The 72,089-nt window shown below is 41.9% G+C and overlaps 1 protein-coding gene across 1 annotated transcript; it reads left to right on the forward strand.

Moving 5' to 3' along the window:
* The first annotated feature begins 4,643 nt into the window (after window positions 1–4,643).
* On the forward strand, window positions 4,644–31,824 carry FAM124B (family with sequence similarity 124 member B). The gene is made up of 2 exons (XM_030760496.2): window positions 4,644–11,532; window positions 22,087–31,824. Exons 1-2 carry the CDS (start codon window positions 10,798–10,800, stop codon window positions 22,738–22,740), a joined length of 1,389 nt encoding a protein of 462 aa, XP_030616356.1. The 5' UTR covers window positions 4,644–10,797; the 3' UTR covers window positions 22,741–31,824.
* The last annotated feature ends 40,265 nt before the right edge of the window (window positions 31,825–72,089 follow it).

The following is a 72,089-nucleotide window of genomic DNA, read 5'->3' on the forward strand; positions in this document are numbered from 1 at the left end:
AGAAGCCACCACAATGAGAAACCTGCGCACTGCAACGAAGAGTAGCCACTGCTCGCCGCAACCAGAGAAAGCCCGTGCACAGCAACGAAGACACAACGTAGCCAAAAAAATTAAAAAAAAAAAACCCACCATAAAATTTTATGTTTATAAACTTAGTAATCTTCCTTTTAGAGGATCTTAACTAACACTCAAATGTAAAATGCTTCGTTTCTTTTAAGGAATTTAAAAGAAATACAGCTTCTGCAGTACTAAATAGAAATAGATGGACATGATAAACCAATTCAAAGGATTGTCTAAAGGATGGTTCTTCTCCTCTACGGGAACCTCAAGGTCCCTTTGTCTTGGGTGGACAATGAGCACAGTAGAAACTAGCTGATTTATTTCATCTATTACTTTTACTTGAATATTTTAAAGTTCTTATAGTGTCATGACATCTCTCCCTTAAATATGGACTATGCATCTCCAAAAAGTAAGGACGTTTCCCTACCTCGCCACGAGACCTAACAAAATTAATAGTAATTCCTCAGCTGTATCTAATATTCGTCTTCTTTCCCCCAAATCTGCCCACTTGTCCCTAAATGTCATTTACCATTGGTTTATTTAAACCAGTCAAGGTCCACGCATTGCATCTGGTTATGTCCCTTAAGTTTCTTTTAATCTAGAACAGTCCTCTCCCTCTTCCCTCACTTCACTGACTTAATGAAGAAGTAGCCAGCTATTTAGTAACAATTGGTCTCGTTTTATTAATTACTGAGCAAGAAGGCAACCACAAGGCTAACTTAATGAAACCAGATGTCTTCATTCCAGGATGGATATTTTTGATCTGGGGTTTACTGCTATTCCCCCTCAAGAGCAAAGGAAGCAAAAAAACAAAACAAAAACAAACCCTGACTTTGACGTGGAATTGACTAGCAGTTCTATGGCAGAATCCCTGTGATTCGGTTCCATGAAACTCTGAGTCCATGGCTGCTTGTCACTGATTTGGTGCCCAGGTACTGTGAATGCCCACTGTGGTTTTCTTCAACCCCTTTTGATTCTCAAGTCAGTTTTCAGGCAGCCAACATCCTTTACCTGTGGGTTGCTTTTTGGAAGGTATGCAATTCCCTACCAGCTCTATAAAGTATCTCCCTGGTAAGGAGACTATATTAAACGGAAATATGTTTACTGATCTTCCCTTTTATTTGGTTACATCTTACATTCTTCTCTATCCTTTTCTCATATGGAAAAGAAAGCCCCCATGACAGAATAGCAGTTGGTACCAGTATTCCCTCCAGTAACTGTTAATCTTAAACCTTACAGTGCACGTGTATTAGGGATGTGGGGAAAGGGTCCCTTATTCACAATGAAAGGAAATTGCCACTTAAAAAATGACTCCTACAGGAAGTATTTAGAAAATGGTACCCACTCTTTTATTAGTATGGGTTAGAGGTTATCGTTTCTTACACCTGTGGACCAAAGTGCATCCTTTGGCTTGTGTTCTAGTTCCAGCTGAACCATATTAAACTGGGAGATACAAGGAACCCACCCATTTTCCTTTGTCTTATATTCTCAGTCTAAAAATCAGGAGTTTGCACTAGACTTCTAAGCTCCCATCTAGCTGTTGAGCTCGATGACCTCATCACGTGAATAGTAACTTTAATTTTCCCGTTTCATCTCTCCCTTCCTCCCATAAATAACCTCTTCCGACAGGCACTTGCCTCTGAGTGTGTTGGGAGCCTCTGTAATGGTTTGGGAGCCATGAGTCAAGAGGTCCCGTTCTTACTTTCAGGTATGACTTTGCAGGTCAGGTATGACGTGTTTATTACTAAACAGGTAATTTCTTGTCTAGTTTTTCACGCTGTAGGTTTCCTACATATGGAAACTACACACCTTTTTAATTAAGAGCAGTGAACCCAAATATATTTATGTTAAAATGTGTGTTATCATGGGGTTGCCTAGAATTGGTTGCATTAAAAAAATATGGAGCTAGCAAATATGCCGGGACTGAATAGTACCAATTGATAATGCAGCGTACACAGTGTCTGAGCTAAAAAAAAAAGCATTATTGGGCATCGACCTTGTGCCAGGCACATGAAGGCTCGTTTTCTCACTAATCCCCACAGTGACCAAGGAGAGAGCCGGCCTGTTTGGGGAATCAACAAAGAAACAATTTTGCGCACAACAGAGCAAGGATTCCAACCCAGGTCTTCCCCAGCCTCAGACCAGTTCTCTTCCCCGTATTGCAACTCAACTTTTTAAGTTGTGTATTTGAGCAATATTATTGTTTATACTTAGATTGCGTGTAATTCAAGAGCCGTTCTCATTTTTCTCATGTGTTATGCTACAGAATAGATATCACAGACACATTTAGAAACCTTTTCAGAATGATTCATATTGGGAGAAAAATCCAGCCACAAGATATTTGTATCAGGTAGCCATAGAAACCGCAACTTCAATTTGTGTCTTACAAAAGTTCTTTTATGAAGTTGAATAGACCCAAATTCCTGCTTCGTGGTTTAACAACCAATTGGTTATTAATGTGTACGGCTATTTCCCCATCTCTTCTATTTTTGCTGTCTGGTTGGCACAGCCGTGGCCTTTGGCAGCAGCTGGGATATAAATATAAAGTGGGAATTGAGGCGCATTGGGAGTGGAAGAACAGCTGACAGAGCACAGCAAAGCCCCAAGCTCTGCAGGGCCGACCGACCGGCCCAGGCAGGTTGGTTTCGGTCTGGTTGACTTGTCGGCTTCGTGCTGAGCGAGCTTTCATGGTTTAAAGGTTGGCATGGGAAGCGATGTTTCTTGCCCTGAGAATATCCATCTCTATTTGTAATCTATGTGGTAATTAAGGCCAGACTTTTTGATGGAGCCTCATCTGTGGCAGAATTTGAGGCGTGGTGTTATATGCCCCCTTCTAGCTTATTTTTAAAGGTGCACATTATATGTTAGGAAAATGTTTAAAAGCTGTTTATGGTTCAAAGTCAGTTGGCTTCATCCTTACTAATTTACAGATGTGTCACTTCATGAATGTAAGTCCTTGTGTTGGAAAGGTACTTGTCTAAAACGCAGGTGAGAGTTTATAACATTTATGTTTCCTTTTGCAAAGACTGGCAGGGTTTTGTTGTTGTATTACTTTGTTTCTTTTGGGTTGTTTCTTAAGCTTCTAATGACAAAGATTGCTATTGCTTATTAATTATAGTTTACCTATAATGCAAATTGTTGACAAATAGGTAGCATTTTTCCATTTGGGGAATAGAAATCATGTGCATGTATCAAGTGGAAAATTTGTCACATATATTCAGCTAACAGCTAACAGCTTTCTGCAGCAAACATTTATGAAGTGCTCACAGGTGTCAGGCTTTGTGACAGTGACACAATGGAAGGTTGTATAGATGTGCTCTCAGCCCTCCAAGAGCACATAGCTATTTCCCCTAGTTCAGTGAACCCAAAATTTTCTGGAAAATTATTACTATTGTAACAGAAAACGAAGACACCAAATAATTAAAAGTTGTTTTGGCTTTACATATTCAGATATCATATGACTAAAACATCTATGCTCTTGTGTTTTTCCATCTGTTTCTCAGTTTTCTCATCTGTAAAATGGGCATAATCATAGAACCTACCTCATAAGGTTGTTGTGAGGATTAAACTAGTTAATAGATCCAACGTTTAGAACAGTGCCTGGCACACAGTAAGTGTTCAATAAGTATTAGAGTTATTATTATTTGTCCAATGATTGTCTGGACTTTCTTCTTTCCTGGGTTGCTAGGAACGTTTTGAATCATATGACATTTTTCTGGAACTCATAATCAAAACTTCCCAGCCACACCCAGCTAAACCTGCTCTTCCTACAGAATTTTGTATCTTAGCACATGGCACCACCAGCTACATGAGCCAGTCCTTCATGCCACCATGCTCCTGCCTACCACAGGGTCTTTGCATGTGCTGGTCCTTGTCTTAAAATGTCGTTCCCACTTCTCCCAGGTAATGTCTGTTCCTTTTCAAGATCGCAGCTTCCTTCTGCTGAGATGGCCTGTTTGAGCTCCCCAAACAGAGCAAATATTCTACACCACTTATTTGAGGTACCATTTTACATCTCACTGAGTGATTATTTGATCAATGTCTGTCTCTCCACCAGAATATAAGCTCCATGAGATCCAGGGCAGTATTAATTTTTGTTAATCTTTTGTATCCCCAGCTTCTAGCCCTGAATTACATGATAGGTGCTTGGTAAACATTTGTTGAAAGAATGGATTAGAAGGCTGTAGTTCATGTATTATTTATTATTTAATTCCAAAAATAATACATGGTATTTGTAATAAATAGGAGTAGTATAGAAATGCATGAAGAAATGAAGTAGGGAAAGAAATGCTCCTTTACCTTATAATCTCATCTCCCAGAAGTGTCCTCTATTGACACTCTTATACAAACTTGGTTTATATCCTTCTAGACGTTTTTCCTGTGTTTACCAATCATACATACATACACATATGCATATATGTAGTTCTTATAGGAAAATACAATCTTATGCTACATATACATTTGTTTTGTTTTATATGATACTGGAGCTATCTTTCTAGGTTGGTACATAATAGAGCTCCCTCATTAAAATGATTATGAAATACTTCAGAAAGGTCTAGAACAATACAATGAGCACACCTGTACCCACTACCCAGCTTGATAAATAAAGATTATCAATACATTGAACAGATCCCCCACCTTGCTATCTTGAATTTGGTGTTTCTCATTCCCATGCATTTCTTTATTCTTCACCTAACTGGGTTTATATCTATAACCATTGGAGAGTCTTTGCCTATTTCCAAATTTTATATTAATGGTATAATTCTATATGTGTTTCCTGCAATTTACTTTTTTCACTCAAATTTATGTTTGTGAGATTCATTCAAACTAAAGTGCGTAGTTCAGGTTCATTCACTTCCCTTGATGTAGCATATTCCACTGCAAGAATGTGATATAAATAGTTACCTATTCTTCTATTAGTGTGCATTTAGTTGGTTCCCTCTCCCCCACTACTTTTTTTAGTATTTCAATCAATGCAGCTATAAAACATTCTTGAATTTGCCTGCTTTTGTGCATATGTGAGAATTTCTCCACAGGTTATACCTGGGGGGGGAAATGCTGAAGTGTAGGGTATGTAGATCTTCAACCTTACTAGACGGCGCCAATCTACCTCTCCCAAGTTCTTTCATTATTTTTTAAAGCCGCATAGTATTCCGTGAAAATAACGTACACTAATTTATTTATCCATTCCTTTTGCTAGATATCCATTTGCAATGTCCTATAATACCCATCTGCTGGATATTATTTGGGGAGTTAAAACAATATTAAATATAAAAATTTCATGTTGAGATGATTCTACTAGCAGAGCACTTGAGAGCTTGGAAGGCCCTCTGGGGTATTTTAAGTTCATTTGATCCACTCCGTGGAGAGAGTCAGGTCAATTATTACCATTGCTATGTTTTATCTTCAATGGATGATGAAACCAAACCTGAGGTATTAGGAATCTCAGGTCCTCGCTGGGTGGGCAGCAGAGCCAGGAGGAGTGGCTCACATCCTTGGTTCACAGCTTGTTCCATTCTACTTCTCTGCCTTCTTACACAGTGCAAAGAAAAAAATGTTGCCTACTATTCCAGTTCTACAAGGATCAAGCCATTAGCCACTTCAGTCATTGCACCCTGAGGCAAATTCAGGATGGAGAAAAACAGGATGCATTCTGTGCTTTAGATATACTGGCCCCTAGATAGTTAAGATATCTATCTAAGGAAAAATTTCAATGACCCTAGATTCTTGCATCTTCCCATACATAGAAAAGCACTAACAACAGTAACTGGAGATGTCTGTTCTTTGTGACTAGCAGTCATCATTTTACGCTTGACTACGTGTTTTTCCCAGCAAAAAGGTTCATCTACATACTGGCTCCTGCCTTACCTCTTCAGCGTAGTTCCTCAAAGCTACCTGAGAGCCTGTCTCCTGGGCAATAGTCCTCAGTAAGGTCCCGAATAAAACTTTACTCACAACTTGTACGTTGTGCGATTTTAGTGCAGTCGACAACAGCTACTGAGTGGTTCAGCTGGTAACTATAACTGGTCAGAGCATTGGAAACAATGTGAGAAAGGAAGGCCCCATAAAGATGGAGGAAGAAACACGCCTTCTTTGTTGCACCTGTGAAAACTGCAGAGTATCAGCTCACAGGCTGTGCTGCTGGGCTGCATTGTCCTGCGAAAAGGGAAACAGATGGCAATTTAATAGGAAGCTGATAGCATTGTTTGGGGTTGGGCAGGGGCTCTCTGGGGAACTAGGAGAGAAGCTTTCAGCTAAGAGCCACAGCAGCCTGGAGAAGGAACTTCTGTGGCCACTTCCTGCCCACCTCTGCTCTAGGAGGAGCCCGAGGGGACAGGAGTCATAGGTCTCCATGGTCTGCCTGGTGCTGTTTCTGCCAGAACTCCCTTGAGAAGCCAGAAGTTATGACCCCAGGGTAGAGGCGTGTGTATGTGCGTGTGCGTGTGCGTGTGTGTGTGTGTGTGTTGGAAGAAGGGCTGGCCAGATGGTGAAAGCTGAGTATATAAATGGCATCAGAGCGGGAATGCTGAGGATGGGGAAACACGTTAACCAGATGTGCTTAGGGCACGGGGCACAAACAATGTGCATAATGCCCACCCCTCATTTCTCCCTTTTTCTTTTTTATATGCTGGCACATGTCCTGAACTTGAATGGCTCTGACCTGAATGGATGCAGCTGCTGTGCACAGCTTCTCTTAGGAGTGGTGGGGAAGCATGGTTTAAAAACCGGAAACCCAGGCTCTGCCACTAACCAGCTATGTGATGCTGGGAAAGTCCCTTTGCTTCCCGGCGATGCTTATCCTTTAGGAAATGCCAAGATTCCTTCACCGCTGCAGATCCACCTTGTGCCTACTCTGCAGGTCTGGGGTTGTAGGCTGCTATCGGGGGTTTAAAAGTAAGCAAGATATGATCCCTTCCCAGCACCTTTTCTCCAGCTCCTGCCCAGGTTCTGAATGTCTAGCTCCTGGTTAGCAACCAAGTATCAGACAAAGAATCAGAATTAAGGTTGTTCTGGGAACGAGGAAAACAGGATTGAATGGCTCTGAGGTCTGCTTGGTGCTTCTTTTGAGTTTCCTCCACTGAGAAGGTCGAGTGAGTCACAAATGCTATTCTTTGACACTGAGTATCGTGGTCTGCCCAGCCAAGGCCACCTCCTGAAATCCTCATAACCCAAGACACAAACACCCACGCTGGGTTTGGATGACGCGCCCACTCTTCAATTCTCTCTGGATGCCACTTACATGCCGCATGTCCCTTGATCTGGGTACTCCGGAGTCCCATCCTCTTCTCGCCTTTCCTATTCTCATTGTGTATTCTCCAGCTGGAACATCATGTGATTTCCCACGGTTACCCAAAGACCAATGGTTCCCCGCCCATATTCTCTGGTCTGTGGCTCTCCTCTAAGTTCCATTTTAAATGACTACATGCCATCTCGACTTGAATGACCTGCAGGCGTTGACACTCACCGTGTCCAAACCGCACCCCTCAACCTCACTCCCAGCTGCTTCCTTTCTCCAGCGTTTCCTATTTGATGGCTGACAGCCTCACCTGTAAGCACCATGCTGGGAGGATCCTTGGACCCATCACTGGATCCTTTTTCAAATCAACTCTTTTGGGGTTCTGTTCCTGGTAGAAGAAAATCCAGAGCCTTTACGGTGACCTGAGAAGCCTGGCTGCCTTTCCAGCTTTTTATCCCCTTCTTTGTTCTCACCCGGCAGCCACCTTGAGTTCAGCCTGTGGGTCCCAGGGCCCTCACTCTTGTCCTGATGGGGACAAGGGGGGTACTTTGTCCCCATCAGCTTCCCATCCCTGGAATATTATTTGGGGATATTATTTGGGATATATTATTTTCTTCCCCACATCCAGTCTCCTTACCTGCCTGACTCCTTTCTCCTCACCTTCCAGAACTTCAAATAGCATCTCCTTTCCTTGGGCTTCCTTGGCCCTCTCATCTAGGTTGGTGGCTCCTCCTAGGGGTTTCCATGGTATCCTGCAGTGACCTTGATCCCTGATGACATAATTGAAGGTGCTCTTCCAAAGCGAGACTTGGTGATTATCTCTCCTCTGCTCCAGGCACAGTGGCTGGCTCTCAGCATGTGGGATAAATAAACACATTTTATAAAGAGGGAAAGAAACTCTTTCCCAAAGTTTTCTTGGGGTGTGGGTAGGATCTCAGGGTTTGAATATATCCCCGTACATTTCTGAGATTTGCCGCAGGGAAAAATCCTGAAGGATGTCCACAGGTTCCAACAAATCCTCCTAACTAGCTGATTTCTTAGATTTCCCGGTGCTTCCTGTCACCAGCTTCTCCACTTTGCTGTGAGGAGTTGACCAGTTGGCGACTGTCCAGGAGTTGGTGACTGACAGACACCTGGGCATCTTTTGCCAAGTTTCAGGGAAAAAACAAGGTAGAGAATCGAGTGTCAGCTGTCCAGGTACTGGGCGGCAAAGCTGATGACTTCCCGTAATATATTCATCTGTGCTTTCAACAGAGGCAGTGTGCAAAAATGCAGAGCGCCGTGGAGCCCAGCTGAGGATGTGGCCGTTGCCGTGGGTGGAGGGGTCTGTGAGGAACGGAGGCCGTCACTGGAGGTGAGGTTGGGAGGTCAATATTTCAGGTTCTTGGAGAAATAACTGCAGAGGCAGTCAGTCAGAAGGGGGTGTGGTTGTGCCCCCCTGTCCCATGCCCCGGTTTCTTGGCACTTAGGCAGCCATCAGATTAATGAAATCTTTTCAGTTTTCACAGAATTTACAACCTCACAAGGAAAAAGAATGTTTTCGCACTGGATGGAAGATTTAAAACAACATCCAAAAGAGCAAAACCTTTTCTATATAAGGGCATAAGCACTTGCCTTCTACACAATGTTGCGAGTTAATATCTTTGTCTCAGGGGTATAATTTTTCTCCTCAATCTTTACAGCTATTTCCAGAATTGCAAAGACTATTTACAAAAACTGTGTCTAAAGTCTCAAATGCCCGAGTCAGCTCCATGTGTGGATGGACAGGGGAGAGGTGAGGGGAGTCCTACTGGGGGATGAGAAAGTTATTGCCTTTCAAACGCCAGTGTGTAACCTAAATCAAATTTTTAAAAAAGCTTCAGAACTATAATGCCTTTAAAAAAAAAAAAAACTTGAATGATGCTGAGAAAGTTGAAGCAAAATGAATTTAATTACTGAATCACTGGTGGTAATTAAAAAACAAGTTATCTGTAATAAACTATATTTATAGATTTTTCCAATGCAAAGGTATAGGACTTATGAAACACAAATGATTAGAAGTGTAGGTTAGATTTAGAAAGGAAATCTGAATAGAAATGATTCCCTTCCATGGATAACAATATTTGATGTTAAATTTGGTTCTTTTACTACTCAAGCAATCAACATATATAAAATAAAGTTAGAGTAAACTATATTTTTCATCACAAAAGTGTCTTTTAATTTGTAAAACATCAAGTCACACCATGTTCTACTACAAGCATTAATAAATTGCTTATGTTATGAATTATGTTTAGAAAAATGTGCTTGTCCACATTTTTAGAAGCAGAGCTATCAGAGTAGCAAATAATTTTTAAATGGATATTTAGAACACATTAGGGTGAGTGTTATGTTTAGAGCTTGGGTATTCTTACTGAAGATTATTCAGTTTAAGATTCAACAGCACACACAATCTCTGGGAAATGTGTGTCCTCAGCAAGAGCCTGCTTGGGCATCTTTTCCTTATACTTAGGAAGAAAAATCCGGCCTGGGACATCCGGGTCCCAGAGAGGCACCTCCTCTGTGGTTCACAGGGAGACCACTCAGTTCCTGGGTTCAAGTCTTCCCTCGGTCACTTTTTCACTGCAAGATCTTGGCAAGTTACTTAGCTTTTCTGTGCCTCAGTTTCTTCCTCAGTAATTTGGGGATAATAGTCTCTTCATAGATTTGCTGGAGGATTAAACCAGTTTATGTAAAGCTCTGGAACAGTTTATGATGGGCACGTAGTAAATCTTCAATAGACATGAACAATGATTATTATTGACGTTGGAAAGCTCTCACTCTTTCTAAGGATTTGGCATGAATCAATGTCTTTTGAGTCAGCAGAGCGAATCATTTTCTGTGAACAGTCAATATTATTTAGATAAAGTAACTTCTCTTCAGTGCCTTGGCATCAATTGTTCAAAAATAAAATAAAAAGACAAAGGGGAAAAATTCCTGGCAAAGAGACAAGTTTTGAGAATTGTTTTAAAGCAGTCATTGTATTCAGGTGGCTTACTATAAACAGGGAGGGAGGTAAGGAGGAAATCAGAGCCCATTGTGGGTCCATAAAATGGATGTCTTTTCAACTAAACAGATTGCTATCAGCCTCACAGGGCCGACTCACGTTCCTTTTTGCCCGGTCATTTCCTTTACTGAGTGTAAGAACCACCCACTTGGGTGTTTCTCAGGATTATAGGTTTTTCAGGTCAAACAGAAACCCTGGGAGCGCCCAGCGCAGCCCCATGCACGCGGTTACATTATGCACCGGCTGGGTGCCATCGACCCTGCTGCTGTGGTGTGTCCTGGAAGCTGTTGTGCCTGATTTGCAGAGATTCTCTCAGAGTGTGGCCAGCGGCGACCAGCATCACAGGGTAAGAGCTTGGCTCTGAAATCCTGAAGTCTTCCTGGTGGGCTGAAGGCTGCACGTGGGAATCCCTCCATTCATTTCAGAAGCTGAACCAGTGGGCCCTGCTCACTTGCATCCTCTGTCATCCTCGGCCCCCATGATGGACGAGACATGGGAGCCTCTGGCCATGACTGTCCACCTCCTGGCCAACTCCGGGCATGGCTCGCTTCTGCAGCAAACCCTGGACCAGCTCCTGGACTGCATTTGCCCAGAGGTCCGTGTCTTTCTGGTGTCTGAGCGGGTCAGTCCAGTGAAATACTATGACAAATGCCACTCCAAGCGGTCCCGCTTCCCGGGGATGTCTGTTCTGCTCTTCCTGCACGAAAGCTTCGGAGAGGAGCGGCTGTTTCGCGTCCTTGACTCCCTACAGCATTGGCCGTGGCAGTGCTACCCCACCCAGAATGCGCAGGGAAGACCGTGCCCCTATATTCTTGCCAATCAGGAATTCTATAGTCTGGACAACCAGATGCCCATTTGGGGCGTGAGACAGGTGCACTGTGGCACCGAGATCCTGAGAGTGACGCTCTACTGCAGTTTTGGTAACTACGAGGATGCCATCAGGCTCTATGAGATGATCCTGCAGAGGGAAGCCACCTTGCAGAAGAGCAGCTTCTGTTTCTTCGCGCTCTACTCCACCGAGAGCTTTGCCCTGCAGCTCTCACTGAAGCAGCTGCCCCCTGGAGTGTCGGTGGACCCCAAAGAGGCTTCAGTGTTGCAGTTCAAGGTTCAAGAGATTGGCCAGTTAGTGCCTCTTCTACCCCATCCGTGTGTCCCCATCAGCCATACCCGGTGGCAAACACAGGACTATGACGGCAACAAGATTCTACTTCAGGTATTTCTGTTTGGTCTCCATGATCTTTAGATGCACATGTAACTGTGTGATGTGACATCCAAGAGATGATTTAATGTCGTAGTTCTCAACCTTGGTTGCACACCAAAGTCTCTGGGGAGTTTTCAAACGTTCCCGTGCCATGGCTGCACCCCAAGTCAGTTAGATTAGAATCTTTAGGGGCACACTGGCTTGGGTAATACTTTTAAAACTCCTTGGATGACTCTAATATGTAGCTTGTAACGTGGTTGAGAGGCACTGATTTAATAAAATCCCTTCCTCTGACAGATAAGGAAGTTCAGATTCTGTGAGCTGGTAACTTGCACAAGTAGTTTGCAATAGAATCAGGCAACACCCTACTTCTCAGATTTTCCTTTAATCATGCTACTCAACTATACACAAATACTTTGCCCACTCTTTGGGTCCAGAAATATCATTAGTTCTTTCCATCTGGACCTAAGGAAGCTGAAGCTGTAATTACGGTTGGGGATGTTAAGTATGCCATCCTATTGACTTAATTTTTAAGCATCTTGCATCACTGTCAAATTTTACCCCAAATAAAGTTATATAGTTAGAACCCTTCAAAATAAAATCTTAAAATTAAAGCCTTCTTCTGTAGGCATCCTATTGAAAGCAAGCACAATCGTGATAGCTACCATGTGTCATTTCTTATGAAGGATTATGTGGCAGTTGAACCTTGCTCTTTAGTAGCTGTGTGATTTTTGAGCCTTGGGTTCTTCATTAGCACAATGAGGGTAATATTAGCATCTTCCTAGAGTACAGGTTGTTATCTCTGCTAAATGACCTGACATTTACAAAGTGCTTTAGTGCCTAGAATTCAATTTTAGCTGTTGTTGTTCATATTATGCCCTAGAGTATGTATTTCACATTGATTGTTTTATTTAGTCCTTCTTACAACATAGGAAGTTTTGCAGAAGGGAAAATTGAGGGGTAGAGGGAATAGTTACTTGCCCAAGACACAAGAGGAAGTGTTTACGTGGTTCCAAAGCCAGGCAGCTAACCACTGCAGTCCAGTGCTGTGTGCATGTGTGTGTGTGTGTGTAAGTGTGTGCAGGCAGGGAGGTGTACGTGATATTCACAGCAAAATTTCTGTCCTTGAGAAATGGTCAGTAACCCTTTTAAGGCCTATTGGATAAAGTAAAAACAGGCTAGAAGATGAATTATCTTTCCTTTTGATTAATTTTGTTGTCATCAGCTTTGAGTTATTAATAAAACATGAGTCATATTGATAGTGTATGTGATGATCTCTAAATTATTTACCTTCTCATTCACATAAGGTGGACAGGCACAGTTTCTCTTAGCTGCCTGTTACATAGCTCACTAATTTCCAAGGCATCTAAAGTTTTTCCTTCAGCCTTAGTTAATCTCCAGAATCTAAACCTCACTGTCAAGCAAAAATTTAATATGTGTGTGCAGCAGGGGACACATTTCTGTTTCAAAGGCTAACTGACATTTTAACTTCTGAACCACGGCTTATACAACTTAGTTCCTTTGGAAAGTTAAGTCAAATTTGGGGAGTGAAGAATAGTTTTTTGGATAAAGACGTCAATGAGTTTAGGCTTTTGCCAACAAAATGGGTGATTATCTTCTGGAAACTTCTGTTTCTGGTGTCCTATAAAAGTCCCTGAAGAAAGCATATACAGAGGCTTGGCTATAATACACTATAAAAGATAATACCTTGTAGCTACTTCACTCCTATAATGGGGTGAATTTTTCCGGATAGAAAACCCAGCCCAAACTTCTGTGGGGGCAGAGAGGATGGGGGGGGCAAATGAACTGGCTTTTGTAAGTAAGTAGCCTGAGTCTTGAGGCTTAGGAGCTGACTCCCAGCTCCGCCACTTCCTCAGACGGGCCCTTGTGGTCACCAGCTGGCTGCCAGCAGCTCTGAGGACTACCCTTTTGAGTTCCTCACCCTACAATGGGCCAACAAAACTTCTGGACTTCACGTCAATTGGACCAACTTGGATCCGATTCTCTTCTCTAAATCAATCATTGCATTCTGGGGAATGGGATTAGGTGGATTAGCTTAGTTCTGAGGCAAAGGCTCTACTATCCTGCATCCCGAGATTTTTTGTGGACTCAGACTCTCTTGGCACTCATGGAGGTGGGGGACAAGGGTCCCCAAGGAAGATCAGTGAGGGGACAAATGCTGGGTGGCAAAAATGACTAATGTCCACCAGCGAAAGAAACTAATATCTGTTTAAGGGAGAGCTTTAATCACAAGTTAACTTCCCCATGTGTAACCCCTCCAGGATGGACATGTGTGTGAGGTGGGGGGGAAAGGGGGGGATGCTAGACCCAATGAGGGTGATGGGCAAAGCTTCCCTGAGAGGTGATGCCTGGGCCTGGCTGAGCTGGATGGCCCGGAAGGAAGTAGCTAGATGGGGAAGGGAGGAAAGTGTTCCAAACAGAGGAGATGGTGGGTGACAATGTGTGGAATAGGATTTCCTTAGCAGGCATGTTCAGAAAAGCGCCTGTGGTTCCATGTGGCTGGAGAGAAGGGAGGGGGTCGGGCGGGGGAGGATGGGCAGGTGGGTAGAGGCCACATCATCAGGCACGTGGTCAGCCACTGGAGGTAAGCACCATGAGGACAGGGACCTTTTTCGGTCCACTCTTTTTTTTAAATTTTATTTTATTTACTTTTTTATACAGTAGGTTCTTATTAGTCATCAGTTTTATACACATCAGTGTATATATGTCAATCCCAATCTCCCAATTCATCACACCCCCACCCCCAACCCCCTGTGGCTTTCCCCCGTTGGTGTCCATACGTTTGTTCTCTACATCTGTGTCTCAACTTCTACCCTGCAAACTGGTTCATCTGTACCATTTTTCTAGATTCCACATACATGCGTTAATATACGATATTTGTTTTCCTCTTTCTGACTTACTTCACTCTGTATGACAGTCTCTAGATCCACCCACATCTCAACAAATGACCCAATTTCGTTCCTTTTCATGGCTGAGTAATATTCCATTGTATATATGTACCACATCTTCTTTATCCATTTGTCTGTCGATGGACATTTAGGTTGCTTCCATGACCTGGCAATTGTAAACAGTGCTGCAATGAGCACTGGGGTGCATGTGTCTTTTTGAATTATGGTTTTCTCTGGGTATATGCCCAGTAGTGGGATTGCTGGGTCGTATGGTAGTTCTATTTGTAGTTTTTTAAGGAACCTCCATACTGTTCTCCATAGTGGCTGTATCAATTTACATTCCCACCAACAGTGCAAGAGGGTTCCCTTTTCTCCACACCCTCTCCAGCATTTGTTGTTTGTAGATTTTCTGATGATGCCCATTCTAACCGGTGTGAGGTGATACCTCATTGTAGTTTTGATTTGCATTTCTCTGATAATTAGTGATGTTGAGCAGATTTTCATGTGCATCTTGGCCATTTGTATGTCCTCTTTGGAGAAATGTCTATTTAGGTCTTCTGCCCATTTTTGGATTGGGGTGTTTGTTTCTTTACTATTGAGCTGCATGAGCTGTCTATATATTCGGTCCACTCTTATACTCCCAGTACCTAGAACAGCATCTGGCACATGGTAGGCAAATCCATTCTAGTGTGAATGAGCAAAAGCTTTGCCAATTAGCTTCTATCTTATTCTGACTGCAATCAGCAGTCACTGACAGAGCCACTGAATGGTACTGACATGTACAATTTGCATTATGAGGATCAAAAAGGAGAGTATACATGGAGGTGCTTTGTAAAGTAGAAACTGTAGCACAGTTATTGTCTGTGTAAGAAGGCTGCTAGCTGTCTCTCCATGTCTTTTCCCACATAACCTCCTGTCAGCGCACACTGTCTGATGCTTCTTAGAGCCTAGGATGTGTATTTTTGATGAGATTGATATTAGGGTACCTAGTAGATGCTCAGTAAATGAATGAATGGCTGAATACAAAAGCAGGTATGTCAAATGTTTATTCATCCACCAAGTGTTTATTAAATGCATACCTTGGGCTACCCTATTCTCCACTTGGCAGTTTTCATTCTGCTATCTCAGTCCTTAGTGGATGCATCTTTGGTTTGGCGTCTGACATAAATTTGGGGAAATTCTCAGTCATTATTGTTTCAAACATTTCTTCTATTCCATTCTCTTTCTCATTATTTGTCTACCACTCCTGTTTTAGTTGTCCCATAGTCTTTAGATAGTCTGTTCTGGGTTTATTTTCTCAGACTTTCTTTTTCTCTCTGCTTTTCTTTTTCAAGGATTCTGTTGATACATCCTCTAGCTCAGAGATTCTTTCCTCAGCTGTGTTTAGTCTGCAAATAAGCCCATCAAAAGCATTCTCTATTTCTGTTACAGTGTTGTTGTTGTTGTTTTATCTTTTTGGTTCTTCTTTTAGGATTTCCATCTCTCTTTTCACATTGCCATCTGCTCTTGCATGCCGTTTACTTTATCCATTAGAGTCCTTAGCATATTAATGAGTTGTTTTAAATTACAGGTCTGATAATTACAACATCCCTGCTATGACTGCTTCTGATACTTGCTCTGTCTCTTCAAATTGTGCTTTTTACCTTTTGTAATGCCTTGTAAATTTTTCTTGATAGCCAGGCATGATGTAGCAGGTATAGGAACTGCTGCAAATAAGCCTTTATTAATGTGGTAGTAAGGAGTTGGGGGAGGGGAAGCATTCTATAATTAGGTCTCTGTCTTAGTGAGTCTATGCCTTGAACTGTGAATTTTGCAAGTGTTTAAATTTTTTTTTCCTCCTTGCTCAGGTGGGCGAGAATGGCTAGAGTGGGCTGGAGTTGAGTACTTCCCTTCTCTCACATGGAAGGCTAGAGAAAGCTGGAGTTGGGTATTTCTCTTCACCCAGGTCAGTTAGGCTCTGATAATACGCCAGCATGTTAGGCTCTGGTTAACTAGTTTCCCCTGAGAGAAGGACTTGTAAGAACAGAGTGCTCTGGAGTATTTAAAAATGGTCCCTTTTCACCTAGAGATTCTCATACTAAGTGAAGTAAGTCAGAGAAAAACAGATATCATATGACATCACTTTATATGTGGAATCTAAAAAAAAAATGATACATATGAACTTACTTACAAAACAGACTCACAGACACAGAAGAACTTATGGTTACCAAAGGGGAAAAGGAGTGGAGAGGGATAAATTAGGGGTTTAGGATTAGCAGATACAAACTACTATCTATAAAACAGATAAACAACAAGGATGTATTGTATAGCACAGGGAACTATATTCAATATCTTGTTATAAACTATAATGGAAAGGAATCTGAAAAAGACCTGAATCACTTTGCTGTACACCAGAAACTAACACAACATTGTAAGTCAACTATACTTCAATAAAAAAAAAAAGGTTCCTTTTCTCCTTCTCTTTCCGGAAGCACAAGGGGATTTTTCTCTGATATTTATTGTGAGAGTCTAGTCACGCTCCTGGAGGTAAATCTCACAAAATTGGGGGGGGGGGCTCCCCCGGGACTGGGTCCCCTGGAGTTTTTAACTCTCAGAGTTGTCCACACTAAGCCTCCAGCTATTTGCCAATTACAGTTCAGGTTTTCCTCGCCCCGTCCTGGTTCCTGCAGTGGTTTCCACTTTTGATCCTCTTTTCCGGGAAGCCATGACTCCCCGCATTCATTCGTATGTCTCTCCAATCTTGGGGGCTGCTGTTTGCCCTGTGTCCCCACCTCTCATGCAGATGCTAGAAGAGTTGTAGCTCTCTCTAAGGCCACCGGTGCCTGAGGTCAGGGTCAGCAGTGTTGGCAAATGCTGACCACTCCTTGCTTGAAAGTTTCTCCTCTGTGAGCTTCCATAACTTGGATCTTCTAATTAAAGGATTTATCCTATCTCTCTATCACTTGGACATTTGTTTTCAAAGTTTCAACTCTTTTTGCCCCAAAATCAGGTTTCCTCAACCTCGGCACTATTGACATTTTGGACTAGATAATTCTTTGCCGTGGGGGAGATGTCTTATGCATTACGGGATATTTAGTGCATCCCCAGTGCTACCGTTAGATGCCAGAACCGACTCCACTTCCCTGCAGTTGCGACAACAGGAAATGTCTCCAGACATTATCAAATGCCCTCTGGGGGGTGAAATTTCCCGCAGTTGAGAACCACTGTCCTAAGTTTAAGGTTTCCCTAAGATTAAGAAATAAAGCCCATCCTGGGCATTTAGTTGTCCTCTTTGTTCAACTTACCCCTGTATTTTCATCTCCTCTATCTCCTGAGCTTTTGGCTTTTTCAACTCCCTGTAAGACCATTTAAACATAACGTCTCCTCATCTCAAATTCAGTCCAAACAAAACCAAAGTCATCCTCTGCAGCCCTAACCCCCAATTTCTCCAGCTCTGGTCACCCTCCCATTTGCACAGGTTTTGAAATATGTCATTTTTAAAACCTCTCTTTTTGGAAGACCCACATTCAGGCAGCCCCCCCCTAAACTATTCAAGTTTCCCTTTGGAGCCATTTCTTTTTTTCTCTTTCCTTCCTTAAACCCACCTAACTTCAAATGTGCATTGTTATTACAACGTTCTAACTCTTCACTCTGGCTCCAGGCATCTGCTTGATCCTGCACAGGAGTGTTGAATACATTTTTTTTTTTTTTTTTGCGGTACGCGGGCCTCTCACTAATGTGGCCTCTCCCGTTGCGGAGCACAGGCTCTGGATGCGCAGGCTCAGCGGCCATGGCTCACGGGCCCAGTCGCTCCGCGGCATGCGGGATCTTCCCGGACCGGGGCACGAACCCGTGTCCCCTGCATCGGCAGGCGGACCCTCAACCACTGCGCCACCAGGGAAGCCCTGTTGAATACATTTTTAAATGATGGCTGGATTTATGTTCCTTGTCAGCTCAATAGCAAAGTTAGCAAATAAAATTAAAACTCACTTGTCCGAATTTCAAGGCTCTTCATAGTCAGGCCCCCCCGAATGTTTCCTTTGCTCCCTCCTTCTCTAGTTATTCCACCCTTCTTTCCAGACCTCTAGGCTCACTCCCGCACCCATGTATTTTTCTGTCGTAAAATATACATAACATAAAAATGTATCACTGTAACCGTTTTGAGTGTAGAATTCAGTGCCTAATGGTACTTAATAGCACATTTACACTGTACTCCATCATCACCACTGTCTATTTCCAGAACATTTTCAAGGTTCATCTATGTTGTAGCATGTGTTAGAATTTCCTTCTTTTACAGGCTGAATAATATTCCATTTTATGGATATCTGCCTTTACATACGGCCTGAGCTGTTCCTTGTCCAGAGATGTCTTTCTCTTCCTCTTCATTTGTCTATCCTTTAAGACCCTGTGCAAGTACCACCTCCTCTGTGAAATCTGCTATAAGCGCATTCTTAACTGGAACATTTTACACCGAAACTTTGTAACACACAACTGATTATAGATTTCCTCATTCTTGTACCATATAATTTGGGACTTTATGACTCGCCATCTCTTTTTGGTATTTTATTGTAAATGTTTATGTCTGGTAGAGTACCAGAGAGACAGCTGCTTCTGAACCATTTGTTGATTGATTAACCGCCTGTTGTCAGGAAATAAGTTTCTCTTCAGAAAAGTAAATATTCCAGAAGCTAGTTTGGCAAAAGCAAACATATATTTCTCTTCATTTTATCAACAGACCTTTAGCTAAGATCATCTTGATGTTCTTTATTAGCCATTTAAAATAAAAGAAGATAGTCTCTCGTGAAGTGAGTAATTCATTTGCTTTTTCTGTAGCATTTCTGGGTTCCTTTCTCATGTCTGAGTCTCTTAGAGGCACTCATTCAGACTCTATTCCTCCCGCTTTGTTTCTCTCCTCATTTCCTCCCCGTTCTTCATACCCCACACAGACACACACACACACACAGACACACACACTCCCAACCCTACACGCCCGCTCTCACTCAGTGCTTTGCTTTATGCTGCCCTGAAGGAATCCTTGTAAGCATGGCTCAGAGGTTGCTGCTGCTATAGGATGGTGGGTTAACATCATTGGTTTTGGTTAATAAATTAAAATAAGTACCTTTCAAAAGATCAGTTAATTGGAAGAGACTAGATTCAACTCTTAAGTAAGCAAGTTTGGCATTGTTTTGGGATTTCTTATTATCTATATAATTTGTTCCCATGCAATCTTTTTTTTCCAATGTAGGAGAAATCCTCTTTTGCTATCTCTTGGAATCACTTTTAGCAAAAGACAATATTATTTTCCCTTCATGATGTCAGTCTGCCCCTTAACAGCTTAATCATGTTTCAGTGATGTATATTCTCTTATTTCTCAAGTGTTGAGAGCCAAATGAATGACCAATGATCTTCCTGTTCATCAAGATAATGACTAATGTCCCCTGAAACTCGAAAACACCTACCTCTCAATTTGTAACATTTTACAAATATTTCTTAGAAAGATGGGCCCTAAATGATCAGAATTCCTACAAATGCATTTCAATTGCTTTTTTGGCAAGAGGAGCGTTATTCTCTCTCAAGAGATTTATCTCAACTACTTGCCATTATGTTTCTCCTGGAAATTCTTCACTCCAGCTGCACACACCTGCATCTCTACATTAATAATCTTGCGCTTTCTTTAGCCATATCGTCTAAGGACTTCTCTTAAGAAAGGAAAAGTTGATATTCTCTCTCTTAAAAGACTGCAGAAAGGGCCATCCACAGGATGAATGTCCTGTGGCAGTTTCTTAATAAGACTTTGTATCTACCTAATGGCTAATAATTAGGGGCCATACATTTCTATATGCAAATAATTTATGGTTTGTTAGGCATTAAGCTTTATTTATTTATCCAACAGACATCTAGTGATTACTTACCACGTGTTAGGCATTGTGCTAGGTACCGGAGATACAATGGTGAAGAAGGTGTGTACAATCCCAGCACTTCCAGCTGGCAAAGTCTGGAAGAAGATATAGAGAAGTGAGCAAACAGGTGCAAAATAGTGTGGTAACTACCATGGTATGGAAACTACAGGCTGCCAGGACAGCTAGTAATAATATTTGTGATGATGATAATAGCCAACTTAGGTTTAGCACTACTATTTCCAGGCCCTGTTATCATTTAATCTTCTCAACAACTCTTTGACATTGGTACTTATTATGATCTCCTTTTATAGATGAGGAAACTGAGGCACAGAAAAATTAGGTAACTTGTCTAAAGCCTCACAACTAATTAGTGGCAGAGCCAATATTTAGGGGTACCTAACTCAGATTCAGTGACATGGAGAAGGCTTCTAAGAGGAAATGATGTGTAAGCTTGGAGTTAACAACAGGTATGAAGGGTCAGAGGTGACATATCCCAGACAAAGGAAATAATATACACAAACACTGGCATTAAGAAAGAGCAAATAATGTCCAAAGAATTGAACAAATTTCAATTTTGGCAAGTGGAAGAGGTGGCAAATTAGGCTGGAGTAAGAAGGGACAGACTGTGAAGGGTGTGGGAGCCCATACTAAAGGGCTTAGATTTTTTTCTTAAGAAGAGTAGGAAGCCACTTGAAGTAGGACGGTGACATGATCAAAACTGTTTTCAAAACTCCTCTGGTAGTAGACTGGAGAATGGATTAGAGGGAGGCAAGGCCATCCATGGGGTGTCCCTTCGATGGCTGTTGCAGTAATTCAGACTAGAGAGGATGACAGCCTGCCTAGGGTTAATGGCAGTGGACATGGAGAGACGGGAAGATCTGAGAGATCTTTGAGAAAGAGTCCATGGGAATGCGTGACATGAGGGATAGAGAAGGGAAAATGATGCTCTTGCTTGGTGACTGTGGGGCAAACGATGCCAGGTTCTAAGACAGGGAAGAGTAAGCAGAACAGATTTAGGGTGAGAAGGGGGATGAGTTCAATTTGGGACATGTTGACTTTTAGGACCTTGTGCCTGGAAGACAGTTGGATAGGTAGGTATGAAGCTTAAGAGACAGATCTGAACTATAATTAGACTTTCAGAAGCCTCCATCATTTAGATAATAATTGAAGGCAGGGGATTCAACGAGGCTGGCTGGGAGAGTGTGTAAAGTGAAAAAAGAAGATGGCCGCTTAGCGCTGAAGAACTACCTCCTGTTACAAATTGACAGGGGAGGAGGCTTCTTCAGTGGACCCTGAGAAGGGGTAGATGGAAAGGAAGGAGAAAATCCAGAAGAACGTGTTGACATAGAAGGTTAAGGAGAAGAAGTCTTCATATGTAAAGGAGAAGGGTCAGTCTTGTAAAATTCTACCAGAGCTCAAGTAAAAATTAATGACAAGGAGGCTCCTCTAGATTGGATAGTCTAATATCAACCCTGAATGATTTCTTAATATGGAACTAGCCATGCCGGTTTCCATTTCCAGAAGAAAAAGACCTCATTGGATCAAAAAAAAAAAAAAAAAAGGTAGAATATAATGTCAAATGACCTTCCAGGAGGCAAAGGTGGCAGCTCATCCCTTTGAAGGATTGTACTTGTCACTTTTATTCAATTCAACCGACTTTATTGAAAGTCTGCTATGGGCACAGCATGGCAGAAGGCTGAATAGGACATAGTCTGTTCTTGACACTTAGTTAATGGAAAACATCGGTTACACCTGTTCCTCTTCTCCTTGTCCCATAGGTCCAGTTGAATCCAGGACTTGGTGTTAGGAATGGTGAACTTGCCTTTCTGAATGGCACCTCGGGAGCTGACACGCTTCCCCAGGGCTCCAGGCTGACCCCTGTCTCTGCGATTAGGACCCTAGAGCCGAGAAGCCGAAGGAGCAGGGGCAGGAGGTTCAAGGTAGGGTCGGTGGAGTGGCCTGAGCCTGGTGGGCAGACAGCGTCAGACAGCGCTAGTGGCACTTCGTGGAAAAGCCCTGGCCGCTCAGCTCAGCCCAGCAGCCCAGCTACGGACTCCCAGCTGCCTCTGCCTTCTCTCCACCTCGAACCCGGGGCCAGAATAGAGGTCCTCAGACGGGAAAACAGCTTTGAGAAGCAAGAGGCAGAGACGAATGTTGACACAGGATTCACCGTGGTCAGCTCTGGACCCAGGCAATCTTTTCTGAGCAGATTTCCAAGGGATCTTTGGACCCACCAGCCACCATCCTGCTTGTCAACCCCTTCCTTAGGGGCAGCTGCTTCCAAAAACAACAGAATCTTTAAGGAAAGCGTTCATCCTCTGTCACTTGCTGACCAAAGGGACCTTTGTTCCAGGACGATAATCTCAAAATGTCCCCTTCCTCTGCCAGTCCAGGGTGAAGAAAAAGAAGCAGAAGAAGAATTCTTTATATAGCATAAAACAACTGTGGTTTTCTAAAACACAAAATCAAATAGAATGTTCTAGAAATGGAGCACTGACCCAGAATCAGCCTGTTTCTTGTTCATCTGAGGGGCTCTAAATGCTAGCCATGCACAGATCTGTATCACTTTTATTTCAAATGTTCAAAGTCTAGCAGTGCTGGTGAGTGGTTGTTTATTTGCCGTCATGGTCATAAGGGAACATAGCCAACACACAGGGAAAAAGCCCAATGCCTCACGTCCTTGGAGACACACTAACACAGCTGGGTGTGTTGAGTTCAGTACCTATCAGGGTAATTGCATTATATGCAAATAAGTTGGATGTGTTATGCAATGCTGATTAGAGTCTGTAATTTGGTTTTAATTTTTACTTGCATTGCATTGTTCATCCCCCTGGGCAGCATGGGCTATTTATTCTTTAGTGTTTTTTAGTTTTTATGTGACCTCATTTGGTAACTAGGCCCTGTTCACCACTCACCTCTAGTGACTTTTGCCTTTAAAGTTGTTTGCATCTGGAATGAGTTAACATGCAAAGTGTTTTGAACATTACAAACATTTCTCTTTTTCTCCTGTTTAATGAGCAGCAACACTGGAAACCAAAAAAATCAAGTTAAAAATGAAAGCTGGGCTCTAGGGTTTCCGGCTCCTCCATTTCTTGTTTGTTTCCGCACCACCTCGGTGGGGCCCGTGGTTCATATAATTAAGCAGAGAGGAGTGGAATGTGATTGGATGATTCGAGATCTCCACTGAGTGTGGCAGGAAGATTGCATTGGTTGGGTCACTGGAGCCGGACTTGTGTTTTTTTGGCCATGTTCAAATTCCTGTATTCCTTTGCAGTACTCATTCATTTATTCATTCATTTATACATCCATTCGTGCAACACAGTGTACAAATACCTACCTTTGAATAAGACATTGGTATATGGTACACATACATTCTGTGGCCGTCAAACCCAAAACTTATTTATGGTTTCACTGTATCACAAATCCATTCTATCAATTCTTAAGAACAGGTGGAAGTTCAAACTTATTTCTCTGGGAAACTTTTCCACAGCTGATTACCACACTTGCTGCACAGGCTGTGGTAAGAATTCACAACCTGTGGACGGAGATGGGGCATATTATGAATCGCAATTATAATCATAATGGATGAATTCTTAGTTGCTCATATGATGTATTATTTGGTTGGGTCTATACACACATTTCTTAAAAATCTGAGGTCTGTGTGTTTCAGTTAATTTACAAGGTTATTTGACTCCAAGAACTCCATTTTCCAGAACAGATGTTATGTGACTATAAGTGCTGATTTAGCTGGATCTTTTGGAGACCCCTATACTGAATAGACCTAATTGGAGAGAAGGACCTAATTGGAGAGAATAGACCTAATTCAGGCTTAAGCATGAATCTCATGGCAGCGAGACTGGACTGAGTTTGTGTGCTCTGTCCCCCTAAAAGAGTAGAAATGGAAGAGAGCTGCAAATGGACGAAGACAAGACTTCTAAACGGATTTCTGTCCTTATACTATCAGTATATTCTTATCCCCATGTTCTTTCTTTCCCTCAGATTAAAGTTAGATCTTAGAATGTGGAATGAAGAACTTACTTTTGGTATGGTTTTCTATAATAAGAGTTAAAAAAAAATGAAAGTCTTATTTAAGTTGAATTATTGAGCTGCTTTGAAAAGCACAGCAGGCAGTTTTGAAGTTTCTTTCCGACTTTTTTGAGGTTATCTAATTCCTTTAACATAATACATAGGTAGGAATATAAGTACATGGAAAGCATAAAAAATATTGAGGAATTTGAATGAGTAACTTACAAAATTGACTTGTAAAATAAGACTGTACTCTTTTCTTTTTTTTCTTTTTGCGGTATGCGGGCCTCTCACTGTTGCAGCCTCTCCCGCCGTGGAGCACAGGTTCTGGACGTGCAGGCTCAGCGGCCATGGCTCATGGGCCCAGCCACTCTGTGGCATGTAGGATCTTCCCGGACCGGGGTACGAACCCGCGTCCCCCACATCAGCAGGCGGACTCTCAACCACTGCACCACCAGGGAAGCCCTAGACTGTATTCTTAAAATGTACTCTATTGTATCCTCCTACTCACTATAGGAATCCAATTTACAGCATGATGGGATGGAAATGCCAGTGGGCTATGTGACAGAGGCCCAGATTTTGGTCTCAGTTTAAAATTTACTATTTATATGTGACCTTAAACTCTTTGATCTTCTGTTGCCTTATCTTCTGTACTAAGGTTGTTAGGAAAATCAAGATTATGCGTATGAAAGCATTTGGATACTGTTAAACACTGTAAATATGTAAGGTATTATAATCACAAATGGTCCTCCAGACCCACATTTTTAAAATGTCTTAACAACAAAGGATTTTTTTGAAACAACTTTTAGTGAAAGCAACGCTACAATTAAAAAAAAGAAATCCAACTCTCTAAGATTTTTACTATGTGTGTCATTTATGTTTACACATCTAGGAGGAAAATGATGGATAGAAAGGATCAAATATATCCTAAAGTTCAAAAGAGATTTTATATATAACAGGGACAAACTTATGAACTAGTTTAATCCAAATTATAAAATTATCCAGACTCTTTACTTATTTATACTGTATTTTTAAAAATATATTTATTCTATTTTATTTATTTATTGTTTCTGTCTGTGTAGGGTCTTCATTGCTGTGTGTGGGCATTTATCTGGTTGTGGTGAGCGGGGGATACTCTTCATTGTGGTTCGTGGGCTTCTCATTGTGGTGGCTTCTCTTGTTGTGGAGCACGGGTTATAGGCATGAGGCTTCAGTAGTTGTGGCGCGTGGGCTCAGTAGTTGTGGCACGTGGGCTCAGTAGTTGTGGCGCCTGGGCTTAGCCGCTCCGTGGCATGCGGGATCTTCCCGGACCAGGGATTGAACCCGTGTCTTTGGCACTGACAGGCGGATTCTCAACCATGCTACCACCAGGGAAGCCCTACACTGTATATTTTGAAATGTAACATGTATCACAAGTGACTGCTGGTGGTCAGATAATTTAATATTTTTATAGGTATATTAAAACCAAGTTGCATTACAGTTGTTTGGCTATTTTTAACCTTAATAGTAGTTCACATTTTTTGCAAGCATTACTTGGATATTGCTAAGCATGAATAGAAATGGTAACATTTAGAAACTTGCAAATGTGTTTGTCTCTTAGCGGAGGTAGAGCAGGGGATTTGCAGGCTGACAGGGAAGGAGAGGGACACACCTCGATTTACAAAGGGAAGTGGCACAGGTGCCTCAGCTATACCCCATCTGCCCTCAGCTCTGATGGCGTTACCGAGTCCAAGCTTGTACTGCTCACTTCATGAAAGGCCAAGAAATTGAGAGATGAGTTGTTGGGGCAAAGAATAGCAACTTAATTCAGAAAGCCAGCACACTGAGATGATGGTGGACAGGTGTCCCAGAGAACCATCTTGCTGGTTTTTATTGTTTTTTTTTTTTTTTTTTTTTTTTTGCGGTACGCGGGCCTCTCACTGTTGTGGCCTCTCCCATTGCGGAGCACAGGCTCCGGATGCGCAGGCTCAGCGGCCATGGCTCACGGGCCCAGCCGCTCCGCGGCATGTGGGATCCTCCTGGACCTGGGCACAAACCTGTGTCCCCTGCATCGGCAGGCGGACTCTCAACCACTGCGCCACCAGGGAAGCCCCTTGCTGGGGTTTTGGATGCTAGTTTCTTTTATAGAACAAAGCAGGGCGGGGTGAGAAGGTAAAGTAAAAAAGGTGATAAGTTGTTGCAAATATTTCCTGGCTCCGGCCAGACTTGGGAGGGGAGGTGTTAATTTCTTCCTTCCTGCAGCCATTCATAGGTGAGCCTGGTCAGCATGTTTCCTGTGAACTGAACAGAGGTATTTTAGTTTAATATTCAGGCATGAGAGACAGGGTTCCCAGAGATGGGCCATTATGTATACTTAAGCTATAGGTAATATCCCTTTATAGTGATTAAGTTGTAGCAAAAGCAATAGAATACAAAGGTTAAGGTAAAAGAAACAGATCTAACATGGAGTGAGATTTGTTCTTCCCTATTACAATGGGATTTTGTGGTGGTGACGCTGGTCTTTCCACTGCTCTACCAACAATGCAGTTACGCATGGGAGGTGCTGATAGCACAGAGAGGGATGGAGGCAAGAGTGGGAGGAGGTGAGAACCCCTTCCTTCCCTCCCAGAGAAAGATGGAGAAAGGGGAAGATGAGAGGAGAGAGCAGAATGGGGCCATGAGCACACACCCATTTTCTGTTGATTGGAAACTCCTAAGTTTCATCTCCTCGCTATAAAACTTAGAAATTCCTGGGATAACTTAACCCTGGCTGCCTTTCTTGAGTCTTCTCCAAGCCAGAGTGTGTGGGCTTTTCCTCCCTTTTTTTCTCTTCCTCTTTTCGCCATTCCCCTCCGTTTTCATTCCTTTTTCTTTTCTTTTCTTTCCTTCTTTTCTCTTCCTTCTCTCTCTTCCTGTGTGTGTGTGTGTGTCTGTGTGTGTGTGTGTGTGAATTTGATACTCTCTTCGTTCTTCACTTTGTTTAAAATACTTTGTCTTTGCAGCATCTCCCAAGATTCCACAAGGGGTTGACCTGTAGCTGCAACTTCTGACGGGCCCCCTTGGCTAAGCTCTGAGAGGATCAGAAAGAAGATTTGCTCCTTCTCTGAGGAAATTCTCACTACATTCCAATTCATTGTTGGGGTTCTGCTCTGGGACTGCTCAACCCACATCACTTAGAAACGAGCTGGTCTCTCTTCCCCACAGCTCTCTCCTTCCTTTCACACCTGTCCAACCTTTCTCTGAGGTTTGAGATGTTTCCTGAGCATTTCTTACAATTAGCAATTTAAAATATTGTCTGTAATTTGTGATAGGAAAACAAAAGGAGCTTATGGCCCCAGAGAGTACATAATTAGGATTTATGTTATTAAGAACTCAAGCCTGCTAAACTTCATTTCAAACACATCATTGAAAAAGTCTAGTTATTCCAGAGAATCCATCTGAGCTACCGAAGACATAACTAGGTCTCTGCTTAGCATGCGCAATGTATTCTATTTGCATATTCCATTTTTGCCAGAGATGATTCTGAGGTGTTTCTTTTAAGAACAGTAATTGTAAAGAAGGACAATAATACTAAATCTGAGTTGATGATGGCTGACCTGAGAACCCCCTTCCTAGGTGGGCATTTCTTACTTACGTATTTCCATCTTTACACCAATCCTGTGAGGTCGGTGCTACAATGACCCCCATTTTACAGATGAGAAAACTGAGGCACAGAGAGGTCGAGAGCCTAATCAGGAATGGCACAATAACTAAGCGGCTCAGTTAGGATTAGAATCTGGGCTGTCAGGCTGGCATCTACACCCTTAATCATGCTACTGTCCTGCTCCCCGAAGGGCGTGCAAGAAGGGAGACCTCCACTTCCACACGGTGCCACCCTACCTCCACACCTTGTGCCCCAACAACTGGCATGCCACCCAGGTTTCCTTGTTGCTCCTCCAGCATGCCCCAGACCTGCCCTGGTGGGCCCCTTTTTGTCCTTTTGTTCTCAAATTAAGTCCACTGTCAGGAGGGACTTGACTAGATGGTGTCCTGTTAAAGCAGCCCAGGCACCAGTCCCTGTTGCAGTCCTAGGACCAGAGTAGGTGCTTTTACACGTATATTGTTCAATGAATGCACAGCAAGGGTTGGGAACACCTATGAGGCTTCCATTCTCTAGAAGCCAGAGACAAGAGATTGTCTTAGTCTTCTGGGGCTGCCATAGACTGTGTGGCTTAAACAACAGACATTTACTTCTCACAGCTCTGGAAGCTGGGAAGCCCAAGATCAAGGTGCCAACATGGCCCATTTCTGGTGAGAGCTCTCTTTCCGTCTTGCACCAGCACTTTTTTTCTGTGTCCTCTTGTGGCGCCCAGAGATAAAGGGAGAGAACTCTCTCATGTCTCTGATTTTTTAAAAATTGAGGTATAATTGACATATAACACTATATTAGTTTCAGGTATACAACATAATGATTCCATATTTGTACATATTGCAGAATGATCACCACAATAAGTCTAGTTAAATTCTGTACCACAGTTTTTTTCTTGTGATGAGGACTTTTAAGATTCACTCTCAACACCTTTCATATATGCAATATAGTATTATTAACTATAGACATCCTGCTGTACAAAACATCGCCTCAACTTATTTCTCATGTCTCTTATAAGGGCACTAATCCCATTCATGAGGCCTTCACCCTCATGACCTAATTACCTGCCAAAGTCCCCACCTCCACAGTGGGGATTAGAGCTTCTGCATTTGAATTTGGGAGGACACATCCATTCCATAATAGAGATAAACCATTTCCTTCCTGCCTAGGTCCTAGGGCCATGTTGACTCCGGGCAGCCCCTCTTCACCAGCATTTCCTCCATTTATCAGGTGTGTACTTTCCCTCCTTTATCTGTTGACTGCAGACCTATGACAATTGACAGAACCTCCCTCCTTATCTCCCCTGGTCCTCTTTAGTGTATAAGCATCCTTGTACATTTCCTTCATTGTTGGTGCTGCTGTGCTCTATCAAAGGTTTGGCTTCCTCCATCCATTCCACAAATGTGTCCTGTGTGCTAGACCCCAGGGAAGTGGACCCTCAGATACCCCACACCTTCTGCCTTCAACTCTGGGAGCTTGTCCAGACTCCCTGCACCTCGGCCAGTGAGCCTCACTTCCAAAGGAGCAGGTTTTATCTTCAAGGAAGTAGCCACACTGGACAGTAACAGCAAAAATGACACTGCTGTTCTCACCACGAGGGCTGTTTGAATTCCCATGGGCAGACAGTCAGAGCAAAAATGACACTGTTGCTCTCACCACGAGGGGTGTTTGAATTCCCGTGGGTGTGGACTGTGGTTGAGGCAACCTAACATCTATTATAAGTCACAGTCCTTTTTATATCCCTTTCACAGTTTAGCATTTGCATCTTGGAATTTTCTCTTGCTTTGTGCCATGGTCTAAATCACGAAACTAAGCGTGACTGAATTTCAGCAGGACGTTTTTAGTGGGGTGTGTAAACATCGATACTTACCTTGTTTTTCACCTATCATTAGTCTGTCACTAGAGGGCACTGTTGTGACACTATCCAATGACTGCGGGGGCGTCTCCAAGCTTTTCCCCTTTGCTTCAGCCGGAGAGAGCACAAAGTATTACAGATATTTAAAAATTAATTTCTGTTCAGGAAATTTCCCCATAGGAGTATCAGCAGGAGGCAGAGCCCACCTGAAATACTTTCCATCCGCGCGTCCCCTCGTGATGTTGTCACTAGGCCAATCAGGTGTTCTCCCCTAGAGTCTTGATGTGGAAAAACTCCTTTAGGGTCGGGGGAGGCGGCAGCAGCAGTCCCAGGGAGAAGTGATGTCAGTCTTTGGCTTTGGAGCCCTTACCCCACATTGGTCCAGGGGCCTGCTTTTGGTTGTGATTCATCCTCCTTTTGTTCTTTTGCATCTTTTGAGCCAGTTCTCCAGCCTTCTGATCAATCCGTTCTCAGCTCGCATCGGCTACAATCAGTTCTGTTCTTGCACCAAATAGCTGAGATTGATACAGAGTGAAACACTGATCGGGGTTCAGGCCAAGAACAAAATTGGGGCACATTGTTAGGGAATTGCATTTTCAAAGGGATAAACAAAGATGTTAAAAACCGTCGTTTGGGGGTTCAGTGTCTCTTTGAAGTTCCCCTGGCTTTGATTCTTTTCCTTTTGGATTGCTTCTTTCTTCTCCCTCACGGCCAGACAGTGAGAAGACCCGCCCCCTACCCTTTAGCAGGCGAAGAAGGACTGGACGCAGAGTGGGTGCAGGGTCCCTTCTGAGAAGTAGGTCTGCCTCTAGACTTTTGTCCAGGGAAGATGGAAAGGACCCTATGTGCTACATGTGGTCTGGCCTAGGTCACCAGGACAGGGCCTCAACCTAGAGCCCTTTCATTTACAAGCAAGAGAGACTGAGAACTAATTTAAACAAAAGGGGGAAAGAAGGAAAGCTACAGGGTCATTTAACTGAAAGCCTGCATCAGGTAACCACAGCCCCAGTGTCACATTCCACCAGCCGCGCCCCCTAGTGGAGACAGGAAGTCTTTTCTCAGAGTTCCAGAGAAAATTCTCTGATTGGCCTGGCCTGAGTCACATGTCTATTCCTGGACCAATCACTGTGCCCAGATGATGGGGTTCTCTGATTGGTGACACTGTGGCTGTGTCTGTTTGTGGGAATGAGATTTGGAGGGACACAGGGAGGGAGTTAGACCCACTTGAACAACATGTGGGTCCACACAAGAAAGGGACTTTTTATTAATCAGAAAAAGTGAGAAGAGATGTTGGCTGGCAACGGAAGCAGAGGTCCACTCCTGGCCACAACTGTAGCTGGTAACCAAGGAAGAGCACCTTCTGCATAGTACTTGTGAGGGGGACGCTGGATGCAGCTCCTGGTCTCCTCTTCCTTGCAAAGAGCATAGTTTTTGACAGCATGAGACCTTCCAGTATCCGGCCTCCATCAGCCCATGTTGTTTTCTTTAAAAGCTGTATTAGTTTTCTAGAGTTGTTGTAACAAATACACTGTAAACGTCATGGTGCAAAACAACAGAAGTTATTCCCTCACAGCTCTGGAGGCCAGGTGTCAGAAATCAAGGTGGTGGTGGGGCTACACTCCCTCTGGAGGCCCAGGTGGAGAATCCTTCTCTGCCTCTTCCAGCTTCTCCAGGCGTTCCTTGGCTGCATTTGCAAAACTCTGATCTCTGACTCCATTTCCAAAGTTACCTTCTTCTCTTCTTATATCTCTCTCTGTCTCTTACAGTGACACTTGGTATTGGATTTAGGTCATCCGCCCCCAATAATTCAGGATGATTTCATCTCAAGATCTTTAACTTAATTACGTCTGCAAAGTCCCTTTTTCCAAATAAGGTCACATTTACAGGTTCTGGGAGTTAGGAGAGGGACATAACTTTTGGGAGGCCACCATTCAACCCACTATAGACCCTTATAATTATATGGTTTATAATTTTCTGGTTTAGTTATTTATTTGTATTGCCTGTTACTCTCCCTTAGCCCACGCTACTCTGTCTCTATCTCTCCCTCTCCCTCTCTGTCTCTCTCTCTCTCTCTCACACACACACACAAATATAACCTCCATCAGAGTTAGAACCTGCCTGTCACTTTTATAACTGTATTTATAAGGCCTAAAACAGTGCCCGAACCAGAGAAGACACTCAGTGAGTGTTTGTTGATTGAATAAAGGAATGAAAGAATTGATTTCCTTGGATTGTGTGCCATTAGCACGGCATCAGTGTATCTAGTGAGCTCCTAACTCACTGCATTAGTGTTGGGTTATGTATGGATCTCGGTCCCCCATTTTATTTATTAATATTTTTTAACATCTTTATTGGAGCATAATTGCTTTACAATGGTGTGTTAGTTTCTGCTTCACAACACAATGAATCAGTTATACATATACATATGTCCCCATATCTCTTCCCTCTTGTGCCTCCCTCCCTCCCACGCTCCCTATCCCACCCTTCTAGGTTCGGTCCCCCATTTTTTTTTTTTTTTTACATCTTTATTGGAGTATAATTGCTTTACAATGGTGTGTTAGTTTCCGCTCTATAAAAAAGTGAATCAGCTATACATATGCATATGTTCCCATATCTCTTCCCTCTTGCGTCTCCCTCCCTCCCACCCTCCCTATCCCACCCCTCTAGGTGGTCACAAAACACCGAGTTGATTTCCCTGTGCTATGCGGCCGCTTCCCACCTGCTATCTATTTTACGTATGGTAGTGTATATATGTACATACCACTCTCTCACTTTGTCACAGCTTACCCTTCCCCCTCCCCATATCCTCAAGTCCATTCTCTAGTAGGTCTGTGTCTTTATTCCTGTCTTACCCCTAGGTTATTCATGACATTTTTTTTTTCTTAGATTCCATATATATGTGTTAGCATACGGTATTTGTCTTTCTCTTTCTGACTTACTTCACTCTGTATGACAGACTCTAGGTCCATCCACCTCACTACAAATAACTCAATTTCGTTTCTTTTTATGGCTGAGTAATATTCCATTGTATATATGTCCCACATCTTCTTTATCCATTCATAAGATGATGGACACTTAGGTTGTTTCCATCTCCTGGCTATTGTAAATAGAGCTGCAGTGAACATTTTGGTACATGACTCTTTTTGAATTATGGTTTTCTCAGGATATATGCCCAGTAGTGGGATTGCTGGGTCATATGGTAGTTCTATTTGTAGTTTTTTAAGGAACCTCCATACTGTTCTCCATAGTGGCTGTACCAATTCACATTCCCACCAGCAGTGCAAGAGTGTTCCCTTTTCTCCACACTCTCTCCAGCATTTATTGTTTCTAGATTTTTTGATGATGGCCATTCTGACCGGTGTGAGATGATATCTCATTTTAGGTTTGATTTGCATTTCTCTAATGATTAATGATGTTGAGCATTCTTTCATGTGTTTGTTGGCAATCTGTATACCTTCTTTGGAGAAATGTCTATTTAGGTCTTCTGCCCATTTTTGGATTGGGTTGTTTATTTTTTTGTTATTGAGCTGCATGAGCTGCTTGTAAATTTTGGAGATTAATCTTTTGTCAGTTGCGTCATTTGCAAAAATTTTCTCCCATTATGAGGGTTGTCCTTTGGTCTTGTTTATGGTTTCCTTTGCTGTGCAAAAGCTTTTAAGTTTCATTAGGTCCCATTTGTTTATTTTTGTTTTTATTTACATTTCTCTAGGAGGTGGGTCAAAAAGGATCTTGCTGTGATTTATCTCATAGACTGTTCTGCCTATGTTTGATAGTTTCTGGCCTTACATTTAGGTCTTTAATCCATTTTGAGCTTATTTTTGTGTACAGTGTTAGGGAGTGTTCTAATCTCATGCTTTTACATGTTCCTGTCCAGTTTTCCCAGCACCACTCATTGAAGAGGCTGTCCTTTCTGCACTGTACATTCCTGCCTCCTTTATCAAAGATAAGGTGACCATATGTGCATGGGTTTATATCTGGGCTTTCTATCCTGTTCCATTGATCTATCTTTCTGTTTTTGTGCCAGTACCATACTGTCTTGATTACTGTAGCTTTGTAGTATAGTCTGAAGTCAGGGAGCCTGATTCCTCCAGCTCCGTTTTTTGTTCTCAAGATTGCTTTGGCTATTCGGGGTCTTTTGTGTTTCCATACAAATTGTGAAGTTTTTTGTTCTAGTTCTGTGAAAAATGCCAGTGGTAGTTTGATAGGGATTGCATTGAATCTTTAGATTCTTTGGGTAGTATAGTCATCTTCACAATGCTGATTCTTCCAATCCAAGAACATCGTATATCTCTCCATCTGTTTGTGTCATCTTTCTTTGATTTCTTTCATCAGTGTCTTATAGTTTTCTGAGTACAGGTCTTTTACCTCCTTAGGTAGGTTTATTTCTAGGTATTTTATTCTCTTTGTTGCAAAGGTGAATGGGATTGTTTCCTTAATTTCTCTTTCTGATCTTTCATTATTATTATCTAGGAATGCAAGACATTTCTGTGCGTTAATTCTGTGTCCTGCAAGTTTACCAGATTCATTGATTACCTCTAGTAGTTTTCTGGTGGCATCTTTTGGATGATCTATGTATAATGTCATGTCATCTGCAAACACTGACAGTTTTACTTCTTCTTTTCCAGTTTGTATTCCTTTTATTTCTGTGTCTTCTCTGATTGCCGTGGCTAAAACTTCCAAAACTACCTGAATAATAGTGGCGAGAGTGGCGTGCTTGTCTTGTTCCTGATCTTAGAGGAAATGCTTTCAGTTTTTCACCATTGAGGACGATGTTTGCTGTGGGTTTGTCATATATGGTCTTTATTATGTTGAGGTAGGTTCCCTCTATGCCCACTTTCTGGAGAGTTTTTGTCATAAATCAGTGTTGAATTTTGTCAAAAGCTTTCTCTGCATCTATTGAGATGACCATATCGTTTTTCTCCTTCAATTTGTTAATATGGTGTATCACATTGATTGATTTGCATATATTGAAGAATCCTTGCATTCCTGGATAAACCCCACTTGATCATGGTGTATGATCCTTTTAATGTGCTGTTGGCTTCTGTTTGCTAGTATTTTATTGAGGACTTTTGCATCTATATTCATCAGTGCTATTCATCATCTGTAATTTTCTTTTTTTTTGTAGTATCTCAGTCTGGTTTTGGTATCAGGGTGATGGTGGCCTCGTAGAATGAGTTTGGGACTGTTCCTCCCTCTGCAATTTTTTGGAAGAGTTTGAGAAGGATGGGTGTTCGCTCTTCTCTGAATGTTTGATAGAATTCACATGTGAAGCCATCCGGTCCTGGACTTTTGTTTGCTGGAAGATTTTACATCACAGTTTCAATTTCAGTGCTTGTGATTGGTCTGTTCATATTTTCTATTTCTTCCTGGTTCAGTCTTGGAAGGTTATATCCTTCTAAGTATTTGTCCATTTCTTCCAGCTTGTCCATTTTATTAGCATAGAGTTGCTTCTAGTAGTCTCTTATGTTGCTTTGTATTTCTGTGGTGTCCATTGTAACTTCTTTTTCATTTCTCATTTTATTGATTTGAGTCCTCTCCCTCTTTTTCTTGATGAGTCTGGCTAATGGTTTATCAATTTGTTTATCTTCTCAAAGAGACAGCTTTTAGTTTTATTGATCTTTGCTATTGTTGTCTTTGTTTCTATTTCATTTATTTCTGCTCCGATCTTTATGATTTCTTTCCTTCTACTAAATTTGGGTTTTGTTTGTTCTTCTTTCTCTAGTTTCTTTAGGGGTAATGTTAGGTTTTTTACTTGAGATTTTTCTTGTTTCTTAAGGTAGACTTGTATAGCTATAAACTTCCCTCTTAGAACTGCTTTTGCTGCATCCCATAGGTTTTGGATCGTCGTGTTTTCATTGTCATTTGTCTCTAGGTATTTTTTGATTTCCTCTTTGATTTTTTCAGTGATCTCTTGGTTATTTAGTAACGTATTGTTTAGCCTCCAAGTGTTTGTGTTTTTTACGTTTTTTTCCCTGTAATTCATTTCTAATCTCATAGCGTTGTGGTCTGAAAATATGCTTGATATGATTTCAATTTTCTTAAATTTACCGAGGCTTGATTTGTGTCCCAAGATGTGATCTATCCTGGAGAATGTTCCGTGAGCACTTGAGAAGAAAGTGTAATCTGCTGTTTTGGGATGGAATGTCCTATAAATATCAATTAAATATATCTGGTCTACTGTGTCATTTAAAGCTTCTGTTTCCTTATTTATTTTTATTTTGGATGATCTGTTCATTGGTGTAAGTGATGTGTTAAAGTCCCCCACTATTATTGTGCTACTGTTGATTTCCTCTTTTATAGCTGTTAGCATTTGCCTTATGTATTGATGTGCTCCTATGTTGGGTGCATATATATTTATAATTGTTGTATCTTCTTCTTGGATTGATCCCTTGATCATTATGTAGTGTCCTTCCTTGTCTCTTATAACATTCTTTATTTTAAAGTCTATTTTATCTGATAAGAGTATAGCTACTCCAGCTTTCTTTTCATTTCCATTTGCGTTGAATATCTTTTTCCGTCCCTCACTTTCAGTCTGTATGTGTCCCTAGGTGTGAAGTGGGTCTCTTGTAGACAGTATATATATGGGTCTTGTTTTTGTTTCCATTCAGCAAGCCTGTGTCTTTTGGTTGGGGCATTTAATCCATTCACATTTATGGTAATTATCCATATGTATGTTCCTATTACCACTATCTTAATTGTTGTGGGTTTGTTTTTGTAATTCCTTTTCTTTACTTGTGTTTACCAGTTAGAGAAATTCCTTTAACATTTGTTGTAGAGTTGGTTTAGTGGTGCTGAATTCTCTTAGCTTTTGCTTTTCTGTAAAGCCTTTGATTTCTATGTCAAATCTGGATGAGATCCTTGCTGGGTAGAGTAATCTTGGCTGTAGTTTTTTCCCTTTCATCCCTTTAAATATGTTGTGCCACTCCCTTCTGGCTTGTAGAGTTTCTGCTGAGATATCAGCTGTTAACCTTATGGGAGTTCCCTTGTATGTTATTTGTCATTTTTCCCTTGTTGCTTTTAGTAATTTTTTTTTGTCTTTGATTTTTGCCAATTTGATTACTGTGTGTCTCAGCATGTTTCTCCTTGGGTTTATCCTGTATGGGACTCTCTTCACTTCCTGTACTTAGGTGGCTATTTCCTCTCCCATGTTAGGGAAGTTTTCGACTATAATTTCTTCAAATATTTTCTCGGGTCCTTTCTCTCTCTCTTCTCCTTCTGGGACCCCTATAATGTGAATATTGTTGTGTTTAATGTTGTCCCAGAGGTCTCTTAGGCTGTCTTCATTTCTTTTCAGTCTTTTTTCTTTATTCTGTTCTGCAGCAGTAAATTCCACCATTCTGTCTTCCAGGCCACTTATCCGTTCTTCTGCCTCAGGTATTCTGCTATTGATTTCTTCTAGAGTAGTTTTCATTTCAGTTATTGTATTGTTCATCTCTGTTTGTTCTTTAATTCTTCTAGGTCTTTGTTAAACATTTCTTGCATCTTCTCAATCTTTGCCTCCATTCTTTTTCTGAGGTCCTGGATCATCTTCACTATCATTATTCTGAATTCTTTTTCTGGAAGGTTGCCTATCTCCACTTCATTTAGTTGTTTTTCTGGGGTTTTATCTTCTTCCTTCATCTGGTACATAGTCCTCTGCCTTTTCATTTTGTCTTTCTCTCTGTGAATGTGGTTTTTGTTCCATAGGCTGCAGGATTGTAGTTCTTCTTTCTTCTGCTGTCTGCCGTCTGGAGGATGAGGCTATCTAAGAGGCTTGTGTAAGCTTCTGATGGGAGGGACTGGTGGTGGGTAGAGCTGGGTGTTGCTCTGGTGGGCAGACCTCAGTAAAACTTTAATCAGCTTGTCTGCTAATGGGTGAGGCTGAGTTCCCTCGTGTTGGTTGCTTGCTGTGAGGTGACTCAACACTGGAGCCTAGAGGCTCTTTGGTGGGGCTAATTGTGGACTCCAGGAAGGGTTATGCCAAGGAGTACTTCCCAGAACTTCTGCTGCCAGTGTCCTTGTCCCTGTGGTGAGCCACAGCCACCCCCTACTTCTGCAGGAGGCCTTCCAAAACTTGCAGGTAGGTATGGTTCAGTCTCCTATGGGGTCACTGCTCCTTTCCCCTGGGTCTTGATGTGCACACTACTTTGTGTGTGCCCTCCAAGTGTGGACTCTCTCTTTCCCCCAGTCCTGTTGAAGTCCTGCAATGAAATCCCACTAGGCTTCAAAGTCGGATTCTCTGGGAATTCCTCCTCCTGTTGCCGGACCCCCAGGTTGAGAATCTTGATGTGGGGCTCAGAACCTTCACTCCAGTGGGTAGACTTCTGTGGTATAAGTGTTCTCCAGTTTGTGAGTCACCCACCCAGCAGTTATGGGATTTGATTTTATTGTGATTGTGCCCCTCCTACCATTTCACTGTGGCTTCTCCTTTGTCTTTGGATGTGGGGTATCTTTTTTGGTGAGTTCCAGTATCTCCCTGTCGATGATTGTTCAGCAGTTAGCTGTGACTCCAGTACTCTTGCAAGAGGGAGTCAATTGCCTCCTTAAATGGTTATTCAGTGGTTTCTCCCGCACTGATGGGGACCAGAGTCTGCTTTCAGTCTCACCCATGAAAGTCTTGGTGAGGCTGAGTAACTTAGTGTGAAATTTGAATTTGGGACTATTTTGCATTTTGCATATGAAAATGAGGTATTCCAATGAGGCAATTAAATTCTGCTTCATAAGGAACTTTCTTCTTCTGTTGTGAGCATAATTTTGGAAAGAGGTGAAAGTATAGCTGTGTTCTGGGAACTCTTTATTAAGTCTGAAAAGTGCCACCCCTGTCACCTCTTGAACTCAATATGTTCACACCATTCAGTTATACTACAGGCTGACATTTTTCTGTCCTATATTGTACTGAAATGAAGATGATCAATTTCTGTGACTTTGTTAGGTTTTGTAAGTTCACTTCTGCAGAGAGGCTACAGAGGTGGATGAAAATGGAAAGGTACATAGTGAAATAAACCAATATCCTCATGGCTGTCAGTTGTGGTGGACCAGTTCCCTCGCTCCAAGAGGAGTGAGGCAGAGGGTGCCCGGGAAAAGGCAACCTCTTATTAAGAAAGAGGTGCCAGAATCTCAGATGTCTTTACGGAAGGCAAAGGCTTTGCTTCTTTGAGTCGATAGCTCTGTGGTTTCTGCTCAGTTATCCCTGGGTTACAGTCACAAAAAGATCCAGCGAGGTCAACTTCCACAGGATGAGTGAGGGATTCGGAGAGCTGAGAGTGACTGGGGGTGCCGTTCTGTCCCAAGAGAGAGACTGAAGGAAGAAAAGAGGGCTGTGTCCCTGGTCAGTGATTTTATTTTGCAGACAAGGGGCAGTTGGGGTAGAAGGAAGGAGTGAGTCTACTGGGATGGAAGCTGATCACAGGAGCACGAGTAGGGACAAGAATCAGGCCAAGATCTTGCTCTCAGTTGCCAATGACCATGGAAGCAGGATCTTTTGTTTAATGTGACAAGAGCTGAACCAAATTCCCTGATGCTCTCAGATGAGTTGCCATGGGGAGAATCTTAGACATGGTGCCTTAGCCAACATGGGCTCAGAGCCAGAGCTCACTGACTTTGGGCCTGGAACTAAGGTGAGGACCTGGAGACAAGAGAAAGGGATGCTGAGGTGTGTGTGCATGTGTGTGTGTGTGTCTGTCTGTCTGTTTGTCTGCCAAGCGGATGCACAAGTCTTTAGTAGGATAATGATCATCACTCAAACATAATGAACACTCAATGTATCCAAGGCACTGTTCTAAGACTTTTTTCTTGTACAGTTCAGTTTCTAAGATTTTTACATATATTAACTCATTTAATCCTCACAACAGCTCTACAAAGGAGGTACAATTATTATCCTCATTTAACAAATGAGGAAACTGAGGCAGAGTATAAGTAACTTGCACAACAAGTAGAAAGAGCCCAGGCTGTCTGATCTGGAATTCCTGACTCTTCATTACCTTACTCTTTGTGAATATATGGCTGAATAATGGCCCCCAAAGATACACAGTTCCTAAGCCCTGGAATCTGTGAATGTTACTTGATATGATGAAAAGGACTTTGCAGATGTGATTAAGTTAAGAGTGGTGAGACGAGGAGATTATTCTGGGTTTTCCCCTGGGGTCTAAATGTAACCACAAGTGTTCTTATAAGAGGGAGCCTTGACTACAGAAGAGGCAGAGGTGATGTGATGCGAGGAAGGAGTCATGAGCAGGTAGCTTCTAGAACGTGGAAAAGGCAAGGAAGCAGGCCCTTCCCTAGAGCCTCCAGAAGAGCCAGCCTTGCCAACATCTTGGTTTTCATCCTGTCAAACCTATTTCGAACTTCTGGCCTCCAGAATTTTACGATAATATTAATAAATTCACGTTGACTTAAATCACTAAGTTCATGGTAATTTGTTATAGCAGCCACAGGAAACGAGTGCAGCATGATTCTCAACTCTTTTCATAGAAAAACGTAGAGGTGCTGTATGTCCTCAAGGCATATGCTCTCATTTTGACTCTCACCAAATTAAATAGTGTATGTATATGTACGTGTGTGTGTGCATGTATGTGTTTGGTGAGGGCAAGACGTAATGAGCACATGGTTTAAGTATGAGATTCTGTCATATGAAAGTAATATAAATTCATTTTTAAGAAAACTCTAATATTATTATTCACTATTAACACTATTTTAAACTTACTACTTTGACCCCACAAAGAATATTAACGAGTAGGTGGTATTGATGAATGAACCTATGCAAACCTTACTTGGTTGCTTGTAACGATACACGTTATTTGCCTCATTCATTTGATTTGGTGATTAACTTCCACTGATGCCCACAGAAATGTTCACAGCAATATACTACACTCCAAAAATGTAGATGGAGATGCTCTATTCATGCTTCTTCATCTCCCCTTGTCCTTTCCTTAATAAAAATGTATCCGTGGTTAGAAGGATAAGGAAAGGGAAGGAAAAACAAAAATGACAACTCAACACACAAATCCCAGCCCACTATTAGGGGTTAAGATCTGGGGATGTTTTCATTCTGCCAGTGTAAGCTTCATCTTTTTGCTCTTGTTCAGAAAGTTCATCAGGATGCAAGTGACAGGAAGTGAGGTTCTGACTGGAATAATCTGGAACCTTACATAATTAAAAATGCAAAGAATTCACAAACCTTGGTCCTGTATTATTAATTGGAAAACACTACGCTTTTTGTCAGACAGTCCTGGACATCGGCACCCAGTGCTGAGATAGGCAAGGAATGTACATTTCTCTTTCACAGGTGTGAGCAGGGCTTATCATATGGTACAGGTTGTATGTGCACACGCCAGGGCTGCCTTCACCATTTGAACACACATGAACCCCTGTTTGCTAGGACAATTTCCCAGGGGTGGCACTGAGAGTTGTCTTTTTCTGATTTACAGAGGGCACCATGTGGGCTAACAGGGAGCTCAAGAACACTTGCATTGGCACAGCAGGAAGAGGGTCCGTGGATGGAAAGCCATGTCCTTTCTGGGCTATTTTGACCTCAAAAAGAAGGAGACAGCAACTGGAAAAAGGCAGGAAAGACACCTGCCATTGGGAGTGATCCTCATGAAGAAATCTGAGTGGGGCTATCCAGAAACCATATATTAATAATCCCTACAGTACTCTTATGTAAGATGTGAGATGCCTCCCCTGCATCACAGGAAGATGCCAATGCTTAGTGAATATTCATGGTAAGGAGATCCTTATGTGTGTGCCATACTTTATTCATCATAAAAATCACCCTTAAGTGAAAAAAATGATAATCGACAGAGGCAGTCAAATTGTATAATAGAAGGATTTAAAGAAATCTCTAAATACTTTTTGCTTATTTTCAGTTCGAGGTAAACTTTATGCCAAGTGAACCTACTAGGTTGTCACTAGGCCAGGCTAGTTGGACGCCAAATACAAGTTGCCCACGTATATAGTATAACTGAGTTTTCCAAGTATAAACAAGTTCTGACACTTCATTTCTGTCTTTGAAGTAATTGTGGCCAGTAAAGGTTCATAATGTGTGTTACAGGAACATAACATCTTGTCAGGTGGCAATGGTTTACTTGAATGAATCAAGGAAGTGCTAGGTTTTTTAAACAGTGAATTTTAAGTGTTTATCAATTCCCACATTGCATTGAAAAGGCTTAGTTGTGTAGAATAAAGGCATGTAGAATATTTGAGAGAAAATGAAAATGTTGGAGTCCATTAATAATGGAAATGTCCTCCTAGGATGAATTATTATTTTTCCTGCCCTCTCATGATTTCCTCGTATCTCTGTAATTGCAGTGATCACAGTTTGTTCTGTCATCCCTGTTATTTATGTTACACATGTATCTGATTCCTCTAAGAGGTGATAAGATCAGGAAAACTACAGACTGTTTTAAATTATTGTATACCCAAATCACATAGTAGGGTGTTTAGCTCACAATAGATGTTAGATAGTAATTCTATGAATTACATTGGCAATTATGTCTATGGGTAGAGTTTAATTCTAATAACATTGACAATATCAATATCTCAAGGCTATCTTGAATCTAAAATGTACGTTTTATTAGTATCCATGCATGGGGAGACCAGTACTTCAGAAGATGACTGCCACGAACAGATAATTTATTACTCTCAGTTCCCAAGAGGAGGGGGAGCACACCATGCCGTGTGGGGCCACATGGCACCAGGTTTGATCAGACCAGAGGCGGAGAGAGAAAACGTGGGCAAGAACCTTTATTGTGGTTTCCATGGAAGGAACAGGTGAGGCAAAGTGATCAGGTTTAGGATTGGCTAGTTTGAATAATTTCAGCAGACTCTGGGTAGAACTGTGTCTAGTTGTCTGGTACCTGGCCCTGGGTTGAGTAAGACTGGGCATAGTGGTCCAGTGTGCGAGCTCCGTGAGGGAAAGATAAAGGAGGTGATTGGATGTGGACTCTGGACTGGTTGGATTGTCAGTGAAAGGCATGTTCTCACGTGAGTCTTCAACTATCTCTAGGAATTGGCTAGTCCTAAGGGGGGCAGTCTCTCCAGGGTCAGCAAGGCCCCAGATGTCAAAGCATCAGAAGAAAAAGACACGCTTAATCCAAATGAAGAAACTATTTCCAGACGTACAGAACAGTGAGAATATGATGGTGGCTGTTCACCAAGCGCTTGTTTAGTGCCTGGCCTTGTGCCACGTCCTTCGCATGTGTGAACCCTGGACCTTCTGATTTGGTGGTGTCTTAGCTAGCTTAGGTAACTCGCCCAAGGGCATTCTGCTGGTAAAATGTCTAAACTAGGATTACCAACCTAGACAGCCTGGCTCCCGAGAACCACAAAGGGGCCCAGTACTTTTTGATGGAGGTGGCATGGAACAGTTAAAAGAACACAGCAGCGGCAGAGAATGAACTTGGTGAGAGGGTGGCTGTGGAAGGTTCGATATGTTCTTCTCAGTGGGGAGAAAAATGATTGTGTTTTGAATGAATGAAAAATACCTACACACAAAATCTCATCAAGCTCAAAGAAATACATACTCTTTACGATACTCTGTTCTGGCGTTTGTTCAAATGGCCTCGAGTTAATTGTCTTACGTTAGAATGCACTTCTTAAAGAAAAGATGGTATTGAGGCTTGGCTTGGGTAAGTGGGTGGGTTTCCAGTGGGTGGGCTATGCCAGTATCTCCATCCCAGAGAGCAAGCTGGGAGCAGCAACAGCCAGTCCAGGGACAAGGCATGGCCAATAGTGAGGGAGATGGGTACAGAGCTACCACCCACAGGGAGTAGGGCTAGAGTCCCAAACCATGTCTTGTAGTGTCACAGTCACTTGCCAGTCAGGGAGGACGACACTTCTGAAGGGTCAGGGTGGGGTCTGTATGGAGGGAGGTCAGGTTCAAGCCAGGCCGTCTGCAAGAACAGGAGAAAAGAAAGCTGGTTTTAAATTATTTACTTATTTATTTTTGGCTGCATTGGGTCTTCGTTGCTGCTTGCGGTCTTTCTCTAGTTGCGGAGAGCGGGGGCTACTCTTCGCTGTGGTACGCAGGCTTCTCATTGCGGTGGCTTCTCTTGTTGTGGAGCATGGGCTCTCGTTGCGTGGGCTCTAGTAGTTGTGGCCCACGGGCTTAGCTGCTCCGCGGCATGTGGGATCTTCCCGGACCAGGGATCGAACCCGTGTCCCTTGCATTGGCAGGCAGATTCCCAACCCCTGCGCCATCAGGGAAGCCCGAAAGCTGGTCTTAAAGAACCCCGGCTATTTGTGGTACCTTATCACAAGGAGCAAATTTTAGATGATTCTCATTTGGGAAGCTTCCAAGACCACGCCTTACTAGAGCTCTGCAAGCCAGTACAACCTTAAATGATGCTGAGGACCCACTCAAGTTTCCATCTTGTTCCTCAAGCCTATACTATGTGTGGAAGTGATCCTGGAAGGACTATATCAAAACCAAGGAACTGTGTGTGGGCTTCCCTCAGACTAGCATTCAGTAAATATTCATACAATTCAATTCCGTTGAAAAAAAATCTTGACCTCAATGGGGAAAATGTGTCACACATCCGCAATATACATTCTCATCGTTTTTTGTTTTTTAAAATTTTTCTTGGAGTGTAGTTGATTTACAATGTTGTGTTAGTTTCAGGTGTACAGCAAAGTGATTCAGTTATACATATACATATATCCACTCTTTTTTAGATCCTTTTCCCAAGTAGGTCATTACAGAATACTGAGTAGAGTTCCCTGTGCTATACAGTAGGTCCTTATTAGTTATCTATTTTATATATATTAGTGCATATATGTCAATCTCAATCTCGGAGTTTATCCCTCCCCCAACCACCCACTAACCATAAGTTTGTTCTCTACATCTGTGACTCATTTACAGAACAGAAATAGAGTCACAGATGTACATTTTCCCCGATTTAATGAGTATTCACAAATTCTCAGAGCATCGGTTATCTATATGATATGAGTAGGGTACTATTGCCACCTTGTGGTCAGAGATAGAAGTGTTTTCTTCTGGGCATTGATTCTGTAATACTTCATTTCAGTATGAATTAGCTACCTTCACCTACTTTTGATCAATTCTTTCTTTTTCTTGTTTCGTTGCTTTATATATATTTACAAGAATTTATACTAAAATCAAAACAAAACAGAACTCTGCATTAACCCAAAGTGGGCAAAAAACCACCCCAAACGATTAGAAGTAAGGAAGGGGCCAGTGTCACTAAGTGTCTCTAATCCACACCTATTTTTCTCAGATGAGTTGAATATAGTAGCTTTGAGGCCAAATACTGAAAATAGCAGGACACATGTTAGATTAAATCCTAGGAACTCTAAAGGGTTTTAGACATCCCTTCAGGGTAAATATTAAAAATCTCTCTGAATTTAATTGTCAAAGATGACTGGAGCTGCCTCTGAGTTTGATTTAGCACACTTGGTTGGGGTGGTAAGAGGATTATTACAAAATCAGGTTAAATACTTTGTAAACCATATATATATATGGTTTGCAGGATCTTAGCTCCCCAGCCAGGGATTGAACCCAGGCCATGGCAGTGAAAGCTCTGGGTCCTAACCACTGAACGGCCAGGGAATTCCCCTGTAAACCTTATTTAGAGAGAACATTCCCAACCACTGAAAATTAAAATAAATAAAATATTAGTGGCAGGAAAAACTTTACATTGATTCTAAACTAACATAAACCTTTTTTTGTGCTTAAAAAATAGCACCCCTACCCCTGGCATGAGAAGATCATGGATTTTTTTTTTTTTTGCGGTACGCGGGCTTCTCACTGCCGTGGCCTCTCCTGCTGCGGAGCGCAGGCTCCGGACGTGCAGGCCCAGCGGCCACGGCTCACGGGCCCAGCCGCTCCGCGGCACGCGGGATCCTCCCACACCGAGGCACGAACCCGCGCCCCCTGCATCGGCAGGCGGACTCCCAACCACTGCGCCACCAGGGAGGCCCAAAATCATGGATGTTAAATGTCATCTGCCTCTTACGCAATTTTCACCAGTTTCTTTCTCATCAGGAGCCTCTGTAATTTGTTCGCTTCTTGAAGGCCATCTGTGGGTGTGGCTATGGCACTATTTTCATGAGAAGTTGTTCTTATAATATTTCTTCCTGGAATCTTATTATTTCTAATTGGACATCATTCTCTTACTTCTTCATCTCAGTGGCCATTCCTTTTCTTTTTCCTGGTGTCTTTATTTTTTTAACTTTTTAAAAATTGAAGTATAGTTAATTTACAATGTTGTGTTAGTTTCAGGTGTACAGCAAGGTACAGATTCTTTTCCCTTATAGGTTATCTACATACAAGATATTGAATATAGTTCCCTGTGCTCTACAGTAGGACCTTGTTGGTTATCTATTTTATATATAGTAGTGTGTACCTGTTAATCCCAAACTCCTAATTTATCTCCCCCTCCTTTCCCCTTTGGTAGCCATAAGTTTGTTTTCTATGTCTGTGAGTCTATTTCTGTTCTATAAAAAAGTTCATTTAAATCATTTTTTTTTTAGATTCCACAATATAAGTGATATCATATGATATTTGTCTTTGTCCGACTTACTTCACTTAGTATGATAATCTCTAGGTCCATCCATGTTGCTGCAAATGGCATTATTTCATTCTTTATTTATGGCTGAGCAATATTCCATTATACATATATGTGCCACATCTTCGTTATCCGTTCACCTGGCAGTGGACACTTAGGCTGCTTCCATGTCTTGGCTACTGTAAATGGTACCGCAGTGAACACCGGGGCAGTGCTCATAACTTTTCATGTTGTTATCTACTACTGAACAGGAACGTTCTTTGCTGAGCATGGAAGGAGTATGTGTTTGTAGAGGGCAAATACAGGTCTTATTGTTTTTATTGGTTAAAAATAAGAATCTAGGCCTTATTCAGATATTCTCAGCAATAACTCAGATAAAGAACAAATCAGGATCCTAGAATACATAAGCTACCTGCTGTTTAAAAGGAGGAGTTGCCTGATCAAATAAGGATCTCTGAACTGTTAGTTTGAAACACATCCTGAACAATGATATCATTCTAATCTTCCAGGAAAAACACTAGAGGACTCAGGCAAGAGATGACTAATGTTAAAGCTACTCCCTGTTTTTTTTTGTTGTTGTTTTGTTTTTGCGGTACGCAGGCCTCTCACTGCTGTGGCCTCTCCCGTTGCGGAGCACAGGCTCCGGACGCACAGGCTCAGCGGCCACGGCTCACGGGCCTAGCCGCTCCGCGGCATGTGGGATCTTCCCTGACCGGGGCACGAACCCATGTCCCCTGCATTGGCAGGCGGACTCTCAACCACTGCACCACCAGGGAAGCCCGTTACTCCCTGTTTTAATATGGCTCGTTGGAACCTGTGTGGAACTAAGACTGGGAAGATGAGAATCCTTTAGCTGCTCTGGGGTAATGCTCAGATAACAGATTCCTTAGGGTTTCCTGAGGACATGACACCCATGGTCCTTGTTTATTCTGCATACCCTTCCATCAGAGCGAGGTTGATTTCTTGGGTGTAATTATTGATTTCTGGGTCAGTGCCAAGACAGCATGTCTGAGGCCCTTCCTAAACTCATACCCTCTTATTCCTTATAATTACAGTATTCCTTTTAGTTTTCAGCTCTGAAAAATGCTAGCAACTGAGTGCTCAAGGGGGCAGGATTCTTGTACCATTAAAAGCCTCCATTACCACCTGAAACTTTGACCTTTCTTACTAACTAGTCAATCTTTCTGAAGGCCTGGACTGGGCTCCTGCCTGGTTAGGAGGTGCTGAGTGGACAAGTCTCTCCAGGACTGTCCAAAGAGGCTCTGGATGCCCTAAGAATCAGGCATCACCACTCCCACTTCATACTCGGCACAGGTACATGCATTGCTTTTGCAACATTTCATGTAGTTCTTATTCTCTCAACTAAATTGGAAGCTCTTTCGGTGGTGGGGAACCCATCAACAGCCCTTAGCTCTCAAGGAAGCCCTGGAAGTTTTGTAGGAACTCAGTAGTGTTTGTGGTTGATAATCAGATAGATAATGAAGAATGAGGAGGAAGGAAGAGGAACAGGGGGAGAAGTTGGCAAGGGACAGATATCAGTAGAACCAGGGACATCGGAAAGATGACATGAAGACTCAAGGTTCAGGAGCCCTGGATTCAAGCAGGATGGTGACACAGTGCAATCCTGGGCTCGTGGTGCTTTCATTGGCATCTTGTCATTTTCTGTTTGGAGTTTAGAGGTATCCAGCAGGAGACAACAGAGAGGCAGTGTTGTTCATAGGCCCAGGAAAAAAGTCAAGGAAACTGCTCAGTGGAAGGCAATGGAGGCACTTTTCTCCTCTGCTCTCACCTTACCCTCAGGGGCTCCTGTGGCCCTAGGAGCCACAGACCAGGGGTCTCCTCCCCAGCAGAACAAGTGAGAGGCCACTGTTAGGCAGCTTTGCCTCTTGCTGGTGGGAAAGTTCTAGATGTCACCCTCTCCCACATTTAGACCGTTTTTACTAGAATGTCCCCTAAATCACAGGGTGGTGGTTAGAGGCGTCTTAAACTGTTGACATCAAGAAGGTCCAGGGGCCAAGGACAAAGTGCCAATGCCTGGGGAACCTGTATCGGGGCAGTAGATAGAGCAACGGGGCGAACGCTGTTCCAAGGGGGACAATGAGGCCCGAGCTCCTGGGTGGCTGCTGCACTCGTTGCTGCTTCTCTTCTGTTCCTCTGCCCAGAGCTTCCTCCCCAGACAGATAGGTCTCCTCCACCATCAACTGTGAAGGATGAAAAGGACCAGTGGTTCCAGCAAAACTTTGACCATTTAAGCGATGGTAACGGGTAAGTCTTGCAACAGGTAAAAATCCATAAGCAGGGCAGGTGGCGACCGGTGAAGGGCGGCATAAGCCTGAGGCCTTGTGGAGGGTTCCACGGAGATAGGGGAGGAGTAGGGGCACAGATGGGGAGGGAACCAAAGTTTTCTACCTGCCTCCTCCAGGCCAGGCTCTGAGCTAGGAATTTTGCATCCTATCTCATTGTTATGTTTTTACTTTTAATTAAGAAATATTTCAAATATGCACAAGAGTGCAGAAAATAACATTGTGGACACCCCTGTAGCTGCATCTAACAGATGTCAACACTTTGTGGAATTTCTCCCCATCTCTTTATTTTTGTTTGTTTGTTTTGTTTTTCCTAATGACTTTTTATTTGTATTTATTTATTTATTTGAACATCTTTATTGGAGTATAATTGCTTTACAATGCTGTGTTAGTTTCTGCTTTATAGCAAAGTGAATCAGTTATACATATACATATGTTCCCATATCTCTTCCCGCCCCATCTCTTCTGAGGTCTTTTTCAGCATCGTTGCTTGGGGCATGTGGTAGAAGACCAGCTAGTACAATTTTAAAAATAAGAAAGCAGGCAAGCCGAAACAAATAATTGTCTTCCAAGAAGGCCAGTTGTAATGTGGTTCTCGTCTTTGATATCTATTCGTATATTCTGTTAATGTCTTATTTTCTTTTATCATTACTTTTTGGAATTTGGGATGTTTATTTTTTATTTATTTTTAAAATGTTTATTGGAGTATAGTTGATTTACAATGTTGTGTTACTTTCTGCTGTACAGCAAAGTGAATCAGTTATCCATATACATATAGCCACTCTTTTTTAGATTCATTTCTCATATAGGTCATTACAGAGTATTGAGTTTCCCTGTGCTCTACAGAATGTCTTATTTTCAAAATATTTTAATGATTTTTTTACTACAGTAAAGTTTACTCATAATTCCCCCTCCTTACGTAACTGTTTCTATATCCCTGTGCTCTCATGCGTTTTTCTCCTTTTCATGTAGTTACAATCATAGTTTCTATGTAATTTGGAGCTCTGTTTCTCCTCTGTCATGGCCACAGAATATTCTTTCATAAACGTACTCTATTGTTAGCATCCATGGAAAATGGCTTTGCTTGCCGGCCATTCTGCTGAGTTTGTGTGCCCACATTTCCTTTAGGGGAAATGTTATGTTATTTCTGTTGGCTTTGCTTTTACCTCTTTCAATTCCAAATTACGATCATGAAGATTTTTTAGATGCATAGAACTGAGCTGATCATACTAATTTCATGGCATATAATCACCATGATTCTACGATGCAACCTCTCTTTTACGATTTTATTTTATTTTCCTCTCTCCTCACTCCTCGTTCCTAATATTATTCCCCTCCTGTGTCTGGTATATTTACTATATACCTTTCCAAATGATTTTGTAAGTTTCTTTACATGTATGTTCATGAGAAACATATGTATTGCTTTCTGTTTTAGAAAATGTACTTAAATGTTATCATGCCCTAAATCAATTCTGTTCCTTACTTTCTTTTTTCTATCAACATGTGGTTTTGAGATCTGTCCTTGGTGTTATATGCACAGCTAGCTCCTTCCTTCCTTCTGTTCAGCAATCTGTATGCGTGGTGGTGCACATTTTACTTATCTGTTCCCGTTTTTATGGACAACTTCATGGTCTCTGACTCCTAGAAGCCCTAATGCATCTATGAGAAAATTTTTCTGGGAAGTAGACTCAGGAGTAGAAAAACTGTATCTGAAGGTACAGGTTTCTCAGTTTCACAAAATCCTGCCATATTGCTCTCCAAATGAACACACAAGCTATGGTCCCACCAGCAATGCATAAGGGTTCTTGTTTTTCCACATTCCTACCAACAAATGATTTTATTGAAATTCTGAATTTTTGACTATCTGATGGGTAAAAATAGCATCTCAGGGTTGTTTTATTTTTTATTTTTTTCTTTGTGTTTTTTTTTGAAGTATAGTTGATGTACAATATTATATGTTACAAGTGTACAATAGAGTGATTCACAATTTTTAAAGGTTATACTTCATTTATAGATATTATAAAATATTAGCTGTATTCCCTGTGTTGTACAATGTACCACTGTAGCTCATTTTATACCTAATAATTTGTGCCTTTTAATCCCCTACCCCTGTATTACCCCTCCCGTCTTTTCTCTCCCCATTGGTAACCACTAGTATGTTCTCTGTTCTGTGAGTTCTCAGTGTTGTTTTTTTGCCGTACGCGGGCCTCTCACTCTTGTGGCCTCTCCCGTTGCGGAGCAGAGGCTCCGGACGCGCAGGCTCAGCGGCCATGGCTCACGGGCCCAGCCGCTCCACGGCATGTAGGATCTTCCCAGACCGGGGCACGAAGCCGTATCCCCTGCATCGGCAGGTGGACTCTCAACCACTGCGCCACCAGGGAAGCCCTCAGCATTGTTTTAATTTGCACTTCTCTGTTGCTAGTGAGGGGTCAGTTTTCTTTTGTGAATTGCATATTACTATTCTCTATCCATTTTCCTATTGGGTGTCTTGTCTTTTTTCCCCTCTCATTTGTAGGAGTCCCATCAATATACTAAAAGTGCTATACCTTAACCTGATTCTTTTCTAGTCACATTAAAAATGGACTAAAAACAATTTATCTGTGTCTAAATAAGCTAACACAGAAAGTTAAATATTTGTAACCCTAACATGAGCTGTCAATTTCAAAGCTGGGAGAGAAGATGAAAAGGTCACAAGATGGGAGAGGCTCTGAGCTGCAAACACCAGAAACAGTATGCTTTTATTTGCAAGCAAGAGAAGCTCAACTCAAATTAAGCATAAAGGAGGACTGTACTGGCTCTCAAAAGTTCAGGGAGGTCAGGCTTCAGGCAGGGAGAGACACAGAGAAAGAGTTTATCTTTTCATCTCTTGCTTCTGGCTTTGCCTTGCTGTGGGACAGGCTTCCCCTTGACAGTAACAGAGACCACCCCTGGGCTCTCCAAGCTAATGGATGCTTGTGATCTTGTCAAAGGGAGTGTTTTGGTGTCACTGAGCGTGGCGTCTGTACTCAAGGTTACTCAGAGTCTAATCGGCATACACAAAATTATTATTTGACTGTAGTAAGTCAAAATTTGACTTTGCTAAAATTTGTAACTTTAAGAAGTTATCAAGTCCTTTCTACTAGTCTTTAGTAAGTGACAAATTTAGAAACCTAATTCTTCTTTGTACTTTAAAAATTAAATTACAGATCTTACCTATTTATAAACCTAGCAAATGTTAACAGTCACTTTTAAGGGTGCTTTTGTAATCTAATAAAATTCTCTTAAATATTTAAATTTTATTTGTAAATTTAATATGTTCAATTTTCTTTGAAGTCCTTCAAAATCTTAGTTTAACAAACTAACCTTCCCAAGTACTTAGATGTTCTGATAAGTCAAATACATTAAAATTGTTCATATGGAGAATCATAAATCCTCTTAAATGTTCTCATACTGTTTACAACCTTAGTCAACTTCTCTTATTCCTTTTCAAGTTTAAGTCAGTTACCAAATGCGCTTTTTCATTGGAATGACTGGATTAACCTGTTATGTACTCAAATTCTCCTAAGCATTACCAGTACTTAAAATATCCAATGTACACCGATTGTTTTTATCTCCATATGTGATGAAGTTGCATGCAACCGGAAGTCTTGGTCAGGACATAAGATCTGGAATAACATGCTGAGAGGGTATTTTTCGCCAAGAGGGACAAACAGAGCTCTCTTTAAGGGCCATTGAGCCAAGAGGGACTTTGAGTCCATGCTTATCAAATGGGGTGGCCTCGCAGCCATTCTCAATTACTGTACACATTATTTAATTCTGAAATCAGATTTGAGACTATAAGCCCCTGACCAGATGCTTTCAGCATTTGACTGGATTTAGCTATTAATTCTTTGATTCTCTTCTAAATTCTTTTCATATCCTTCTTACCTAGCAGGACAAAAATTTTATAGTTTTGTGAGCACCTCTGAAGAACTGGTCAGGCTCTGCTGTCACAAATCCAAATTCATACCAATGACACTCCAGAGCAGAAAAATCCTCTTTCCAAGAATAAACCACAGTTCCAGGTGAGAGAACTCACTTGGTGCTGTTTGTGCTGTGTGCTCATTTCTGGAGTAATCTTTGTATCCTGGACTATGAAATATTTGGAATGGCCTGTCTTGAGAAAGAGACTTTCTCTTCTTCATGGTGATATTAAGAAAAAACATGTTTTTTCTTAAACACATACATTTATAATTAACTAAATGTAACTACATATTAATGTACGGGTGTATATCTTATAGATATTATATGGTGCATAAAATCATGATATAAGGTACCTATGTATTCCTTTTTTAAAGGATAGATGTTGAATTTTATCAAACGTCTTTTGGAAATAATGAAGATGATCATATAATTTTTCTATGATTTATTAAACTGGTAATTATAAAATGGTAAATTACATTAGATTTCCTAATGTTGAAACTTCCATCACTAATATGCATCCCACCTGGCATCATGTATTATTGCTTTAAAGTGCTGATAGAATCTTCTGGCTAATAGTTTGTTTTATTACGTCGATATTTATTACTGAAATTCCCTTGTAATTTTCTTTTTCATGGATTTTCTTTGTCAGGTTTTGATATCATATGTAACTACAATTTTTTTTGAAAAAGGGAAGACTTCCTCCATACTCTATGCTCTGGAGCTATTTAAATAGCATGAAGGGACTTCCCTGGTGGTCCAGTGGTTAAGAATCCACCTTCCAATGCAGGGAAAGTGGGTTTGATCCCTGGTCAGGGAACTAAGATCCCATGTGCTGTGGGGCAAGTAAGCCCACGCGCTGCAACTACTGAGCCTGCGTGCCACAACTAGAGAGAAGCCCGCACGACACAACAAAAGATCCTGCGTGCACAACTAAGACCCGAGGCAGCCAAATAAATAAATATTAAAATAAATAAATAGCATGAAAATGATCTGTTCAAGGGTCAACTGTATTTCTCTTTCATTCTCTCTCTTCTTTCAACTTTCTCTATTCCTTCTACGATAATTTGTCTAGAAGTTCTATCTTTTCTGCAGTGTCTTTTAATAATGCATATTTTCTGACACAATCATTAATTACATACAAATTCACAAAATTATTTGCTTAGATTTGAGTAAACTGCTCTATAATTTTTCGAATGCCTTTGAGAGATTATTTCTCTATTCTCATTCTTATTTTACTTATATGTACTCTTTTACCCTTTTTCTTGATTAGATTAGATTAGGGTTTCTCAGCCTTGGCACTACGGCCATTTGGGGCCCAACGATTCTTTGCTGTGGCGGACTGTCCCGATATTGTAGTACGTTCAGCAGCGTTCCTGAGCTTGACTCACCAGATACCAGTAGCAGCCCCCTTTCACTCCAGTTGTGGCAGCTAAAATATCTCCAAACATTGCCAAATGTCTGCTGGGGGTGAGGGTGGGGCAAAATTGCCCATGTTGAGAGCCACTACATTAGATAACAGTTTATTTGGGTTATTTAAATTTTCATTTTGTTTTTAGAGAGCAAGAAGTTGGTTTTATTCTTCTAGTTCTATCATTTTTCAGTCTCATTGACTTCTGCTTTTATCTTTATTACTTCTTTTGGAGCCATTTTGTCTATGTTTGTCTAAATAGCTGGGTTGGATGCCTCATTTATTTATTACCGCTCTTACCTGTTTCACCCTATGGTGTCAAGTGGGGTTCAAGGGGGTGTCTGCATCCCCCAGCCCAGTCCACCCTCACAGATCATTTTGTATCACGCTAGAGGTCATTGGCTTGCCCCGTGGATGTTTCATCACTTTGGAGAAGTCTGTGCTTTGCCAGCTCTTCCCACAATTCCCAACTCTCTCCATGATTTGGATTCTTAGTGTTTTCTATTTTCCTCAGAGAATGAGTTGCCATTTCTTTTTATCCTTTTTTGTGCATTTGGTTCATTTCAGAGTGAAAAAGATGGTAGAGGCACCTTTCAACATCATATAATCCCAAATCTAATATGCTAATTCTGTTAGGTCTGATTTGAGCAAACGATATTGTTGACTGCTAATTGTCAAAATGTACCTGCAGTTTGTAGGAACAGCAATGTCACCTGCTTACATCAGTCCTCAGAACCATCATCCAAATCTTTATTTTTGACAAACTAAATTGTACTACCACCCTACTGTTAGAAACAGCAAACAGACAAATCCCAGTTGTGGTGCGTTGATGATTTAAAATAATGCTCTTCTTTCCACAGAGGCTTTAATGGATGATGACTTCCATAAACCTGGTGGCCCAGCACATCTAATGACTTGTGCTGCCAGGCAAAACATGGATGTCAACGAGCGTTACCCGGATGAAAAACACTGAGACATGGGAGCCCTCTTCCTTGTGGAACCCAGATTTTATGGACAAAGCCTGCCAACTGTGTACGTTTATGAGATTTTTGTACTCTCTTGCTCTAAATAAAATAGACTCTTCCTGTTCTTAAGCTATAACCTCATGTCCAGAATTTAAACTTGAACAGATATATACTTTGTCAGTCTCAAAATTCTCTCTTATTAGGCTCAGAGGACTTAAAATTAATGAAATTTAAACTCTTAAAATAACCACCACTCAGAGGCAGTAGTGACCATTTTATTAAAAACAGTTTGTCATTGTTAAGTGTGATGCCAAGATTTGGTTTATAGTGACAGTGCCGCGGCAGGATAAAAGACCTGGTTGTTCTTCAATGTGTTATTCTTCCCACCTAGTATTATGTATATTGTGCAGTGGAAAAGTGTGATTTTTTTTAAAAACTTACTTATAATTATTATCATTATATGAAACCAAACAAAGAATTATAAAGTGTTTCTATAAGTTTTAAAAATTGGGTGCAAAGTCTTTCCTCTCATTTTAAAAGGAGCATGCATTGCTTTTAACAACTCTGAGAATGCTATTCATGTCAGCGTAATGATATCTTTATTATGAGAGTCATAATTCTTGGTACCCTTTAACAGTGAAAAGCTATTAATAACTTAATGTTAATAGCAGAGGTCTCTTTCTAGCTTCAAAAAATGTGCTTTTGGAATTCTAAGTCACTGACTTTTTCGTGATGTGGTAACAGTCCGGTAATTTCATGAGCTCTACCTTTCTTCATGAGAAACTGTGATTTGTCTGTGGGTGTTGTTGGAATATTGATATAGGTTTTCTGTATGGTCCTGAAACACTTTTCAAAAATGGAGGTACTAATTGTACTGACCGAAGTCACAGCCTGTATTTGACAAGGTCAGAAATAACCATTGACTCTGAATTCAATTAACCTATAACACATCAAAGGGATCCAATAAATTGTTTTGGGGTGGAGGTGCTCTTCATTTGCTAGGACAAAACTCATATGACTTCAGTGTTTACGGCGCTTCTTCCTTCCCCATTTGCTACAGAAAATCCTATAGTTGCTGGGTCCCTTCCTCCCTGCGTCCACCCTACCTTCTAATCACTGAAGAGAGCACCAAGATAGTTGGGAAAGAGATTAGGTTGAAATACATAAAAAATTTTGGAGAGGAGGAAAATAAGGTCCTTGAACTGGGGCTAAGAAGGGAGTATGAGGGTTTGGCTTGTGAGAGTTTCCCAAACAGAATAAGGAAGAACAGAAGGGTCAAAGGTGGGTCATGACTTTTATCCTCATTAATGTGCTTTGTGGTTCACCTGCTAAGAATAGAATTCTCTTTTAATTACTGTGGGTTTTAATTGCTGTAGGTTGTTAAATTGTCCTTTAAATGTGACTTCACAGAATGACCCCTGAGCAGCACTGAGACAGGCTTGGAGCTGGGACGCTTTGCTGCAACGCTTGCCCCTGGACAAATGTCTCTGTGAGTAATAAAATACAAAGAAACTATAAGGGACAAAAAATAACGATGTGCACGTGCAGTTGGGGCAAATTCTAGACAACAAGATACAAAAGATACAAAAAAACCCCTGCCACTTCTGAAGAGCTGGGAGCAAAAACAGGGTGAGGGGCCAAAAGCAGGGTACTTTGCATACCCCCTGCACTCAACAGTACCAAAGGGGTGGGCAAACCACCTAAGCTACCCCTCCGGCCTGACCCATGGACACACCCCTACCCTCACCCCATGTAAGGAACCAGCTCTCCCCACCTCGGGGAGTGAGCCAGGGAACCTGATTTTTGTTCTCACCCCCTCGTGCGGCCCCAGGAGCCCCAATAAAGCCTTGCCTGAATTTCTTGTCTGGCCTCTAGTCAAAGTCTATTGACTGGGGAAGGCCAAGAACCCTGGTGGGAATCAGCGTGACACCTCTCCTCATAATTTATTCAGGGTATTGCTCTATCTCGAATGGAAACTGAAGGCTGATAGGGATTAGGAAACCAATATTTTTGAAAAAAATTTTTAAACAATTTTTAAAGAAACAGACTTTTTAGCATGTATTACTGTACCCTAGATTACTATCTGTCATACTGTTACAGTAAATGATTACTATATAATATAGGGATTCTTACTGTATTACCTCGTCCGCAGCATGTGGGATCTTCTCGGGCCAGGGCTCGAACCTGTGTCCCCTGCATTGGCAGGCAGATTCTTAACCACTGCGCCACCAGGGAAGCTCCTTTAGTGGTGTTTTAAACGTTTCTTTTCCTGATTTTTAAAATTGGTATTTTGGGGGGAAAGTATAGATGATTATAAAGAAAGAAAAAATGTTTCTCATAATCTGACTGAGATGTGATTTATAATAAGAAATATATGTTTGATCTTCGTCCCCACTTCTGGCACAGAGCTCCTAAAACCCTTGGAATCTCCTAAGTGACAAAGGTGTCTTTATTATGTGTTAAGGTGACTTTTGGATGCACGTAAGGATGGGGGTTTGTTGCCTGGAGAACCAAACATGTGAGTAGAGGGTTGGAATTTTCACTCCCACCTTCTTGACCTCCAGGAAAGGGTGATGGGCTGGAGGTTGAATCAATTATCAATGGCCAATGATTTAATCAATTTTGACTGTGCAATGAAGTCTCCATAAAACCCCAAAAGGACGGGTTTTGGAGAGTTTCTGGGTTGGTGAACACATGAAGATTTAGGGTGAGTTTCATGCCTGAAGAGGTCATGGAAGCTCCCTGACCTTACCCCATACCTTGCCCTATGCATCTCTTCCATCTGGCTGTTCCTGAGTTACATTCTTTTATAGTAAACCGGTAATCTAGTAAGTAAAATGCTTCTCTGAGTTCTGTGAGCCACTCTAGCAAATCAATTGAATCGGAGGAGGGGATGTGGGAACCTCTGATTTACAGCCAGTTGGTCAGAAGTACAGGTGACAACCTGGGCTTGCAATTGGCATCTGCAATAAAGGGCAGTCTTGTGGGCCTGAGCCCTTAACCTATGGAATCTGATGTTATCTCCAGGTAGATAGTGTCAGAAATGAGTTGAATTATAGGACACCCAACTGGTGTTGAACCATTGCATGGTGGGAAAACCACGACACACATGTTGGAATTTGGTTGCAGCAGTTAACCGACCTATCAGAGATAATGGTCGCTAAAATCTTGGTTTACGTTTGTTTATTCTTTTTCTATGGTTAAATATTGTAATACATATATTACAATATATAATTGACGTTTATATATATATAAACCTCAATTCAAATAGTGTTGAGAAACTAGAAGGGGGAGCTCTCATGCCTGGCAAGATCTCAGCCAATGAGAGACAGTCACAACTTAGCCAATGAAAAGCCATGGACTCTTTGTTTACTATCTCCCTCCCAACTTCCTTTTCCCTTTATAAAAGAATTCTGTTTTTGCACGTGACTCACCATGATTGTAGAACCCAAACTGCAATTCTTTGCTAATCCCAAATAAATCCATTTTTTGCTGGCAAAATAACTGGCAGTCTATTTGTTTTAGGTCAACAATATATAGTGTTTTTTTTTTTTTTCCTCCAAACAGAGTCAAACTGTGTTTTAGGTTTTATATACTATTTTTCCTTCAGTGACATTGTTGTTTCTGGAAATGCAGTCTTAATTCTGTGAGTCTAGCTGAACTTTCTTTTCTAAGAGAAGGGGAGGATGGATATTTGGGTCCACCTAGCACTCCCTGTTACAGCCCCTAGTAGTGAAATGAGTCAAAAGCTCTTTTACTTTCTGTAAGGTCCTTGATATAAGTGGTCAATATGCTCCTCAGAAATGTTTCTCTAGTTTATTCTCTCCAATATTGCACAAGTGTGTCTGCCTCATCTAGCTCTTGCCAGCATTTAATATTATCATTGAAACAAAATATTCGACAGTTTGATAGGAGAAAAAAGAATCATCACTATATTTGCATTTTTATGACTATTAGTAGGACTAAATTTTTTTCATATGTTCATTGACTGCATTTCTTCTTTGTGAATTGTTTCTTTATGTCTTTAGCACATTTTTTTGATCTCTGCATTCAGACACTTGGGGTATTAAGCTGTTTGAAATTAGTATGTCTAGCAAGTGGAGAGTGAATTTGTTTCTTCTGATGTTGAGGATTAAAAACAACCTTAACGCAAACAGACTTCCTGAGACTTATAGAAAACCCTACTGAAAAACAGCTTGATGGTGATTGTTATTTGGGTCCTTTATGACTTAGGAAATTCAAGCTCATGTTGGCTTTATCTGGGTGTCGCAGGCAAACCAGAATGACTAGAAAATACCCTCCACACCATTAACCATGGATTTTCTAAATTCTTAGAAAACAGTGAAGCAATGCAGCTTATCTCTTTCAAATAAGAGCTACCCTTGGAGTCAGGCTGATAAGTCAATTGCCCTGGTACTGTGTGCAGAGTGCATGAGGAAGAAACATCTTGTGATGGGAGCGTATCTGGGGTTCACATCCAGTGCCCAGGATGGGAAGACATACTCAAAATGAGACTTGAGAAATGGTAGCTCTTCCTGCTTTCTGCTGCCTGCATTTGATGTGTCAGTATTAATAAAAATGTCCTTTTGCTCACTTCATTGAAATATTTAAAGTGGAAACGGGGGGAAAAGTCTCAATATGTTCTCAATATTTGCATTTTGGCCTCATAGTCAAGCATGTATTAAGTAGCACATCTGCTCTAACTGTTGTCATAAGCAAAGTGTGTTTATGCTTTAATGCTGGAGACCTAGCAGCCTCCACTACGTTACCGAATCCAAGCTCGTCCTGCTCGCTGCACGACAGGCCAATAAATCCAGAGACAAGTTGTTGGGGCAAGGAATAGTGACTTTATTCGGAAACCCAGCAGACGGAGAAGATGGTGGACTAGTGTCCCAAAGAACCATCTTGCCTGAGTTAGAATTCAGGCTTCTTCTATACTAAAAGGGGAGGGAGCAAAGTCAAACATTTCCTGGTTCTGTTCAGCCTCCAGAGGGATTGTGTTAATTTCTTCCTCCCTGTAGTCATTCACAGGCGGGCCTGGTCAGGAGGTTTTCTGTGACTTAAACAAAGATATTTTAGTTTAACGCTTCCATTACCTGGGAGGCAGGGTTCCCAGAGATGGGCCATTATGTATAACTTAAGCTTGTAGGCAACATCCCTTTAGTGATTAACTTCTAATAGAATACAAAGGTTCTTTTCTATTACACTGCCTCAGCAGCAGGCAAGCAAGCCTTGGTTGATCTTGCCAACTTCCAAACCATCATGGCAGACAAAGTAAGCGTTCACCAACAATATATGGGTCATATTTGGTGGTTCTTACTCAGGATCCCTTGTAGTGTGGTTAAGAATAAAATACCTGAATCTGTTGGCGTACCAAGCCAAGCAAAAATTTACTTTAATGGTAGTAAATATTTAATGTAGAAAAATATTTCTGTAGGTGGGTTAATCACTTGATAAATCAGTTGATCACCCACAGGGTCATCCAACTTGAGCTGTGTCTGCCCCCAGTCCCACCATGTGATACAGTTCCCTGAGAGATACCCAAGCCATACACAGTTAAGAGTAATTTATCCATTTCTAAAGGTAACTGACTGGATTGGCTTTAAAATGGGTTATCTCAATTGTGACTTGATAGTGAAGTAAATCATATTCCAGGATTTCCAAAATAATGAAAGAAAACTCATACTTTTGATAGGTGTAATTATCTAATTTCAGAGTTATCTTTTAATTCTTTTCTTGTCTATAACCTGTGATAATTAACTATTTTTTGGTAAATTATGTACAATTACTGTCTTGGGATATTGAGCTGTAGGTGACTAAACACCTATCATTCATATTAAACTGGAAAAGGCATAAAACTTCTAACCAGATAGATACTTCTGAAAAAAGCAACCTCAGATTGTACTTTAGGCAGAATTTGTTGTAATATTCAAATATTTCAGTGGTGAACAAGTATTAATAGCACGCTATTTTCAGTTTCTATAGTTGTGCTATATGCTTATTCTCTTCTAAGTCTATAAAGCCCCTGAATTGGATTTTTATCCTTTTGCCTCTTTTAGACAGCAGAGCTGGGTCCTAGCTGGTTAATAGATCAAGACTGGCAGAATACGGCCGTACTTCTCTGCTCTAACATTGACTTTTTGTTCCATCCTGACAAAATCATTTAATTTTTCAGTTTCTAGATCTCTGTATTAAAAAGGAGGTCACAGAGAACTTGAAAGAATTACATTGTTTTGGTATTCTGGTTTCTGAATTACCAAAATTAAATCATATTAAACAACCTTGTGTAATTTTTTCCCTATACCCCAGAATGCCTTGAGGTCATTCCAGATTCTCTATCTGCATAGTGCAGCAAACACCCAGAAATGGTGAGACAAGTTTCCAGTGTCATGGTGGAAATGCTGAAAAGCCCAGAAAACAATGATAAGTTGACAAATGATTTCAAGTAAGTGAAGGTTTGTGTATGAGAATGCAGAGGAGAGTCTTGTGACATGTCAGTCTGAAAACCTGCCATGAATTTGAATTTTCCACCATTACTAACATGGCCTTAATTAAGTTCAGGCCTACTGCTTAGAGGTAACTTATTGAGGTTTAGCACTGCCACATAATTCTGATACTTTATCACCATCATGTAAGGTCCCAGTCTCAACCGATACTTTTCAGCTGGGTTGGGGTGGGGATCAGAGAGAGAGATGTTGGATTCCACAGCAGGAAGCTCAAGGAGGACAGTGGGAGCAGGTACATCCCAGGGTACCTGAAAGTCCCCTAAGGAAGAAGCGAGCGCCGAGGGTGGAGGGGTGACCCTGGGCACTAGCCTGCACAGTATTCCTCTTAGCTATTGGACGGAAGACTTTGGGTTACTGAACCCATGACGTGGTTCTAGGAGCCTCAGGAACTGAGTACAAGTTCTCTTTTAACCTTGAGATAGTTTTTCCTCTTGAAAGTGAAACTCTTATGAGTGGTTGATTGCTTTGAGTTTGGCTTTAAAAGGGAGGAAAAGAGGTCCCTATCAGAAAATATGAGCATTTTATAGAAGAGAGAAAATAGAAGAAAACAAGATATAATTAAAGGATGAAAAGTAATGGTTCTCACTGTTTCCTTGAAGGGTGGTCACATATCTGTCTTGGGAGGTAGCCCTGAAAAGGCTATACTTTAGGGGGTTGTAGCATCAAGAAAAAATAGGGAGGGATTAAGAAGCAGTTTCTTCTTTTAAATGTTAAAGAAAGGTCAAGGGGCACTTCTGGAACAGTCTGAGGACCTACTTTGGAAAATGAGAATTTTGCTAGCTGTGAAGGGACCTGAGACATAGACTAGAAAGCTCATGTTCAGACTTTGTCAACATTACTCACAGTTTTGTCCTTCCTTTGGTTTTCTAACAATTACTTTCGATAATAAAACTTACCAGTGGTGGGGGAGGAGGAGGGAGAGGGGTCTGGGAGGCCATTTTCTGAAACATTGTTCTCTAGTCGACAAAGGTCGTCTGACAGTTAACAACGGTCAAATCGAAGGTTCTATGTCTTGACAGAAAGGTGGATTGCTGTCTTTTTGTGGGAGGCTCATGAAGTAACCTGGTTGCTATAATCGGCTGGATCAACAAGTTAGAGGTAGTTAGGACAAGTTAGCAGTGACTTAAAGACTCACAAAATTTAGGTAAAGAAAGTCTACAACAGGAGAAACAAAGCAAAGCAAAACAAAACCCAGTGCATTTAGAAGACCATTTTCAAAGCACTTCGCAGCGTGATTGTTCTAACCAATCACTCTGGCATCTAACAGGGCAGAAGCATAAAGCGCAGCCTTTTCCTTTAATCAGATGAAGTTGCTTCTTATTTTGTTTTTAAAGTTTTTTTTTTTTGTGGTACGCGGGCCTCTCACTGTTGTGGCCTCTCCCGTTGCGGAGCACAGGCTCTGGACGCGCAGGCTCAGCGGCCATGGCTCACGGGCCCAGCCGCTCCGCGGCATGTGGGATCTTCCCGGACCGGGGCACGAGCCCGTGTCCCCTGCATTGGCAGGCGGACTCTCAACCACTGCGCCACCGGGGAAGCCCTGTTTTTAAAGTTTTGCAATGATTTTAAAACACTGTCACGACCAATGAAAACCCTCTAGGTGACAGCAGTTTTTAACTTACATTGCTATTTAAGCCATAGTTTCTAGCCACCTTTTTGGGGAATTCCTTAACACTTGACTTGATATATTGGGAACCAGGGTCCTACGGGACCTCTTAGAGGCTCATTTTTATGAAATTCAGAGCACATGAGAGATGCTCTGCTTTGTGCCATGAGAGAACTTCTAGTCCCATCAACTGTGAATGCATGGGTGTAAATCTAACGCCTCTAATAAGAAATTAGCTTAAAGTACACGGTCTGCCAATGGTGAGTCAGCAACAGAGAAACATACCCAGAGTAAGTGTTACTGGGGGATGAAGGCTTTTTGTAGAAGTGCACCAAATCTTTCAGGGCTGGGGGGGCACTACCTTGGGTTCTCACGGTTGATCCCTGAAAATTATAACAACCCCTTGGCCACCGCCATCTCCTCTGGCTTAGCAGGTAGCTAATGTCCCATGGCATCCTAGAAGCTGGTTCAGACAGGGATCTTAGAGAACATCTTGTTAGGAAACTGAAGCCCAGAAATGTTTGATTTTAAGGTTTCACCATAGCCAATTGGGGTTAAACATGTATTCTGAGTCCAATGGACAGTTTGTTCCACAGTGTGAAGGACACGGAATCAAAACTCTGTCAGGTTCGTCTTGTCCAAACCTGCATCAAGTATGACAAATCCACAGGGAATCTAGAAACCCATAATCATAAATGCAACTTCTAAAAAGCAGTTCTGCTTTCTAGGAGTACATTCTATTCTGGGGAAACCTGGGACGTCTAGTGCAAAGGAGACCCGAAACCAGAATCAGATTCCAGTGCATATCAGGGAATGCGGCAGCAACACATCGTTCAAACTTTGAAGCTTAGGACCCAGGAGCCCAGACAGTTCTGGTCCCTCCTGGTCTTCTCTTAGTGTTGGGGTCACAGCCGGACCACCGAGTCAGGGGAATCTGCTGAACCTGCAAGGTCGTGAGTCTCAGTGCCTGGGCCCGGAAGCAGATGGGGTCATGGCAGCTGTGTCCCAGGTGTGAACAGTCATACTGACCAAGGCTCAAGACTGCAGTGGACAGTGCCTTCCCTACAAGGCTGGGCTCCTGCAGCCACCACGGCCTGGAACCGCCTGCACAAACCAGCCAAGACTCCCGGGAGACCCCTATGGGGGACTGATGAACTTGAAGAACATGAGCAGGAATGTGAGGCACATGAAGACAGGCTTTGGGAAGAGTATTTATTATTTAACATCAGAATTTCTGATACCCGATGTGCGGTGAATGAATTCTGTAGACTGAAAATGCGTCATAATTGATAAGTTTAAGTCTCAGATTCTTTCATCCTAGAGCCAATGTTTCACTTGGCTTTGGGATAAAAGGAATGCAGAACTGCATAGGAGCGGGGGAGTCTCTGTGGATGCATATGAGAAGAAACCTAATTTGAAAAGACATCCAAGACACAGTGGTTATTATAAATGTAACACCACCATGGCTTATCCTGAGGAGGGGTAAGACCGCCATTGCTTGTCCAGAGGAAAATCGCTTGTGGGAAACAGGCCCAAAAGAGCAAAGCTGTTCAAGAAAATGTCACAGACTTAAGGATAAGATTTGATTTAAATACCAGTGGGCTATAATTCTGAAAAGTTTTTTTTGGGAGGTGGTTGTTTTATTTTGGTAAAAGCTGTTTATCCTCAATATTCAGAGGTTTACTAAAAACATTTCTGTCATTATTTCCTTTTTGATTCAAAGGGTTTAAATCTCTCAAGTTCTAGAGTCTGAAATCCACAACTTGAATGTATCCTGACTTAGAATGTTTTGCTTTTATCTTCCAAAGAAACATTTAGGAATGATCTAAATAACTGATTTAAATGTGCCTGAGAAGCAGATGAAGCAATGTTCTCTTACTAAAAAGTATGGGACTTCCCTGGTGGCACAGTGCTTGGGAGTCCGCCTGCCGATGCAGGGGACACGGGTTCGTGCCCGGGTCCGGGGGGATCCCACGTGCCGCGGAGCGGCTGGGCCCGTGAGCCGTGGCCGCTGGGCCTGCGCGTCCGGAGCCTGTGCACCGTGGTGGGAGAGGCCGCATCAGTGAGAGGCCCGCGTACCGCAAAAAAACCCAAAAACAAAGTATGTTGTTCCACCAAGCTGCTGTGGAAAGAAATTGTGACTGCAATGATTATCCAACTATCAGACCCTAGCTTTCTGAATGATTCCAGATAAATGACTGTTTTTTTGAAATATATTGTATATCCCCGAAGTATTTGCAATATTAATTAGGAGTTTTACTTTGGGGGCAAAAGTGTACTTTTTTAATAAAAATTTACTGGACAAAACAAAAGGATCAAAGAGTTAATCCTAGAGATTTAAAAATGATCTGAAAAATATTAAAATTTTGTCTTTGGTTCAACATCTCTATTACTCCCAATATCGTTTCCCCTAGATACTTACCGAGTGCTTTTAACGTACATGATCTCTTTATTTATTCTGTGAATTGGGTATTGTATTAGTTCGTTAGGGTTGTTGTGAGAAAATAGCACAGAATGGGTTCCTTAACAACGGGAACTTAAATTCTCACAGTTCTGGAGGCTGAAGTCCTAGATCAAGGTGCAGGCAGGGTGCGCTTCCTCTGGGGGCCGTGGTGGGAGGATCTGTTTCAGGCCTCCCTCCTTGGCTTGCAGATGGCTCCCCTCTTGCCAGTTTTTCCCCACATGGTCACCCCTCTGTGCAGCAGTGTCCCCTGTGTCTCTTCCTCTTATAAGGACAACAGTCAGATTGGATTAAGGTCCTACCCTAAGGGCCTCATTTTAACAATCATTCTTTAACAAGGTGAATATGGTAACAGTCTGAGATACTGGGAGTTGAGACCTGAACATCTGAATTTGGGGGAAACACAGTCCATAACAGACATTATCTCCATTTTATAGAGGAAATGGAGGAAAATGAGGTCCAGGGAATTCAGTTGCCCAATTCTTTTACTACACCAATTTTATCTAACTTTCTAGGAAATGTAGAAATTTGTGCGACAAAGAAAAATGGTGTTAGATTCAGTCTCTTACTTTAAATCACATAGAATCTACTTAAAATCAATATCAGAATTTAGCTACAACCTTACCTTCCATATGTACTGAGTTTGTAGGTTTTAAAATTATTTAGGATAAAAGAATCTGAGACTTTAAGTCATCAAAGATAGCTTACCTTCAAACTACAGAATTAATCCAAGGCACATTTGGTATTAAAAATTCTAATATTAGACATTCTAAAATTCCAATATTCACTTAACTTACTAATAAATATGTTTTTAACAAACCTATTAGTTTCCAGTTGCTGCTGCAACAAACTACCACAAACGTAGTGACTTGAAATAACACAAATTTATTATCTTACAGTTCTGGAGGTGAGAGGACCAAAATTAGCCTCCCTGGGCTAAAATCAAGGTGTTGGCAGGGCTGCATTCTTTTGTGCAGGCTCCAGGGGAGAATCCATTGTTTTGCCTTTTCTAGCTTCCAGGGGCTGCTGCCCACATTCCTCCTGGCCCCCTTCCACCTTCAAATCCAGCAGTGTCAGGCCGGGGTCCTCTTGTGCTGCCATCTCTCTGGTTGTTTCTTCTGCCTCTTTGTTCTACCTATAACGACTCTTGTGATTACATTGGGCCCACCCAGATGGTCCAGGATGCTCTCCTCGTCTCAAAGTAAACTGATTAGCAAACAATTCCATCTGCAACCTTGATTCTCCTTTTCCAGGTTTCCTAACATATTGTATTGTCTGGGGATTAGTGGGACTGAGCAGAACCCTGTGGCCTCTCCAAGTACAAAGGCCTCTTCATGTCTCCCGTCTCTTGTTTATAGAAAAGCTGAAGTCTCCCGGGCCCACCGGAGTCACAAAGGAGCTGCCTCAAGCAGCTATGATTTGGACAATAAAGTCACAGACTCAAGTGTCTGATGCACATTCCTGAGTTCTTTTACAGATACTGTGACGGCCACGGGAGGGAAAAAGCTGACTGCACGATGACCAGGCAGTAGCCATGACATAAGCTGCTCCATCTTGAGCAATACTGCATCTATGGCTAACACAATTCCAAGAACTGGCCTTAAGAGGATGGGATTAACACTGTTGCTCATAATCTTTGTAGGCATCAAAATAATTATAGCTTGTTCTTCCTGGTTATGTAAACAGACAATTACGATGGTCAGCAAAAAGATGCTTCAGACCCATGTTGACATCTTCTACTCTAAGAATACGGTGCCCTATGTCAGCATGAAGAAGTTACAGAAGACCCACCTTCGCCCATAATCCCACAGCAATGGAATGATGCTCTGACAAGGGGGCATTCATAAGCAGTTTTTGGCAGGAAAGAGATCTCTGCAGGAGGCACCCCTTTGTCCTGGCACTAATATTAAACCAGGGACCCCCATGCGCTACTTATCTCCAGCCCTAACACACCTTTCAGATCTTTTGATCACACAACACCTTGCCTAATCTGTTGGTTCTTTCCATAGATCAAAGAAGTAGAAATGAAGAATAAGTAATTAACAGATAACCAGATCTTTTTCCTAGTTTCCCCTTCGGTCATCTCGTGAACAAACTGTGTGCACGAGATAGCATCTAAAGAAAAATCACAAGAAGTCAACAAGCCTGCACACAGCGGAGGGTGGTGATGACTCTGACCCCCCGTCTCAATGATTAATGGAGATTACCTCCCTTTTTCCCTTTAAAAACTTCCATGGCCAAGCAGAATCTTCAGAGATGGTTTCTGGGGGACACTGAGTCCACCGTATCCCCAGATTGCCGGAGTTCTGACTACAAGCAGCTTTCCTTTCTGCCAACATTTGTCTCTCTCTCGAGTCCTGAATTTTGAGCAGCTTTCTGAGCAGTGAGCAACAGGACCCAACAACAGGTAACATTAGGACCTGGGTATCTTTGGAGGCCTGTTATTCTGGTACTACAGAGCTTTTCAGTTCATTTCATCTTTCTTGTTCATATTTTTTTGGTCTGCATTACACTTCAGTGATCTCTTTGGAGCTTTAGTCTTCAGCTAGTTTCCAATCCTGGCTATGTTAATGAGCTTATGGGAACATTGCTTTTTTTTTTTTTCTTCAGCCGCGCCAATGTGGTGTGTGGGACCTTAGTTCCCTGACCAGGTATTCAACCCGTGCCCCCAGCAGTGGGAGCACGGAGTCTTAACCACTGGACAGCCAGGGAAGTCTGGGAACATTGCTTTTATGAAAAAGTGATATTTAATTAAATTTTTAAGTGGACCAAGCTGCCATTTTTCTAGAAATTAAGCATATATTAGGATGGAAATTCCAAGTAAAGACGTGTATTTTTTGGACGTGAAAAAAGTTCATGATTTATTTTTTATTTTTTTTGCGGTACGCGGGCCTCTCACTGCTGTGGCCTCTCCTGTTGCGGAGCACAGGCTCCGCGGCCATGGCTCACGGGCCCAGCCGCTCTGCGGCATGTGAGATCTTCCCGGACCGGGGCATGAACCCGTGTCCCCTGCATCGGCAGGCGGACTCTCAACCACTGCGCCACCAGGGAAGCCCCATGATTTATTTTTAAATGGAAAAAACAGATTGCAGGGCAGTTAAACACAGAACTGAGAAAGGTGAAATTATTTATTACGTGTAGCTTGTAAACAGGGATCTTACCTCATCATCTCTGAAGATTTGTTAAATGCCTACCTCCAGCTGACTCTGAGTATTTTTGGTGTCTGCTCCCAGTGGGTAAGTTTGGTTCAGTGGGCTGTGTAGGCTTCCTAGTGGAGGGGACTAGTGCCTGTGTTCTGGTGGGTGGGGCTGTATCTTGTCTTTCTGGTGGGCAGGGCTGTGTCTGGTGGTGTGTTTTGGTGTGTCTGTGAACTTAGTAAGATTTGGGGCAACCTCTCTGCTAATGGGTGGGGTTGTGTTCCTGTGTTGCTAGTTGTTTGGCATGGCATGTCCAGCATTGGAGCTTGCTGGCCATTGGGTGGAGCTGGGTCTTAGCATTGAGATGGAGATCTCTGGCAGAGATCTCGCTGATTGATATTTTGTGGGGCCGGGAGGTCTCTGGTGGACCAATGTCCTGAACTCGGCTCTCCCACCTCGGAATCTCCAGGCTGGAGCACTAAGACCCTGTCAGCCACACAGCTCAAAGTAAAAGAGAGAAAAATGAAAGAAAAAAAATTAAAAGAAAAATAATTAAAATAGAAAAATAAAAATATTATTAAAATTAAAAAAGTAATAATAAAAGAAAAGAGCAACCAAAGCAATAAACAAATCCACAAATGATAACAAGCAATAAAATCTATACTAAGGTAAACATAAAAATCAAAAACAAGTCAGTCGCAGAGAGCAAACCCCTTGTCTACATTTGCTCCCAAAGTCCAGCGCCTCAATTTTGGGTTGATTTGTTGTCTATTCAGGTATTCCACAGATGCAGGTACATCAAGTTGATTGTGGAGATTTCATCCGCTGCTCCTGAGGCTGCTGGGCGAGATTTCCCTTTCTCTTCTTTGTTCGCACAGCTCCTGGGGTTCAGCTTTGGATTTGGCCCCGCCTCTGTGTGTAGGTCGCCCTCAGGCTTCTGTTCCCACCCAGACAGGAGGGGGTTAAAGGAGCCGCTGATTAGGGGGCTCTGGCTCACTCACGCCAGTGGTGGGTGTGGAGGGAGTGGTACAGTAGTTATAATTGGAATGCAGGGTGAACCTGCGGTGGCAGAGGTCAGCGTGATGTTGCAACAGCCTCAGGTGTGCCATGTATTCTCCCGGGGAAATTGTCCCTGGATAACGGGACCCTGGCAGTGGTGGGCTGCACAGGCTCCCAGGAGGGGAGGTGTGGAGAGTGACCTGTGCTTCCACACAGGATTCTTAGTGGCTGCAGCGGCAGCATTAGCAGTTCATGCTCGTCTCTGGAGTCTGAGCTGATAGCCGCTCACGCCTGTCTCTGGAGCTTGTTTAGGTGGTGCTCTGCCTTCTGTCGGCAGACAGGGAAGGATCACCTCTCCTCGTGCACCCTGAAACAATGGTCTCTTGACTCTTAAGCAGTTCCAGACTTTTTCCTGGACTCCCTCCCTGTTACCTATGGTGCACTAGCCCCCTTCAGGCTGTGTTCATGCAGCCACCCCCAGCCCTCTCCTTGGGGTCTGACCTCCAAAGCCCAAGCCTCAGCTCCCAGCCCCCACCCACCCTGGCAGGTGAGCAGATGAGCCTCTCAGGCTGGTGAGTGCTGGTATGCACTGATCCTCTGTGCGGGAATCTCTCCACTTTGCCCTCTGCATCCCTGTTGCTGTGCTCTACTCCGTGGCTCCAAAGCTTTGCCCCCCCACGGTCTCCACCAGTGATGGGCCTTCCTAGTGCATGGAAACTTTTCCTCCTTCACAGCGCCCTCCCAGAGGTGCAGGTCCTGTCCCTATTCTTTTGTCTCTGTTTTTTCTTTTTTCTTTTGCCCTACCCAGGTACATGGGGAGTTTCTTGCCTTTTAGGAAGTTGAGATCTTCTGCCAACATTCAGTAGGTGTTCTGCAGGAGTTGTTCCACATGTAGATGGATTTTTGACGTATTTGTGGGGAGGAAGGTGAGCTCTATGTCTTACCTATCCATTCATCTGTTGATAGACATTTAGGTTGTTTCATGTCTTAGCTATTATAAATAGTGCTGATATGAATATTGGGGTGCATTTATCTTTTTGAATTATGGTTTTCTCCAAATATATGCCCAGAAGTGTGATTGCTGGATCATATGGTAGCTCCATTTCTGGTTTATTAAGGAATCTCCATACTGTCTTTAATAGTGGCAGTAACCAATTTACATTCCCACCAACAGTGTAGGAGGGTTCCCTTTTCTCCACACCCTCTCCAACATCTATTATTTGTAGACGTTTTGATCATGGCCATTCTGAGTGGTGTGAGGTGATACCTCATTGTAGTTTTGACTTGCATTTCTCTAATAATTAGCGATGTTGAGCATCTTTTCATGTGCTTTTTGGCCATCTGTATGTATTCTTTGGAGAAATATCTATTAAGATCTTCTACTCATAACCTTTTTTGAGTAGGTTATTGAGTAACTCAATAACCTTTTTTGATTGGGTCATTATTATTATTATTATTTTTATATTGAGCTGCATGAGCTGTTTGTATATTTTGGAGATTAATCCCTTGTTGGTTGCATCGTTTACAAATATTTTCTCCCATTATGTGGGTTGTCTTTTCATTTTGCTTATGGTTTACTTTGCTATGCAAAAGCTTTTAAGTTTAATTAGGTCCCATTTGTTTATTTTTGTTTTTATTTCCATTACTCTAGGAGGTGGAACCAAAAGGATCTTGCTGTGATTTATGTCAAAGAGTGTTCTTCCTATGTTTTCTTCTAAGAGTTTTATAATGTCTGGCCTTACATTTAGGTCTTTAATCCATTTTGAGTTTATTTTTGTGTATGGTGTTAGGAAGTGTTCTAATTTCATTCTTTTACATGTAGCTGTCCAGTTTTCCCACCACCACTTATTGAAGAGACTGTCTTTTCTCCATTGTATATTCTTGCTTCCTTTGTCATAGATTAGTTGACTATAGGTGTGTGGGTTTATTGCTGGGCTTTCTATCCTGTTCCATTGATCTGTATTTCTGTTTTTGTGCCAGTACCATACTATTTTGATTACAGTAGCTTTGTAGTATAGTCTGAAGTCAGGGAACCTGATTCCTCCTGCTCAGTTTTTCTTTCTCAAGATTGCTTTGGCTATTTGGGGTCTTTTATGTTTCCATACAATTTTTAAAAAATTTTGTTCTAGTTCTGTTAAAAATGTCATTGGTAATTTGATAGGGATTACATTGAATCTGTAGATTGCTTTGGGTAGTATAGTCATTTTGACAATATTGATTCTTCCAAACCAAGAACATGGTATATTTTCCATCTGTTCATGTCATCTTTGATTTTTTTCATCAGCATCTTATGGTTTTCAGAGTACAGGTCTTTTGCCTCCTTAGGTAGGTTTATTCCTATGTACTTTATTCTTTTTGATGTGATGGTAAATGGGATTGTTTCCTTAATTTCTCTTTCTGATCTTTCATTGTTAGCGTATAGGAGTGAAACATATTTCTGCATATTAACTTTGTATCCTGCAACTTT

Source organism: Delphinapterus leucas, chromosome 8, assembly GCF_059928025.1.
Source record: "Delphinapterus leucas isolate spDelLeu-1000000601 "Yukka" chromosome 8, BTC_Dleu_Yukka2, whole genome shotgun sequence".
Classification (NCBI taxonomy): Eukaryota; Metazoa; Chordata; class Mammalia; order Artiodactyla; family Monodontidae; genus Delphinapterus; species Delphinapterus leucas.

Excerpts from the sequence above, each read along its gene's own strand:
- FAM124B (XM_030760496.2), top strand. The coding sequence starts at position 10,798 with ATGATGGACGAGACATGGGAGCCTCTGGCCATGACTGTCCACCTCCTG. Across the intron at positions 11,533-22,086 it reads GCAACAAGATTCTACTTCAG|GTCCAGTTGAATCCAGGACT; the intron begins GTATTTCTGTTT and ends CTTGTCCCATAG.